The sequence below is a fragment of the Numenius arquata genome, chromosome 6 (assembly GCF_964106895.1).
Source record: "Numenius arquata chromosome 6, bNumArq3.hap1.1, whole genome shotgun sequence".
Taxonomy (NCBI): Eukaryota; Metazoa; Chordata; class Aves; order Charadriiformes; family Scolopacidae; genus Numenius; species Numenius arquata.
In genome coordinates, this window is record NC_133581.1 from 33301859 (window position 1) to 33355787 (window position 53929).

At 42.2% G+C, this 53929-nt stretch overlaps 2 protein-coding genes across 2 annotated transcripts; one reads left to right on the forward strand and one right to left on the reverse strand.

Annotated features, from left to right (window-relative positions):
• Positions 1-14405: 14405 nt before the first annotated feature.
• DHRS7 (dehydrogenase/reductase 7) lies at positions 14406-37678 on the forward strand. Its single transcript, XM_074149314.1, has 7 exons — positions 14406-14733; positions 21508-21660; positions 28970-29076; positions 30084-30323; positions 34963-35085; positions 36558-36773; positions 37475-37678. Exons 1-7 carry the CDS (start codon positions 14598-14600, stop codon positions 37508-37510), a joined length of 1011 nt encoding a protein of 336 aa, XP_074005415.1. The 5' UTR covers positions 14406-14597; the 3' UTR covers positions 37511-37678.
• A 5277-nt stretch (positions 37679-42955) lies between these two features.
• On the reverse strand, positions 42956-53512 carry PCNX4 (pecanex 4). Its single transcript, XM_074149663.1, has 10 exons — positions 52824-53512; positions 51042-51221; positions 50436-50950; positions 49507-49607; positions 49235-49357; positions 48613-48976; positions 45813-45916; positions 44320-45350; positions 43570-43756; positions 42956-43207 (listed from the first exon to the last, which is right to left on the reverse strand). The coding sequence occupies exons 1-10, from the start codon at positions 53510-53512 to the stop codon at positions 42956-42958; spliced, it is 3546 nt and encodes a 1181-aa protein (XP_074005764.1).
• Between the last annotated feature and the right edge of the window lie 417 nt (positions 53513-53929).

The window sequence follows — 53929 nt, forward strand, 5'->3', positions numbered from 1 at the left end:
CAGAGGAAACATCTCACGCTCCTCGGCGGAGCCAGGGCCTGAGGAGAAGTCACCCCGTGGCTGTCGCCTCCCCAGGGCCGCGCTGGGAGATCCTCTCAGCCGCCTAGAGCTGAGGTCCGCGGGCTTTCCCTGCTGAAAGCACGGCTGCTGGCGGAATCAGCAGCGGATTACCAGTAATGAAGGCATAATGGGTTTAATGATCCCATGATTTTTCAGCTGCCCTTTGATGAAGGCCGGCCGGCTGACAGAAGGGAGGGGAGTACGTTCAGGGAGAGTTCCCCCCCCCACCCCCCCCCCCCCGGCCTGGAAGGAACAAACATAGAGGACAAGCCATTAGACAAACCTCTGTTTTGTCAGATCGGGGGAGGAGAATGTGGCGGGGCGGGGGGAGGATGAAGGCGGCTGCGGTGGGAGAGGGATGACTCGGCGCTGGGGGACGGACGGACGGACGGTCCGCGCGCCTAATTCCAGCAAGCCAGGGTTAAATCGCGGGGCTGGGGATTTTCGAGGGTGGAGTGGATGCGAGGAGTTCTTTTAAAGGGAGGATTAGGGATGCATAGTTAAGTTTTGAGGCTGTGAGGAAGGATTTGAGAGAGAGGTACTGAAGAGGGCTGGGGAAAGGTGAAGTGGGCACTTAGCTAAAGAATCTGTAAGGTTGTCTACTTTAGATAGTTTCCACCGTTAACAGCAGTCAGAGCAAACAGCCATATGTTAAGGTATCCCTAAAGCGAATGTTTGGAAAGCCCTCAGGTTGCTGGTTGTGTTCCCCTAGCCATTGGAGATAACAATCAGTGCAGCTTCAACCCGAGTGTGCCAGCGACTGAAGGCAGTTAATTGAGGGCTTTTGCGCAGATAAGACCTAAAAAAACAGCAAAGCCTTACCCGGAAATAGCTAAAAGAGCTGTAACAAATACAACAAAACCTCATCGTTGTAGGGCTTTCCTGCAATAGATAAACGGACTGTGTTTCAGCGTGATTAGAAAATCTCCAGTTTCCATTGCTGACTCTGGCTGAATGGTATGTTTGGAGCCGATCTCACCCTATTCACCCTAATCGTGTTTGTTAGCATGATACTGAGCAGCGCTCAGTAGTGCTCAACGCTGCGTTAACTATCTCAGGCCTTCAAATTGTAGTTAAATGCAGCAAAATTTGTCAGTGGAAAGAAACCTTTACGGAGATTTAAATGCAAAACATTCTGAAGATATGTTGCTGGGGAGCAGAATACATGCAGCATATTCCACAATGAAAGGGAGATTTTGGAAGGTCGTGGAGTAATTCACATAATCTTTGTAAATGCAGTTTTGAATTTCCTTTTGGTGTCCGAAGGCAATTAGTTACAATTTTGATGCAGTTCAGATTTTTAAAACTGCATTTTTTTTTTTTTCTCCAAAAACTTCTGCAATATACAGGCAAGGCAGAGATTATGCAGAATAGTTCCTGCAGGCATGTGCCATGCTTCTTTAACGTCTGCACTTAAACACAAATTTAATTTTTCACCCTCCTTTTCCACTTTAATAAATCTCGCCTAACATTTTGAATTATATATAATTGTAGATTCTACTTACTGTTACCTACAGCTGGTGTTTTGTGTTTTTTAAATACAAGTGAACAAAAACATGGCCTAGCTTTTTTTGTGATGCCCTAGTTTTAAGCTGCAGGAATGTAATAACAGCAGAGAGTTTGCCACTGTCATTTTCTATTTATATGTTTTTCTTGGGAAATTGGATGGAGTCGAATTACCACAGTATTTTCTTGAAGTGTAACTTTTACTTAGTTTGCTTGTTTTGCCTGGCCTTTTGTACTGATAATGGTAATAAATATTTACAAGAAATTCAAACAGCACATTTAATCAAGATAAAACAACTATGTATGCCTCGACTATGCATATTTGTAGCTGATGAGACTACATCTCCCAGCGTACAACTCTTTATTTTCCCTTTGCCTGTAGATCAAGATGGGTTACAGCTTGTTTGGGACCTGTAGTCACTAAAGTCATTAGCACCACAGTCAAGGAGGCAGTAACAAGAGCCATTGCAAAACTCTTTCAACACTGCATCATAAACCGTGACCGAATCATTGAGAAGAATCATATTTCACTGTTTTGAACAAGGATTTTCTATTAGCATAATAAAGCATATTTTAAATGATGTACTGTTCCACAGGATATTTTTAGAGAATACTATTTTTAGAGGATTTTTTTTTCTGCTTCCTGTTACATCTTTTAAAAAGTCTTTAGATGGATGGTATTTGCCAAGAGTATTTAAACCAACTCGATGTATCTAAATAAACAGATCTTTGCCATCTATGCACTTTACTGCCTATGCCTGGTTATTGCAGGCAGGAGGATAATTTTGTCCAATGTATTCATTGAAATTGTCAATTTAGAAAATTCCACGCTTAGTCCAATAAAGCTGTTCCAAATGACGTGATTTCCCATAAAAAGAGGATATGGGATCTGCAAAAGAGGATATGGGAACTGCATATGGGATATGCAGTTGCTACTGGGATCCCATGGTAATTTAACTACATTTTGGAATCGGTTTCCATTGTAATGGCTATATTCTGTGCCAGTCTGCTGTAATCTCTGTGTGTTGCTATTGCCCAATGCTCATTTCAACTCTTTTAGTTTTAACACCAGTTAGTTAAACTTCTTTTATTATAAGGTATATTGTGAGGTATCAGATTTTTGTCTGTATGTTGCTTAAGCAGGGTATGTTTAGTGCAAATATTAACTGTTGTGTTGCATGATTTAGATTTATTGATCCCTAAGTGAAAAAGCTGTCCTTTCAGTGTCTCACATGCAGTTTATTTAAAAGGTCAGGACAAGCAGAGCCTTTCGTTTCAACTTCCCTTACCTATTGTCCCTGTTGCTCTTATTGCCTACCATAAATATTCAATATAGATGGGAAATCATAGAGTTGTCTGGGTGATAGAGACCTTTAGGATCATTGAGTCCAACCATTAACCCAGCACTGCCAAGTCCACCACTAAACCATGTCCCTAAGCACCACATCTACCCATCTTTTAAATACCTCCAGGGATTCAACCACTTCACTGGGCAGCCCGCTCCGATGTTTGATAACCCTCTCAGTGAAGAAATTTTCCTAGTATCCATCCTAAACCTAAAGATTTAGGATGCCTAAATAAAGGGTATGTATACCCTTTAATATCTCTGACACAACAAATGTAGGTGTTGATCATGTAATGTATTTGAAGTTACTCTGCAGCCCAAAAAGCTGGTAGACTGTGGGGTTTGTTTTGTTTGGAATAGGTTTTATGTCACCTAGTAACATCTAAATATTAAGCACATAAGCTGTTGTCCAGGCTCTCTTGGTTCAATGGAGAGAGACAGGCACCTTCAGATGGTTATTACTGCTGTGCTTACATTGGTGTCTAAAGCGGGTTGGGTGAGTTGCCTTCTGAGGGTGACTTTTTCTCTCCTGTAGCTTCTGTGACTACAGAAGAAGCTTAGATGACCACCTAGACTAGACCCTTACTTTGTAGATGGCTAAAATGAAAATGACCTGTGGTGCTTAGAGGTTATCTAATAGAAATCTTCATATTCATTATATGTGTGGCTTGTAATGGTGTGATCATGAACTTGCCAGAACTTTATACTTGGCTTGTGAAGTACTAATGCCATGCCCCATCTCCTCCAGTGGGCTGTACCTATTTTTAGAATTGAAAAGCTTGCTGAATGACTATGCTGCAGGCTTTATGTCTTTTTGGTACTATTCCTGCAACACCCTGGTGTGATGACATCTGTGGGTATCTGCTCAGGCAGCTGTGCCTTTGGGAACTCCATAAAATGGCAATCCTGTAGCTATGATTCATAATCACATGATGTTTAAATCATCAAAAGTGCACACCTAGGGTGTATCCTATATCCAGACTGAATTTATCTGAAAGATGTCACAAAGACTTTGGTCTTTTGAAGAGTGTCATATGCAAATGTCCTGCATTCTTGAAATGCAGCAGTTCTGATGTAAATCGCTTTCTGCTAGAGTCCTGAAAAGTGCTATGCAAACTGCTAGCTTTGGCCCCTCTGAGATGAGATTTATGCTCTCCTCGTACCTTTTTAAAACAACATTCAAACAGTTAGGATATTTGTTAAAAACAAATGCTAGTATTTTTCAATCTACAAAATTAGGTACGAATCATTAGAGCATCACAGCAATGCTCAGTGATGAGTTTTATTTTTCCGGTGAAATTTGCTGATGGAAGTAACCTGCAATTCAGGAAAAACAGCAAATGCAAAGTACAGTAAAGACCTAAATATTGATAGAGGGAAAACCCTTTTATGCTGAAAATTAATATAAAGCTTTATTCTAGAATATTGTTATTTTTTTTGTCTCACCATTTTTCTCCTACTTTTTTGCACCCCGCCTGGAGTACAGTGTCCAGTTTTGGAGTCTTCAGCACAGAAGGACATGAACCTGTTGCAACGGGTCCAGAGGAGGGCTATGAAGATGCTCAGAGGACTGCTGTGAAGATGCTCAGAGGGCTGGAGCACCTCTCCTATGAAGACAGGCTGAGAGAGTTTGGACTGTTCAGCCTGGAGAAGAGAAGGCTCTGGGGAGACCTTATAGCAGCCTTCCAGTACCTGCAGGGGGCTACAGGAGAGATGGGGAGGGACTCTTTGTCAGGGAGTGTATCCACAGGACAGGATGAGGGGTAATGGTTTTAAAGTGAATGAGGGGAGATTTAGTGTAGATATTAGGAAGAAACTCTTTCCTGTGAGGGTGGTGAGACACTGGAACAGGTTGCCCAGAGAAGCTGTGCCTGCCCCGTCCCTGGAGGGGTTCAAGGCCAGGCTGGATGGGGCTTTGAGCAACCTGGTCTAGTGGGAGGTGTCCCTGCCCATGGCAGGGGGGTTGGGACTAGATGATCTTCAAGGTCTCTTCCAACTCTAACCATTCTATGATTCTATATAAAAAGGGACAAAATAGACAAGTTTGATGTCTGAAGCAGTGCTGGCATGGCATTCCAGGGTATGCCAATTCATTTTGGCCCCTCTGCTATTTTCCAGATTCATGATGGTAGGATGTAAATGGTCTCATTGGGACCATCTGCATTACTCTTCAGCACAGAAACCATGGAACAGCTTAAAGCAACATTAGTAGAAAACATAAGTGGATTTGAAGTATTCTAAAGGCTGGGTCAAATTCACACAGGACAGGACCTCAGGACAGATACCTTTCTACAGGGGATACCCTTTATTGAATTTTCATCTGTTCAGTGGTGAATGCTTACAATGTCTTTGTGTTCAGTTGCTGAAAGCCTAATTTTCTTGACAAGATCTTGTGCTATAAGACAAGCTGTGAAGTAGAGAACAACCAGAATATTTTATCAGCTAGGCTTTAGCCTATTCCATTCATTAGATGGTTCTTCTGTTTTAAAAATGTAAGGGTATATGTAAGTTGCTGTTTCCATTTGCTATTAGTAGTCCATGCATGAAGGCTTGTATCCTCACTGAAGTCAGTGACAAAGCTTCCATTGACCTTAGCGTTGCAGGATCATACCCTTAGTCATTAGCATGTTGTAAAAATGGCTGTTATCCCAGCCAATTTTAATGGGTCTGCCTACAATTGTCAGTTGTTTAACCTAAAAATTAGCGTAGCAATCACAGCTGAAATTACATGTCAGACTGTTGATGCATAAGAATACTTCATATTGAGTCATTAAGAGTCTTATAATGCTCTTAGAGTTTTATAATTATTAACATTCAAGCAAGAGATTCTGAAATTTGATAAAGAATGGAATTTCCACGTGTGAAGGAGATTAGTTGTGGTGAGAGGTTAAAATGTATATTCTGTAAATTCCGGTTTTTGTATTACTATTCCTTTTCTTCTTTAAATAGCTGGGTTTAGTCACCTTCCTTGTACAACCAAACACGGCTTGCTTTTTGCTCATCCATTCAAATAAATCTGTATCAGTTTTATCTTTTAACAAGCCTGTTAGCTGGGACAAAGCTGAGGAGATTTTTTTTTTGTGTGTGTCAACTAAATAGTTAAATGAAACTAAAAGCAACATGTCAGAATCAAATAGCCAAGGTGTGGAGATATTTGAAGTCTGAACATTGCTGAGTATTTTTCAAAATAGGTTTTCCACAGTTCCAAGGATTCTGGAGAGTCCAAGATTTAAAGGATAATCCTGTTCTGGAGCTGGACTTTACCACTTACACCTTTTTTAGTTGATGACATAACGGAAGTTTAAATTTAGTTTCATTACATAGGTGTGACTTTAAGAAGTAAAGACATCGTTTCCTGTTTGCCGGCATAAGGCACATGATAAAAATGGATATGAAATCACAATCTATATGTGGTGGTTTTCTTAAAGAAGCAAATCAAGTAGCAATTTGGATTCTTAGCATTTTTATGACGACGCTTGGCCCCCTCCCTGCAATGGTCTTGTGTTTCTTTGGGGATGGTACAAAGCAACAAAGGCCATTATGAAAAGAAACTGCTTCTTGTGCAGTTCAAGCTCAGAGTTTGAGGAGGAGAAACCTGTCAGGGAAGGAAATCTCATATCGCAGGTCACATTAGGATAAGTTCTTTTGTAGAAAATTGGAAGTGCAAGTAATGTGGTGCAGCTTAGTATCAGAGTATTGCTCAAAACATGGATGCTACTTGGAGATAATCCAAGTCTCCACCCTAAACAGAAAGGTATCCTTCTTTCTCAGGAGATTTCAGTTAATCCAGTGGATTAGGAGTCTCACTACTTCTTGAGAGATTTGGGAATGTGATTTGAATCATAGAATGAATCATAGAATCATAGAATACTCTCACCCTAATCTAGATCTCCCCTCTTTCAGTTTAAAACTGTTGCCCCTCGTCCTGTCTTGTCGCTACACTCCGTGACAAAGAGTCCCTCCCCATCTCTCCTGTAGCCCCCTTTAGGTACCGGAAGGCCACAATATGGTGTCCCTGGAGCCTTCTCTTCTCCAGGCTGAACAGTTCAAACTCTCTCAGCCTGTCTTCATAAGAGAGATGCTCCAGACCTCTGATCACCTTTGTGGCCCTCCTCTGTTCCATCTACAAAAATGAAGTTTATGGGCCAGCAGTGTGCCCAGGTGGCCAAGAAAGCCAACAGCATCCTGGCCTGTATCAGGAACAGTGTGGCGAGTAGGACTCGGGAGGTGGTCGTCCCCCTGTACTCAGCACTGGTGAGGCCCCACCTTGAGTACTGTGTCCAGTTTTGGGCCCCCTACCACAAAAAAGACATTGAGGTGCTGGAGCGGGTCCAGAGAAGAGCAACAAGGCTGGTGAGGGGTCTGGAGCACAAGTCTTATGAGGAGAGGCTGAGAGAACTAGGGTTATTCAGCCTGGAGAAAAGGAGGCTGAGGGGAGACCTTCTCGCTCTCTACAACTCCCTGAAAGGAGGGTGTAGAGAGGCGGGGGTCGGTCTCTTCTCTCAAGTCACGGGCGACAGGACTAGAGGAAACGGCCTCAAGTTGCGCCAGGGGAGGTTCAGCCTGGATATTAGGAAAATTTTTTTCACTGAACGGGTTATCAGACATTGGAATGGGCTGCCCAGGGAGGTGGTTGAGGCACCATCCCTGGAAGTGTTCAAAAGACAGGTTGACGTGGTGCTGGGGGACGTGGTTTAGTGATGGTGTTGCATTTTGTTGTTTTGTGGGTGTTTATCTTTGTCAGTTAGGTTGATGGTTGGACAAGATGATCTTGAAGGTCCCTTCCAACCTAGAAGATTCTGTGATTCTGTGATCTTTTCTGAAGACAAATCCTGCAAGCATTGAAGTTGATCCGATGCCTTTCAAATTAAACTCAAGATTCCCACTGACCTCAGTGAGTCTGGATTTCGTTTAAATTTCCTATTTGCTTGCGGAAGCATTAGTACTGTCTATGACTTTCATCAGTTTAAGCTAGATTAATGACACGGTAGCCATTTATCTAAAAATCATAGAATAATTTTGGTTGGAAGGGGCTTCTGGAGGTCATCTAGTTCAACTCCTGGCTCAAAGCAGGTCCAGCGAGATGGGGTTGCTTAGGTCTTTGTCTAGCTGAGTTTTGAATATCCCCGAGGATGGAAATTCCACCTCTCTGGTCACCTGTTTCTGTGTTTCCTGAGTTGCAATTTATATTTTTTTATGAGTTAGGTTGATGGTTGGACTAGATGATCTTAAAGGTCCCTTCCAACCTGGACGATTCTATGATTCTATGATTCTGTTGTTTCTTGTCTTATCAGTACGTACCTCTGAAGAGTCTGCAGTTGAAGACAGCAATAAAATCTCCTCTTACCCTTCTTTTCTTACAACAGACCAAAGACGGTTCTCTAAGTCTCTCTCCATCTCTGCTGCACTTTCTCCAGTATATTGAAGAATTTACTTACCCAGGAAGGACTAGGAAGTTGCTTACATAACTTTGATTTAAATACTTGTGGCTAGTATCTTGCCTGTTGCTGTGTTATATCAAATGCTTTTTAATATCATTAAAAAACTCAGCTATGCAAAATAAAAATATTTTTTGCCACTCTCCTGAACCTCTCTGCATTGACACCTGTGCTACCATACACAGCAAGCTGACCGATCCTCAACAAAGCAACCAATTCCTTGCACTGAAGCTTAATGTCAAGTAAAAGTTGATTTCAGAAAGAGGAATAGGTGAAATGCTTATCAGATCACCTGCAAATGTTGGATTTGTGTTTCTATAGATTTTAACTGAAACTTCTTGCAGCATACCATCCTATACACCTTGGAAGAGGAACAGGGCCAGCTGCCTGACAGGCCCACACCTGCCTGATCCTGGGCAGTGCAGGAAACTTCTTTAGATGTTGGCAGTAGTTAGAGCAGTCTTAGAGCGACTTTTTCTTGGAGCTGATTACCAGAAAGGGACTGTTGGAGTACCAGGGGCACCAAACTTACCCTCTCCCAACACCAGCACGTCCTGTCCTTCAGCTCATTGAGAAAGCACTGTGGTCTAATTTGCTTCTCTGACATCCAGGGATTTTCCCAGATGAATAATTGGATCAGCTCTCTGTTTGTTGTGTTGCTGGAATGGAAGCTAATATTTAGCCACTGTATCCCCTTACCTTTTTACCTCCTTAAAATATGTACTATCTAAGCATGACTACTGCCTGTGACTTCTGTTAACCGAGATACACAGAAAAAAAAATTCCCCAGTAGCATACGCTTCTAGAGCTCCTTACATAATATCTTCATTAAAATACTAATCACAGGGCTCTGCTAAGAGCCAGGTCAGACTGTGATCGGCTTTTTAAGCCATGTTCACTTTTGGACTTTTTGCCTGAGAAATTCCACAGGTTCACATGCTTGATTATGCAATGATTTTCTTGAATTCATAAAAAAACTCTCCCCATGCTCAGTTTACAACCCCAGAGCTGATCTTCCTCATAACTTACATTCTGATAATAAAAGGTTTAGAAACAGAAATCTGGATTTCTCTCTTAAAAATGATGTTTGTTAATGAAACTTCTCTGATATTTTGTGCTTTGCTTTGGAAATACCAGCAGAGGGTGCCTGAGCTAGGGAGCAAGCCCCATCCCAGATTTGTGCTGCAATTGTTAACAGCATGAGTGTAAATAAAGAAATAAACTTTAATTTAGTGCTCTATTAAAGCCAAAGAGGAATACATTAATGAAAACAAAGGGAAGCTAACTGTCTTAGGAAAACTGCACTATTAAAAGACTGTCAAAAAAGTAGTACTAATGATTAAGGAAAAAAATAATTTGGGGATTAGGAAAGGAATTTTATGATTCTGTCACTGGCTAACAGCTACTAAAGGACTGGTTCCTTGAAATTTCTTTTCCTGGGCTCTGGCTGACGATAGCAGGTGCTCAGGGAGACAAAGCTCTGCAGAATCAACCTTTTGGACACCACCTTCTTTTCCTCCTCCTGTCCCTCACTTCACATTAGATGTTGCAAGAGAGAGAGTTTTCACTAGTTCCCTGCGTGAGTAGTCTTTTCAGTACTAGTGCAATGAGAGAGCCCACGCAGAAAGAAACCTTTCTAGATTGATCACAACAGATTTAAATTGAATAAATATTGCTATATATGGCTATATATTTATTTGGAAAATTCCAGATGTGGAAAGGGGGTGCAAATCATTCAATTACTTTGGTGACTTTGAAACCCAGCCCACAATGATAGATGTGAAACAGGGATCTAAGTATCAGAATGTAAATATCAATGATAATGTCTTCCTCTTCTTTACCATCAGAAGAGGTTTGTTCTATACCAAGAAAGCAAGAAAGTGTTTTTTTTTTAAAAGAAAACCATGAAATATTGCTTTTCCTCACTTATCCAGGTATGATATATTCATATGACATGGTGTTTTCAGATATTTTCTAGCCTTACCTGTGCCTATGCCTCTAAGGAGATGTTGAACAGCGCTGGTCCCAGTACTGACCCCTGAGGAACACCACTCGTCACTGTCTGCCAATTGGACATTGAGCCATTGACCACAACCCTTTGAGTGTGGACATTCAGCCAGTTCCTGATCCACCAAGTGGTCCATCCATCGAACCCATGACTTTCCATGGGTCGGTATGGCTGAGTATGGCTGAGGGGCATCAGCTACAGATATAAGCCAGGTCAGCCCAGGTGGTGTCAGGACTAGACATGTTCTCACAGTATTACTACCAGGGCTGCCATCAAGTCATCTGAGGCCCCCTTGTGAACATTCAAAGAGGAAGCACTTCACCCATAAATCTGTGAAAATTTACTCATTTTATAGAACCATAGAATCACAGAATAGTTTGGGTTGGAAGTGACCTTAAAGATCATCAAGTTCCAGCCCCCCTGCCATGGGCAGGGACATCTTTCTCTAGACCAAGTTGCTCAAAGCCCCATCCAACCTGGCCTTGAACACCTCCACAACTTCTCTGGGCAACCTGGGCCAGTGTCTCATCACCCTCACGGTAAACAATTTTTTTTCCTTAAACCCAAACTACATTTACCCACTTTAAGAATGTTGCCCCTTGCCCTGTCACTAAAGGCCCTGGTAAAAACTCTGTGTTTCTTATAAGCCCCTTTATATGTTAAAAGGTCACAATAAGGTCTCCCCAGCACCTTCTCTTCTCCAGGCTGAACAACCCCAACTCTCTCAGCCTGTCTTCATAGGAGAGGTGCTCCAGTCCTCTGACCATTCTCATGGCTCTCCTCTGAACAGGTCCATGTCTTTTTTGTGCTGGGGGCCCCAGAGCTGGACACAGTACTTCAGGTGGGGTCTCACCAGAGCAGAGGGGGTTCATGTCCAATTTTTCATCCACCAGTATCCCCAAGTCGTTCTCCACAGCATAGCTCTCAATCCATTCATCCCCCGGTTCCACTGTGCCATTACACTTTGCACAAGGTCTTCTCAACACTGCACAACTGGAGAAAAAAAATAAATATCTAGAAACAGCAGTCTAATCAAACATTTATTTCTGCCTTAATGCTTCGGAGAGAGAAGGCAGCTTATCTTGCTCTTATTTACATTAAGTGTATCAATGTAATTCGGGTAACTCTTAAGAATAAGGCACATTATCATGTTATGTACTGAGTTTAATTGATCTGTTACCTACCGCCCCAGAGTCAACATGGGGAACCTCAGCAAGGTTCACAGCAGGGTGTGGAGCAAGACACTGACCTCCCACATCAGTAACTATTTCTCACGTTGTTTTCAGAGCCTGTACTTCAGCTTTACATTGGCTCTTGCACTTCACAGCTGCAGTTAAGTACTTTGTATAGGTATCAGAATATGTTTACTGAACTCCAAAGTGCTTTCTGCATCAATCACAGCACAAAGTGCAACAGAACTCTTATTCCTTCTGTTGATGATCAGGTTGACTTTGGTTGACTTTTAAAAGCTGTTTAGCAGCAATGGCCTCTTCAGGAAGTGAAACTTGGCTTCTCAGGTGGAAACTAAGTTCAGGCATTAGAAGGAGAAATATTTTAGGTTTTCCTTGGGAATTTAGATATTGGTCAAATTCAAGAGCTTTGTTATGATGTGATCCTTTAAGAGATGTTTCACTTTGTTTTGGTACTTTGGCATACAGCTCTTCTCTAAGTAGTTGCTGGCTGTGAAGCAACAAAAAGAGCGTATGCTGCTGTCAACACTCAAAGTTGTACTTCCAGAAAGAAAGTCAAAGCACTGCTGGCCATCAAGGTGAGATGGGAAGCTGGCAACCCTGGACTCCATCAGTCATTTGCCAGTTGAGAAGAAATCTCGCAGTCTGGCATGATTCAGATTGTTTACAATTGGATTCAGATTCGGATTGTTTACAAGGACATTACCTTGTAAAGAACCTTCTAACTTTTTCCAGTGCTGCCCTTGACACGCTGGGTCTGACACTTGGCATGTCTTCACGTACCAAGCAGGCACTTCACGCCCATCTTTGTAATCTTGGGGACAGGCAGTAAAATCCTCACCGATGGAAACTTTGCAGGTGTACAAATATATATATAGTGTGTATATATATATATATAAAAATGTGTATATATATGTGTGTACAAGAACTGCATGACAACTTTTTTTTAACAGGAGAAATCTATTTTACTCACTTTTGTTGTAAAAGAAGGGCTGAAGCACAGAGTTATAGGATAAATACTCACCATTCACAGGATGCTGGGACCTCCTGAGCTTTTCCTATGCATCCTTTCTGTGCTTAGTCCGAGCTGCTGTGTATCTGGGTCTTTGGGGGTAGCCAGGAAAATCCCCACTGGGAATATACTGTACAGGTGCAGTGTCTGTCCTCTTCCAGTGTTGTACTGCCTATTCTGGCGTGTTGTGGTGCAAAGCTCTGCGACTGGGTGTGCACCATCTGCACCTAGCACAAGGAGGAGATAAGGCCCAGAAAATGTTTTACCAGAGCTTATAAGGATCTGGCAGGGATGGACAGCTGAACTTTGCAATGAGAAAATTTGTTCATCGTGCCCTAATTTTCCACTGGAAAGTAAGAAAAATAGTTTAAATTACTTACTATTTATTTATATTACTTGTGTTTTGTGTGGCATTAAGGTTCCATTGCGCTATGCATTGCACTAACGTACAATAGTTCTCAACTCTGAGAAAACAGGGAAATACAAAGAGTATCTGTAACCATGACATAACTGTGAACAGCCACAGCTCCTGTGCTGATCTTCCCTCGTAGCTCCCAAAGGCCCATTTCTACTCTGAAACACAACCATTAACGATTGGTTTGAACACCATTGAGGGTAGGTGCTATTTACAGAAACAGAATATGTTGTCAATGTATGTATTTTTATTTTTCTGTCACTTTTCCTTTGTCATACGGATTAGGTTCTGATTGATTTGCTGAAAAATCAGTCAGAACCTAAAGGTTTAAAGGTAGACCATGACTGTGTTTTGCCTCAGAAAGCTGTAATGCAAATTTTGTGGCAATTCAGGTGTTGATTAATGAATCCTTTGGTCATAGATGGAGCTGGGACACACTGGGAAGTAGTGTGGTAAGCACGGCCATCCCGTGCTAAGACTTCTGAGAGATTAGGCCTGAGCCCATGAGATTTTGGGATGAGGGTCGATGTGTCCCTCTGAACAGCTATGTGGCCTGTCCTACATAAATCCTGCATGTGTTTCGAGTGTCTTGCGAAAGAGAGAAATTATTAGGGGTTCCTCTTTTATGTCTGTACCTCCTGCTATGATAGACTTCGAAACATCAAGGTAGTAAGAATAGAGTTTTGTGCCTCTGCACGTAAGCACTAGCAAATCTATGAAGAGCTGTAGATGAGAGTGACGTGATATCCACAAATGTCAGTCCCTGGGCTTTTAGCACTTGCGGGTATCCAGCGCCACTACTTTGGAGTCTAGGGTTTAAACCCAGGGTCTGAAACCCTGGCCGGAGCCGGCGTATGCAAGGACTGGGTTCGCCAGCGGCAGAGCGGGCAGCGCAGTGGGCGCGGGCAGCGCAGTGGGCGCGCAGCCGAGAGCAGCGTGGCTGCGCACACCCGGGCGGGAAAGGCCTCCGCAGCGGGGCGGGAGGCGCCGCTCCCTCGGGCAGGGCTGCGGCGGGGTCTGTGACGGGAGCGGGGGGGGAGAGGAACGGCCGGTGTCCGCAAGAGACAGCCGCGAGCCCTTCTCAGGAAGACGGGCGCCGGTTTTTGATCTCTACGCCGCCAGGGTTTGATCTCCGAAGCCAAACAGCCCTGGACACCCGCCAACGCCCGAGGGCGAGCGGCGGCCGGCGGTGTTTTCGAGCAGGGAAAGGCCGGGCGGCCCGCGGGGGCAAGGCCAGGGGAAGGGGGGAAATAAAAGAGAGCCCCGCTCCCAGAAACCGACCTTCGTACCCCTGTCACATGCACGGCCTCTCCCCCACAGACCCGGCGCTTATTGCCGCAGCCCTGACTGCGCCAGCCCCGCGGCCGCCTTTACCCCCCGGCCCCGTCCGCCGCGGAGCTCCCGCCGGGCGCAAGGGCCGGCCGCGGCGGGGGGGGGGGGGGGGGGGAAGCCGTACGGAGCGGAGCTTGCCCCTGCCCGGCGGGGGATGGGAGTGGAAGGGGCAGCTGGAGGCGGGGAAGAGGAGGCCGGCGCTGGTTCGGGCAGCGGGGGCGGCTCCCGCCGCGCCGCGGCCCTGATAAAAGAGGCGGCGGGAGGGGCTGAGGGCCGTGACGGTGGGCGGCCATGGCGTGGGGCTGTGTGCTCTGCCTGGCGCTGGCGGGAGGCGCCTTCCTGGCGCTGCTGGCGCAGCTGCTGCGCTGGGTGCGGGCCGACGGCGACCTCACGCTGCTGTGGGCCGAGTGGCGGGGGAAGAAGCCAGGTAAAGCTGCCCGCCAGCGGCCACCGGGAGGGTGGGGGGGACGGGACCGGGGCAGGGAGCAGTGTCGCCATGGGGGTGTTTGGGGGGGGGGTCCGTAGGGGAGGGGACACGGTCGCGTGTAGGGAGGGAGGAGAGTGGTTCCCAGGGACGGGGCTGAAGGCGCCTCAGCTCGGCGGACCCAGTTCTTGGCAGCTGTCCGGCGGGCTTATCTGGAGATCAGTAGAAATAACCCCAAAAGCGTAAGTTTCCTGCCCTTAACCAGCATTTTGTACCCCTCTCACACCAAGGCAGCTCTCCAAAAAGCAACCTCCAGCAGATCTGTGGTGAGTGCTGGCTCCTTTGGCCCAAAACTAGTTGTTTTGCACCGTTTCTGGGCAGAGGTCTGGCTCTGGCACAGGCCTGCGGAGTGACCCAGGCTTTGAGGTTCAGGGACGGTGTCGACGGAGGAAGAAGGAGGAAAAGAGGATGCTTTGCCCGTGTAGCCTGGACGAGTTGCTTCATAGTTGGTTCTGCTTCTCTTTCAGTTTGTTCTGGCATTTTCAAGCAGATCTCGGTTTCACGTTAGTGGTGAAAGTGTTTACAACATAGTAAACATTAATATTAATGTTTGGAATAAATGGGTTTCCTCTTCTGAGAGTTGTGCCCCAAAAGGCACTAGGGAACAGCACACACGGTTGCTGTCTGTGGCTTTACACCAGTTTTCTCTAAGGTGCTGCTTTTGACACCTGTGGGTACAGAAGTTCAATAAAATGCCTTCAGATGGGGATTTTCAGCTCTTGCTTGTGTGGATCTCTCTAATCTGACTAATTCTGCCTACTACTGGACAAAGATCTTTAAAAATCATAGGTTTTATTTGCTTAACAGAGGCTTTTGATCAGAAAAGCCACAAATTTCTGAATATCCCTTTTCAGCCTTGCCAGCAGTGGGGATTCGGGGCTGCTGCGAGCTGTGCAGGTGGGTGAGGTGAAAGCGGGGAGCTCTCCTTGCATCTCACCAGTTGAGGGAAGAAGCTGCTCTGAAAGAAGATGGGACAAGTGATGCTATAAGCTCGTCCCATGTGAGAAATGAATCTGGATGTTGGGTTGAGATAGGGAGATAGAACCGCATCAAATGAAGGTGGATCAGGAATGTGTGACTGGGAGCAATGGTGGAGTAAATGTCTGAGACCATCATTCAGTAGAGCATGGTGGCATGGATGAAAGTCAGCATTAGAAAAGGCTTGAGAGAATAGTACAACGAACTGGTTGAGACATCTCTGTCTTCTGCTTCCAGTAGAAGCTTGCTGTAAAAGTGCTAGTCCATATAACAGAGAACAGAAATGCATGCACAAGTAATAAAGTACTAAGAAATACTAAACTTAAGTCTGTGTGAGCAAACCGCATGTAACTTAGGATATGCAGCTCAAAGTTTTATAGTAACTCCATCAGGTAGTTCCCTTACTGTAAGGAAACTACAAAAAAGCTTTGTGTATGTACTTTGCAAAGGTAATGGACTCAGGGCAGAGAAACAAGATGAACAGAATTGAAGCTTTGTGCTGAGGGATCTATGTGCAATGCTCATCAAGATGTAGGAGCTCTCAGGCAGACATAGTGTTATTTGATTGTCGTCTTCAGTCTTATTGGAAGCCTGGAAACCTTTTAACTAGTCCCTAAAAGTTCCCATATAAAGAGCAGTGTAGTTATTTTCTGATGCAGTTGTTTCAACATGTGAAGAATCAGGCAGAATTTTGTCAACATGAGCTCCTTTGCTCTGCAAAGAGGCGAGCTGTGTTTTGTCTCCCGTCTCCCAGCCTCAGTGCTTGTAATTAGCTAAAATATGTAGCTGAAATGGTAGCATTTAAGTGGCATTTTGCTGGTACTTCAGCCGTATACATGTGGGACAGTGGTGCCACAGTGCTGATTCTAACTGTTCAGGTAGGAAAACAGAAGGGACAAATACTAGAAAAGATGTTTCTTTAAATATATTCCCCCTTTTCTCTTCCTCCTCCCTATATTGTGCACGTAATTTAGCATGCCTAGGTACGAGATGTGTGGATCCCATGGGGAAAAAAACCTCTTGATTTTTATTTAAAGCTGTTATCAGATCTGTCAGTCTTGCAGTCATTATATTGTGTTACTGCTTCTACAACATTATTAGAGATGTTGAAGTTTTTGGAGATAAAAATACTTACCAGAAAGCAGACTGATCTCATGTTTCTTTCTCTTTTGCTATAACTGCGAAGAAGGGCTTTAATATAGGTATGGCTGGTTCCATTTAAATGGTTCAGTTCTATTGGGAGAATTCACTTCTGGATTTTGTCATTGGCAGGTGCTGGATTGCTTCCCATCTCCCAAATATCGGTGTGGCTGCGATACAGGGGTTACTGAGTGCTGGATGGCTTTCCTTATGTGTTGTGTTTCATTAGCTGAACCACAGTCACTCTAAATGGTGTGCTTTTCACAGGCAGTGTAGTATTATCAAGCTAAGGAGGATCCTTTTACATATGAAAACCTATGTATCTGAAAGCCTACTCTTAAATTAAAGCTGGGAATAACGGTATGATTCTTTGGGGCCCTGGGGAGAATGTTCTGCTTTAAACCTCCCCGTCCCAAATTTTTTTCATTGAATGAAATGAAATGGCAACCTTGTGCTATAGGAGCTATAAAATGTTGGGAAGAAAACCCTAAATAGAGCTACAAAAGCACTTCTTGGATTACTTGCAGTACTACTTTGTTCAACCTCTCATTTGTTATGCCTTGTAACACAGTAGTTAATGTTTAGTGATAGTATAATCTGCCTTTCTTTTTTAATTTGTCATGGTTAATTTTTAAACTTATTTCCAGTAACAACAGGACATGTATTCTAGAGCAAGCTGGTGGTTTGGTACTTGTTCTACAACAGCATTTGAGCTAGGTTTTCCATTATGTTGACTCCCAGTAGCTCAGTGCTTGATGACTATCAGCACTGAGGAATTGGTGGAAAACTTTCCTTATTTCAAGTAACTATTCTGTCCATAGAACAAGATCCTGAATAACTGCAGTGAAACTGCCTAAGACAGATTGGGAACAGGGAAACTAAATGGTAGGAGGCAGTGGATTTCTTTCAGTAGCAGGGGAGATGAGTGTGGTAAGCAGGGTTGAAGGTATGTCCAGATGTTCTTTGGTTCATGTGGTGTTTGTCTACACAGGTTTTCTGCCAAAAAAACCCCCCAGTAATAGGAGATGTGAATCCCCATGTTTCTTGTGGCTAATTCAATGAATTAGTAATATATTGGAATAAAACTGTAGGAAGAGAGTGTGAATAAGCTTTATAGACAGCAGTGATTTGGTATAATTATTAGTAAAATGGTTATTACTACAGCTTCAGCAACACCTGTTTCCACCTCCCAAGTATACCTCTCCTTTGAAAGGGGACTGTTGCTGCTTTGTTACTGCTTTTAAAAGCAAACAAAAAACCCCAAACAACCCAAAGCCACCACGTCTTGGCTTTAGGAGGGGTTTTCCTGTGACTAAAATACCATCATAAAAAAAGGCAAATAATACTCGCTGCCAGTCCCACAAACTCAAGCTGAGTTCTGACAGTGAGTCTTGAGTACTCTGCATTTGTCAGAAGAGTGGAAGGTTTAGTGCTGATCTCTTCCTGAGATTTATGTCTTTAAGACTTTGAAAGTAGAGATTTGCAACACAGTGTCGTATGGAGAGAACCCAGAACTGATTACTGAAGTAAGCAGGAAGTAAAAGCAGTCCCAGCCACTGGGGCTGCAGTGAAAAAGAAGTACTTTTGCTAAATTAAAGGAGTGGGTGAGTTTTGGTGAGCTGAAAAATGCCTTTTTTGGGATAGAACTGGCTTTAAGTCTCAGTGCATTTCACTCTGCTATTTGAATAATACCATGAAGGCTATGTAGGAAAAAGATTAGAAAGGCCAAAGCCTTGGATGTTAAGAACAATAAAAAGAATTTCTATAAATATATTAGTAACAAGAGGAAGACTCGAGAATCTCCATCCTCTATTGGATGCGGGAGGTAACGTAGTGACAAAGGATGAGGAGAAGGCTGAGGTACTGAATGCCTTCTTTGCCTCAGTCTTTAGCAGCAGAGTAGGTTGTTCCCCGAGTACCCAGACCCCTGAACTAGCAGATGGGGGCGGGGAGCAGACTGAAGCCCCCATAGTCCAAAGGGAGGTGGTGAGGGACCTGCTCCAACACCTGGATATGAACAAGCCTATGGGGCTGGATGGGATCCACCCGAGGGCACTGAGGGACCTGGTGGAAGTGCTCACTGAGCCACTTCCCATCATTTACCATCAGTCCTGGCAAACTGGGGAGGTCCCAGCTGACTGGCGTCTGGCAAATGTGACGCCCATCCACAAGAAGGGTTGGAAGGATGATCCAGGGAACTCCAGGCCTGTCAGTCTGAGCTCGGTGCCTGGGAAGGTCATGGAACAGTTCATCCTGAGTGTCATTATGCAGCACATGAAGGACACCCAGGTGATCAGGCCCAGCCAGCACGGGTTCATGGGGGGCAGGTCCTGCTTGACAAACCTGATCTCCTTCTGTGACAAAGATACCCACTTGGTGGATGAGGGAAAGGCTGTGGACGTTGTTTAGCTGGACTTTAGCAAGGCCTTTGATACGGTCTCCCACAGAATTCTCCTGGAGAAACTGGCTGCCTATGGCTTGGATGGGAGGACTCTCCACTAGGTTAAAAACTGGCTGGAGGCCGGACCCAAAGGGTGGTGGTGAATGGAGTTAAATCCAGTTGGCGGCCGGTCACGAGTGGTGTCTCCCAGGGCTCAGTATTGGGGCTGGTTCTCTTTAACATCTTTACCAATGATCTGGACGAGGCGATCGAGGGCGCCCTCGGTAAGTTTGCAGATGACACCAAACTAAGTGGGAGTGTCAACCTGCTGGAGGGTAGAAAGGCTTTGCAGAGGGACCTGGACAGGTTGGATCAATGGGCTGAGACCAATGGGATGAGGTTCAACAAGGCCAAGTGCTGGATCCTGCCCTTGGGTCACACCAACCCCATGCAGCGCTACAGGCTTGGGGCAGAGTGGCTGGAGCTACCAGAAAAGGACCTGGGGGTGTTGGTGGACTGTGGGCTGAACATGAGCCAGCCGTGTGCCCGGGTGTCCAAGAAGGCCGACAGCATCCTGGCCTGGATCTGGAACAGCGTGGGGAGTAGGAGTCGGGAGGTGATTGTCCCCCTGTACTGGGCACTGGTGAGGCCCCACCTCGAGTGCTGTGTCTAGTTTTGGGCCCCTTACCACAAAAAAGACATTGAGGTGCTGGAGCGGGTCCAGAGAAGGGCAACAAAGCTGGTGAGGGATCTGGAGAGTAAGTCTTATGAGGAGAGGCTGAGGGAGCTGGGGGTGTTCAGCCTGGAGAAAAGGAGGCTGAGGGGAGACCTTCTCGCTCTCTACAGCTCCCTGAAAGGAGGGTGTAGCCATGGGGGGGTCGGTCTCTTCTCCCAAGTCACAGGCGATGGGACAAGAGGAAATGGCCTCAAGTTGCGCCAGGGGAGGTTCATATTGGATATTAGGAAAAATTTTCACACTGAAAGGGTTATCAAGCCTTGGAATGGGCTGCCTGGGGAAGTGGTTGAGGCACCATCCCTGGAGGTATTTGAAAGACGGGTTGACATAGTGCCTAGTGACATGGTTTAGTGATGGGTTTTATCAGGTAGGTTGATGGTTGGACTAGATGATCTTAAAGGTTCCTTCCAACCTAGACAATTCTATGATTCTATGAAATCTTTCTTGGTTGTCTAGACGTGATTGCAGTACTCTTCTGTACAAACTTGAAAAATAGAAGGAAGAGCTCCTGTCAACAGCACTCTTGAGTCCTTGAGTCAGATTTCCGCTAAGACAAATAGTCACTAAGACTAATCTTGAAGAACATCTACAAGTGTTAGGCAATGATATGTTCCGAAAAGTAGTCTGCTATTAGTGATCATTCATCCTTTAGTCATGTTCTAGAATGCAATGGGTGATTTTTGTCCATCTGTTGTATTTGATAATTTTGGATGTGTGTCTGGAAAGCTAAGCCTTTTCCCAGTACTCAGGTATGACTGCAAACAATGGGGAGCAGGCATATAAGCAGAAGAGTAAAAGGATCGAGATGCTGTTATTTTTACTACAGGTTAAAAAAGCATGCCTGGGCAGGAACTATGAGTACATGGGAAATTCACATGTGAGTTTACACCTTGAGAACTCAGTGTACTGTACTGGCCAATGCAGGAATTGACTTGCATCAGATACAAAACAAAGTGGATGAACTGTTGTGCAGAACACAAAGTGGATGAATTTGGTTTGTTCTGATTAGGTATCTTTGTTCAGAGAATTTTCTTCTGTTGGCAATTACTTAAGAACATTTTTTGAGGTAGAACATTATTGGGAAAGGTTTGCTTTGGCTTTTGTTTGGATTTGCAATACAGTAACTGTTTGCTGTCATTTCCAAGAATTCTCTTCTCCCTTTTCCTCTGAAGCTCTCTTTGATGAGGTTAGTGGAAATGCTATGTCTGGATGGCTTGCAGAAAAGCAATCAAATTTCTTCCATCAGGTAGATAATCAGTGTTTATTCAGATTAGCCTTGGAACAAAGTTCAAGTGACAACAGAACAGCTATGAACGATTTCACAACTGCACGTGACCAAAAAATGAAGAAGTCAGGATTTTGTAATAGCCCCCCAAAATGAGCATCTTTTTAAAAAAACGCATCAGATTATACCCCTGGAGGGACTTAAATGTTTATCCTAGCATTGGCAATGTGTGATCTGCTGTCTTGATTCTATTGATAGAAGATGAACTGCGTGGCAAGGTTGTCTGGGTGACAGGAGCTTCAAGTGGAATTGGAGAAGAACTGGCTTACCAGCTGTCAAAGATAGGAGCCTTGCTTGCCATCTCAGCAAGAAGAGAGGATGAGCTGGAAAGAGTGAAAAAGAAATGCCTTCGTAAGTACAACTTGCTACTTCATGTGAGCAGTTCTACTCTTGCTGCGATGGAGTTGCCACAGAATACTAACCCATATATCACAGGAATAAATTCCATGAGGAAAGTAAACTTTATACATAGCTTCACTGTGCATTTGAAACCGTTAATTTATTTTTGTGAGTGAGAAGCCTTTGTATAGACTTGCATAATGAGTTCATAAGCCAATGTTACTTTAAAAAAATAAGTTATCATTTGCATTATCAATTGCAAGTCGTCTTGTAAGTGTTGTAGTTTTGGCCAGATTGGCCAATCAGAATGACAGAGACCCCCCACCTCTCTCTCTCCAAGGAGAGGAGATAGAGATTTATGAGTTTAGAAAAAGAACTAAACTACTGTAATGAAAATATTAATAAATAATGAAATAATAAATAATAATAATAAATTTAAAAATGTATATAGTATATACAAAACCATATCAAGCTCCCAGGATGACAATCACATCACCAGCAGGCACAGGGGAAAGTCCCAGACTGGACTCGATGATGGACAGGAGCTGGATTCCAGATCTGGAGTCAGGAATGCTCGTATTGGGATCAAAGGCAGACAAACAGGCAGGGTCCTCCTTGGACATCAGCCATTGAAGAAAGAGTTGACCCATTGATCCCTCAGCTTTTATACTGAGTGTGATGCAGATGGGATGGGACACCCTGTTGGTCAGTTTTGGGTCACCTCTCCTGTCCCCTCCTCCCCACAGGTGGGACCCCTCTACACTTTTCTGTTTCCAACCCTCCAACGGGGCAAATAACAAAGTTAGCTGACCTTGGTTGTTATAGGAATAAGTATAAGCAGAAGCCTCTCTGCACACCATTCCTTGGCATAATCAGATCTTACCATTCAGAGAGTGAACAGTTTCTGCACAATATGCTGTTTCAGAGTTTAGTTAGTTAGAAGAGGACCAGCTGAAAAGTAAAATTACTGAACATGCTACTAAGAGGTCTTCTTCCTTCAGGTTTGTGCATGTTACAGGCAGACTGACAACTGATTTTCCTCTCTGGAAAAGGAATGAATAGAAATGTTCAGAAAAAGTTGTTCTGAGCGAGTGCAAAGAAGATAATCTCCTGTAGATCAAGAGGAACAAACGTGAAGCAGAATGTTCAGCTATTCCAGTTTTCTTTCATAGGTCTGCTGAGTCAGTAGTCTGGCTTCATTCCTTCTGTTTCTCCTTTTCCCTCCTGTTTTCTGGCTTTACAGTGAGAGGGATAGACAGTTAATTCACACTGATAAATAGAGGTTTTGAACATGATTAGTGTTACGCCTCTTTCAGACTATTTATCCTGTATGGCTCAGTGTGCAGTAATTTATACTGAGTATATTATCACACTGGCAGTTCATTCCTAGTAACGTTGATTCAATGTCCACAGTGTACTTGGAATACAAGTGAATAATTCACAAGCTAGTGAATAATGAAGTATTTGTCTTGGGTTAGCACCTAAACAGGCCACTAGGTTGGTCAGGCAGGACTTGCCCTTGGTGAAGCCTTGCTGGCTGTCTCAAAGCGCCTCCCTGTCCTCCATGTGCCTTAGCATAGCTTCTAGGAGGATCTGTTCCACGATCTTCTCAGGCACAGAGGTGAGGCTGACAGGTCAGTAGTTCCCATGGTCTTTCTACCCTTTTTGAAAATGGGTGTAATATTTCCCTTTTTCCAGTCACTGGGGACTTCACCTGACTGCCATGACTTTTCAAATATCATGGAGAGTGGTTTGGCAACTACATCATCCAGTTCCCTCAGGACTCTGGGATGCATCTCATCAGGTCCCATGGACTTGTGTATGTTCAGGTTCCTCCAGTAGTCACAAACCTGATCTTCTCTTACAGTGGGAGGGGCTTCACTGGAACAGTGGGACAGTCTTAGCTGTGGTATATACTAGATTTAAAGTCTTATGTAGCCATGTGTTTTGCAAGTGTATGCTACTGAACTTTTAACTACAGGTCAGATAAGTAGAATGGAAACTCTTCAGTAATACTCTTCTGTATTTTCTATACCCAGCCTTTAAGTAGTGAAAGAAAGTAATTTGGCCCACTTCCGCTCTTATCCTTCTCTTTTCAAGTCTATGTAAACCCAGCTTTCCACCCCTTTCCTTGATTATCATGTGCGCTAGCCCCCCAGCCATCTTAATGGCCCTATGCTACACTATCTCCAGTTTATCAGTATTTTTCTTGAACTAGGGGGTCCAAAATTGGACACAGCACTCCAGGTGGAGAGTGTTGTGTAGATGCACTTAGAAATCACTTCCCTCAGTCTGCTCCTACTAGTGCAACCCATTAGCATTTGTAATTGCCAGAGGTAATTGCTGACTTAGGTTCAACTTGCTGTTGTCCTTCTATCAGGACCTCAGGTCTTGTTTGGAGAACTGATACCTAGCCATTTGGATGTTGGCCTGCAGCACTGCATAGCATAATTCTGTCCCAGGTGTGAAATTTTGCGTTTGGATTTGAGCTTAATGAGTTTTGTCAGACAATTCTTACAGCTTGTTAAGATGCCTCCAAATGGCAGTCCTACTTTCCAGCATAGCAGCTGCTCCTTTGAACTTGATGTTAACTGAAAATTTGCTGAAAACCTGTGTTTTGTCCCATCATCTTGGGTCACTAATGAAGGTATTAAAAGATACTGCTTATGGAGGAATACCACTTATAACTGTCCACTAGTTGGACTTTGGTCGATTGCTATTTTTTATGCCCAATGACCCAGCCTGTTTTTCACGTGCATTGTAATCCACTCATCTAGACCCCTCATATTTCCCCAGTATAGCTTCAAGGACGCTATGGAAAGCAACACAATATAGCCAAAGTAAACAACGCCACTGCTCTCCCCTTGTCCACAGTCATCTTATCACAAAAAGCAATTAAGTTGGTCAGGCAGTAAATGTTCATGCTAAATCTGTGCTGGCTCTTCCCAGTCACCTTCTTGTCCTTCATGTACTTGGAAATTGCTTTCAGGAGGAATTGCCACATAATTTTCACAAGGACTGAGGTTAGGCCGTGTGACATTTAGTTTTCTCCAGTTACTGGGGAGCTACTCCACTTACCAAGTACCTTCCAAACATGAGTGACATTGGTCAGCTCTGTAACTCTTGGTTGTATATACTGCCCTCCTTAGATGTGCAGTTTGTCTCTAACTTGGTCTTCCTCTGACGTTGTTAGTATTTCTTTCCTCCAGAGTCTAGCGTCAAGAGTGTGGGAGACCCGAGAGGAGATCTTGCCATTGAAAACTAAGGCAATGAAGTCAATGTTTTTCTGTGCCCTTTGTCACTTCACCATCTCTATCCAGCAATGAGCTCACTCTGTCTTTGGTCGTCCTTTTGTTGGTGCTGTACGTATGAAGCCCTTGTTGCCTTTCACATTCCTCACCAGTTTGAACTCCATCCGAGCATTGATCTGCCTGATTCAGTCCTTGCATGCTTGGGCAGTGGGTCCATGTGCTTCCTGGGTGGCTTGTCCCTGCTTCCACCTGCATGTTTTCTTTTTTCAATTGAGTTGAAGAGTGTTCTGTAAAGTTGGAGCTAAAAGGCTTTCACATGCCTGCTGTAGATGCTATACACAGGAGCAGCTCAAGTAGATAATTTGCATATTAATGCCAGAAACAAGCATGTATATAATGTTCAAACATTAGAGGCACCACCCTATGATACACGTTTATGCATTCTCACTGCTTAAAAGCTGAAGGAGAGAGAAGGAAAAGTACCATAAAAACTGTGGTAATACCTGTTGAGTCATGCGTATGCCAACTCAACACTTCATTGCATTTCTGCAGGGGGGAGAGAAAACAACTTGTATAATTTACATGGTTCCTGCAAGTGGCTTCTGTATTTCCCCCAACCACTCTGCAACACGAGTTGAATTCAGCAGTAATGTTGGAGGCTGTTTTCTCTCAAAAGCCCTAAAAAAGGAGGGGGGGGAAGTAGATGGGGATCGAAGGAGTGTTGTTTCTTGGTTTGACAAAGCTCAAGTATGATTTAAATATGGATAGGTCAAATGAATGACAGACAATCTACCATTTAGAGAATTATACAGTAATTGAGTTTGGAATGGGCCTCAGGAGGTCATGTTGTCCAGCCTCTGCTAAAAGTTCATATTCTGTTAAAGGGCATTATACAAGATAGAAATAAAAGGTGTAAGAGGAAATGCTGAAGAGCTGGAAAATAAAGGGTCTGTGCTGGTAGCAGTGTTTATCATGTTACGAGAATTGGATTAACATGTATTGAAAAGAGTTGTTGATCTGAAATCCTGTATGGGATCCTATGGGAAGGAGGTGTACACTTGATGTCATTAAAAATATTATTTTAAGTCAGCATTATTTATGCAGCTGTCTTTCAAAAAAACCCCAAGTTGTCTCTGAGTGATTGTAACCATGTTTTAGTTAAAAAGTAACTAGAACTTAACAAACTAACAAAAGGGTAGAGACGCCTATGATTGCTTGATAGGAAAATGTCAGTCAGAAGACCTGCTGCTTGGTGGTTGGTCAGTTTGATCCTGACCAGAAGCCATGTATTTTAAAGCTGCTATGCAAGGAGGCTTTAAAGGACCTCCAGAAAATACTGCTCACTAGAAGTACACAGTTTCACAGCTGTATGAAAGTGGCCTTTGCTCTGGGTAGACTGAACTTTGAGCACTCAGTTTCAGATGTGTTGCTTCTGAAAGCTGGAGGCCGTGTGTGATTCACTTTGCAGCTGGAGACACTTCACTAAAGGATGTTAACTATCATATATTAGCGTTTCTGTAAAATGAACTCTTAAACTAAGGTCTCCCGCTTGGAAGCAAGTGTTTTTCTGGGTTATTGTAGTTGTTCCCTTAAAAACATCAGTTTGGTAGTGGCCAAAAAAGGAGGTGAAGTATTAGGGGTTATTAGCAAAAGGAATGGAGAACATCGTTCTGACAGTGTATAAAGTGGATCACATACATGTTCAACACTGCACGGTTCTGGTCATCTGACAGAAAAGCAGGGGGATGGGTGGATGGTAGAAGTAGTTTAGAAAAAGGGTAACAAGAATGTTTGAAAGTTTTGTGAAAGCTGTGTAGGAGGTGTGACTAGAGCAAGGATTCCTCGCAATAGAAAAGAAGTGAAGAGGCTGATAGAGGTGTATAGTCTGAACACTTTGGGGGAGGGTGGAAATCAGACTGGGCTGCTGCTTGCTCTAAACGAGAACTAGGCCTCTGCTTTGATATTTCCTGAAGCCAAAAGTTTCTTACATCATATAAAAGAGCACTTCCTTCTTTATCAGCAGTTTGCATCTCTTCCTCTGTGTTTTTTTTTTTTTTCTTTCTCCCCCCATATAGCTTTCTTGGCTGGGTTGACTGTGTGGTCTCGTTAATCCGTGGCAGAAACACTCCACACCCCAGTAAGCTTCAGCTGTGCAAATCTGCTTGAGGCATCATGAGGCTGATGTGTGTCTCTGAGAGGGTAGCTTAAACTTCATGGATTTTTTGCTGTCTTTCTGGACATGAAATGGAGAGAAAGAAATGGAGAGAAAAATGCACATGAAAGCATCAGAGGGAGCAGTGAATGGAAGTACTGTTGCCTTAAACAACAGTAGCCTAAATGCTAGTGACCTTTGAGCAGAGGCAACTTAGAGATTTAAGTAACCTCCTCAGATGTACATCACTGTAAAGACAAATATAGGTCAGGGGTGGGTCTTCTGGAAAGCACTTCTGAGGAGAAGAATCTGAGGGTCCTGGTGGATAGTAAACCATCCATGAGCCAGCAATGTGCCCTTGTGGTCAAGAGGGCCAATGGGATCCTGGGCTGCATAGGGAAGAGTGTGGCCAGTAGGTCGAGGGAGGTCATTTTCCCCCTCTACTCTGCACTGGTGAGGCCACAACTGGAATACTGCATCCAGTTCTCGGCTCCCCAGTTCAAGAGAGACAGGGAACTACTGGAGAGAGTCCAGCGTAGGGCAACTAAGATGATGGAGGGATTGGAGCATCTCCCTGATGAGGAAAGGCTGAGAGAGCTGGGGCTCTTTAGCCTGGAGAAGAGAAGGCTGAGGGGAGACCTTATCTATGTTTACAATTACCTAAAGGGTGGGTTGAAGGAGGATGGAGCTGGACTCTTTTCAAGGTTCCCAGCGATAGGATGAGGGGCAACGGGCACAAGCTGGAACGTAGGAAGTTCCATTCAAAGGTGAGGAAGAACTTCTTTCTGGTGAGGGTGCCAGAGCCCTGGAACAGGCTGCCCAGGGAGGTGGTGGAGTCCCCTTCTCTGGAGATCTTCAAGCCCCACTTGGATGCAGTCCTGAGTGATGTGCTCTGGGCAACCCTGCTTTAGCAGGGGAGTTGGACTAGGTGATCTCTAGAGGTCCCTTCCAACTCCGACAATTCCGTGATTCCGTGACAAAGTTCAACCTTACCTGTATATGCAAGAAATAGTAATTAAAAAATCAGAGTCATGGGTTCTCTAAAGAGGGCAGCTGGTTAAAGGGGAGCAGCTACACTTAGTTGTGGCTAGGAATCAATTTAGAAGCAAAAATAGCACTATCAAACTAATATAAATAAAGTAAAAATACCATGTTACATGTAGTTAAAAAAAACCCCAAAAGATTAACATTGAAGATTTTATTTTTGTGGGTCATCTGCCCCAAAACCTCAGGGTAACAAATCACTGCTCAAGAAATACTTTCTATGGAAAAGGTCAGTTGTTCTGAAGAGGCGCTGGTAGAAACACTCAGCATGAAGGCTTGAGCTGGATGACAGCTGACTTTTATTTCAGGAGATGGATATATTAAAGCTATCATTTAAAGAAAAACTTTCTCCTTCTACTTCCTCCAATAATCTAGCTTCTCTACACTTTGCCTCATAGCTACTCATGTATATATGTTGTGTTTTGGGTCTAAATTGTAGGAGTCATATTGTCAAGAATAAACATGCTTGACCAGTTAACATACAAGCAAAGTGTTGAGGCTGCCCATATGCTGCGCTTCCGAATGGCTCAGTGAAAAATTTAGGTATAAAATAATCCTGTTGCATATTAATCCCAACTACTGCAATTTATTTGAAGAACTGAATTGTCTATATTGTTTAATATAGACAATTAATTATATATGTTTAATAAAGTCAAGCTTTTCACAAGCAAAAACACAATGATGAGAAAGGAGGATTTGGTAGGAACAGATTAAAAATGGAGACGAAAACAGCAAGCATTTTATTTGGAACTTGGTGTTACGGTTTCTTGGTGTCTTTTAAGTGAAAATGTGGTATTTAAAAGCACATTTCATTTCCCACAATTGTTATGTTAGTAATCTTACTGGTTCCCATTCACTTTATTGTTGTTTTTAGAGATTAGCAACTTGAGTGAAAAAGATATCCTTGTTCTGCGTCTTGACTTGACTGATAGAAGCTCTCATGAAGCTGCAACTAACAGTGTTCTTAAGCATTTTGGCAAGGTAAGGTGTGCTTCTGGAGTCAAAAATTCTTCTCTATCTCCTATCCTTGCACTTATGTTTACATTTCATTTTTATTCTGTTGTATGGTAAATTCACCAGGATCTACATCTTAAGTTTCAGTATTAAACATGCCAGAAACCACCTAGGTTCTTGTTCCTTCTGTTCCTTGCTTCTGGGTTTCAGCAGGCTTTGCAGAGATGCAGCACTGAACAAATAATCACTGGTCATTACGAAGAACTAAAAAATCACTTGCTTGATGTCACTGAATTTCTGGACTATCTGGAACAGTCTGGAACAGCTGTATATTTAGGGCTCAAAATTGTGTATGAAAGTCAGAACCTTTATTTTGTAGTTTTAGTAATGCATGTACTTTGGCTACAATGTGGAACAAACCTGGACAGCAGGCACAATTTCCTTGTTTTCCTTGTTTTGTGCCTAGCTTTCTTGATTGCTTATTCAGAGTACAGAGTTAAGACAGTAGCAGTCAGATCCAACCAGTATTAAGTACAACTTGCAAAACTTGAAGCCAGGCCTTTAGTCCACTGGTATTTTGATTTCTCAGTGGAATTCTTGGTCCAAGATTTTTCTTCTGTTCTTTACTCTAGTTCTTTTCTGGTTTTGCACAAAACATATTTTTCAAGGTCACCTTGAAGGACCTGAGCGTTAAGCGTTATTTGCTACAGTGCAGTCAGGTTAAAAAATGTTGTGTGGAAAAAACTTTCCAGCTGCCAGTGTTCCTCTTCTAGGAGTTAAAACCCTTTTTGGCCTCAAACACTGTATTCGTGTTTTGTTGACTCAGCTCAAAATTAGCCAGCCTTCAATTCGAAGGGGAATGTAGTGGAACTAGTGAACCTAGTGAAACTTCTTCAGCAGCTTGATACACAAGCTTCACTTGTGTATGTCAGAGACAACACCAGAGGGAAGAGAATAGTCCGTTAACAGTTGCCTGAGGAAGTGCAAATATTAAAGGAAATGTTATATTAATATGCCATTGTATCTTTCCTGAGATTGATGTTTTGGTCAACAATGGTGGACGTTCCCAACGCTCGCTGTTTGTGGATACAAACCTGGATGTCTACAGTGCCATAATCGAACTCAACTACCTGGGTACAATCTCTGTAACAAAACATGTCCTGAATCACATGATCCAAAGGAAAAAAGGAAAGATTGTTACTGTGAGCAGTGTGATGGGTATCATGGGAGCTCCGCTTGCCTCTGGGTACTGTGCCAGTAAGCACGCTCTGCAGGTAAGTTGAATTTTTGAGATTTAGCTTTGTGGTGTAGTAGGCCCACATCAGTTAATGATGTAGCAGAGGACTTTATTCTGTACAGAAAACACAAATCTCCCCTGAAGTTGCACACGGAGTATGTAACTTTCTCAAGTTTTGAAAGTCCTTTAAAAGTAATTTTCTCTGAAATGTGAAATGTCTCAGCTGTTAGCGTAGATTTATTTTCCTGACTAAAATTCAGATACCATCTTAGTTGGGCATAGCCACTATGTAATTAAATTCCAATGTGAAACACAAGACCTTAGCTTCTGGCCTTGAGATGAAGAAATACCTAGATTGGAGGAATATTCTGTTGCATGTAGAAGCCCTAATGGTCTCATCCTAATTCAGTTAGGGAGGAGAAGTCACTGGTGAGAGTTTTAAGACTACAGGAATTTTTTAGGACAGCAAAGTGAGAACAGTGAGTGATAAAGCAGGCTACTCAGAGAAATGAGAATTGCTGATCTAGCTGGGAACATCTGAATGAATCTTCCCAACAGTTCTGAATCTTGCTGTGGTGTGAAGAATTGGCAGCTCATAGTGTCTTAGGAAGTTATCTTCTGCAAAACACCTTTCAGTATTGCTTGTGAAGAGTTTTTGAAAGTAGTCTCATTTGTGTAGAAAAACATAAAAGAAGAGCTCAGAAAAGTATTGGAGGGAAAAAAGAATGCCTGTATCATTGAGGAATCATTTGTTTAACTAGTAGATTTATTTAGATATATTTGTCTTTCACCACTGTTTGACTTCCTGCTAATGTACGTTTTGATCTCAGGAGAATAAACATCAGCTGTGGTCAGTGATGATTTAAAAAACTGACACCGTCTTACTCCCTGCTAGATTTAAGCACATAAACAGAGTAAAGAGCTTTGCTTAAGCTATGGGATTGGTATCTTTTTGACAATTTGATTAAAACCAACAAAAATGTAACAAGTGGCTGACACTGTAAAGCCACTAGACGCTTGATAGAAGTAGAAGATGTAGAAGACGGGTGACAGGTCTCTGCTGATAATGTTTTCAGTTAGTGATGAGGAGAGATCTGTGCTCTTCGTTTGAGTGGTAGCAATGAAATTGTCCAGTAGAGGCCAGCTTTTGGTTTAAGTCCAGGAGATTTAAATTAGAAGAATGCAATGAGCAGAAGCATGAACTCCCCTTATGCTCCTTTATTAAGTGTTCTTTCAGTTGAATTATCTTTTGGGTGTGGTGTATCTGGTCTAAGCATGGCTAATTAGTTGCAGAGTAGAAGGAATTCACGTGTTGCTTTAAAATCCTCAGGACTCTGAATCTCTTGTTAAGATCAAGAACATGGAAGAAGCTTTAATGAGATAGTTTATTAACATTTCTGTATTAATTAAAAATAAGCTAACTGAACTGCATATATCTTTGTTAGATTCTACCTTTGCTCAATAATCAGGCCAGACTCCAAACCTCCTTTCTTGTTTATTTCACAGTAATTCTGCAAATACTAATTGCAAGTGTTAAAACGTGATTTGCAACATAGATTTTGAAAGACTCAGTCTGAGAGTCTCGTCAGTCTGGAATTATGACTAGATGTTAGCTTGAAACCCTAAGAAACTAGGAAAGCTTTTTTGAAATCTCAAAACTTCACCAGTGCAGTTCAGGTAAAAGAAGACTGTAGGAATGGCAGTCCTCTTCAGATAGCCCAGGAGCCCGTCTCTGACGATAACTGAAAAGAAAAGACTAGAGAGAGGGTAGGGGAAAAATAAGATGAAGCCAAAGTGATGCTTATCTTCTTGTATTTTCCCAGCCTGTATCAACCTTTATTCTAAGAGCTTCATGAAATGAAGACTGGATTTTGGCCACCAGTTATTAAATATGTGTGCTTGTCAGACATGAATTCATCTGTTACAGTTTTTTTTTTTTTTAATTCATGCCTTGGAGTCTAGCACAGTTGACACAGTTAATGCTACAATCTTAATTATGCCTCTTTTGAAAAAGTCCCTCCTTCTGTTGTTGTTTTTTTATTTTTAATGATTTTTTTTTTAAATGGCAGTTGGAGGAGGAAAGAAGGAATTCTGCTAAGAATTTAAAATTTGTTCTTGAAACAACCACACTGATTCATGTCAAGTGAAATTCTTCATAACAATGTTCTACTGATGAGATTATCCTTTATCTCAGTTCTGGGAGTGCTATAAGAGCATGAGTCAAGTCCACAGGAGTCTGCATCTGACTGTTGCAGTTTCTCTCATAGTGTGATGATGCTCATGGACATCCCTCAGGGCTCGGTTTTGGGGCCAATCTTGTTTAATATCTTTATTGATGAGCTAGATAAGGGGATTGAGTGCACCCTCAGCAAGTTTGCAGATGACACCAAACTAGGTGGGAGTGTTGATCTGCTTGAGGGTCGGAAGGCTCCACAGAGGGACCTGGACAGGTTGGATCAATGGGCCAAGGCCAATGGGATGAGGTTCAATAAGGCCAAGTGCTGGGTCCTGCATTTCGGTCACAACAACCCAATGCAGTGCTACAGGCTTGGGGAAGAGTGGCTGGAAAGCTGCCCAGCAGAAAAGGACCTGGGGGTGTTGGTGGACTGTGGGCTGAACATGAGCCAGCCGTGTGCCCAGGTGGCCAAGAAGGCCAACGGCATCCTGGCCTGTATCAGGAATAGCTTGGCCAGCAGGAGCAGGGCAGTGATGGTGCCTCTGGACTGGGCACTGGTGAGGCCTCACCTCGAGTGCTGTGTCCAGTTCTGGGCCCCTCACTACAGGAAGGACATTGAGCTGCTGGAGCGTGTCCAGAGGAGAGCCACCAAGCTGGTGAGGGGTCTGGAGAACAAGTCATATGAGGAGAGGCTGAGGGAACTGGGCATGTTTAGTTTGGAGAAGAGGAGGCTGAGGGGGACCGCATTGCCCTCTACAACTACCTGAAAGGAGGGTGTAGAGAGGTGAGTGTTGGCCTCTTCTCCCAAGGGAATAATGACAGGACCAGAGGAAATGGTCTGAAGTTGGGGCAGGGGAGGTTTAGATTAGATATTAGGAAGAATGACTTTCCTGAGAGAGTGGTCAGGCACTGGAACAGCCTGCCCAGGGAGGTGGTGGAGTCCCCATCCCTGGAGGAATTTAAGAAGCGTGTGGATGTGGCACTTCAGGGCATGCCCTAGTGGCCAAGATTGTGGGGGTCTTTTGTGTGTGTGTATGGTTGGACTCTGTGATCTCAAAGGTCCTTTCCAACCATGAAGATTCTGTGATCTAGGGGAGGGCCTGGGTTTTTAATCCAAACCAGCTGGGTGGTCTGAGATCCTTTCCCATGTGTCCAGAAGCAGATTTCTGGGCATATAAGTGTCTTTATGTTAGAATTTACTCCTCTAGAAGTTACACATCTCCAGACTGTGATAATATGCTGTAAAGATCCAATACTAGATATGGGGCCTGCAGGTACTTATAACTTGAAATACGTGGTCAGCTTTTTTATAGCATGTAACTGTGCAGCGTGTATGCAATCTATAAGCTGGAATTAGTCACCAGCAATTGGGAAATTAGAGACCATGTTCTTGGTCATAGGTCCTGGACCAGTGTGCAACTCATTGCCTGCCTTTAGTGGAATGCCCCAATTGACTACTTCTGTGTCATTACAGGAGCGAATCTGACTGATTTTAGCCCTGTGTTGCAATTTGGTTCAGAGCTCTGGGGCAGCCAGCTCTCTTCCTAAACTGGATGGAATTACAAATTTTTACTACAGTGGGAGGAGTTTGTCAGCTTGTGCTCACTCTCTGTCTCTGTTGTGACACAAAATTATGTGTTAGAATACAGGGAACTGTTGTTGACCAGATCAAAGATAAGACATGATGTGGTGTTTGCTAAATCACAGCTCTGCAGTGCTTGACCAGTAACTCTGGTGGGAAGCACCTTCCTGAATTGATCATGTTCCCCATAATAGTTGCTGTCTAAATGTGAATTGTCACAGGGATTAAGAAAACTTGTATCCTGTTAGCTTAAAGAAAAGAAATACTTGCAGTTTCTGTAATTCTAGTTTAATTTAGATACACTGGTAGCATATTCCTGAGCTGAAATGAGACTTATATCTATGTGGATGCAAATTTCAAACTCTGCAGTGAATTCAATGGTGCCAAATCACCCCCTAAAAATATCAGGGTGCACCCTTGACTTAATATGCTGAAAAGTTTTCCTCCTTCTCTCCTATAAAACCAGTGCCACTTCCTCAATAGAAACAATTTAAAATCTTTAATCTTACCACAAAGAGCAATTCACTTGCAAAAGATCATATCCACAATATTGCAGTTCCAATGGTTGGCGGCACTCCCAGGACAGTGGGGCTGAGGCTCCAGTGGGAGCTAACGATGTGCAGTACCTCCAGTAACGAGCCCCCAAAATGCTCTGTCAGTGGGACTTGTCCTCAGTACAGGGACAGCAGAACCTGGCTGTTGTTTAGAGAAATTACTGTGTATTTGAGAAGTCAAGGATAGATTCTTCAGTGATGTATACATCAATGATGTCTATAATTAGCAGTATTCCACTAAAAGCAATTATTTATCTGCATTTTTATGGTATAGAATTAGAATGAAAATGTGTAGTCTGTTAAGCCTTGCTACAAGCAGAAATATGGCAAAGGAAAATTATGTTATAGTAATCTTTTCCTCTAGGGTTTTTTTAATTCTCTTCGGACTGAACTGACTGACTACCCTGGGATAAGTATTAGCAACATATGTCCAGGACCTGTACAGTCTCAGATTATACAAAATGTCTTTACGGAGAATCTCGCAAAGGTAAGGACTCAATTCTGTTGTGGTAAATTCAGCTTTTGCTGCAGGCCCAGTGATTCTTTCATGGTTTTCTTTTTTTTTTTTTTTTTTCTCCTCATAGCAAAAGTCAGTTTCATCTTCTTACTAAGAAATGCTTTGATCGGTGCAGAACTATGTATAGTCTTGTAATTCTTTGTGGTATCAAGTCCATACCAAATGAAAATAAAATTTGAGAGTTGCTATGCCTTCTCTCTTCCAACACGTACAATCCAAGTCTAGTAAAATTTACTGTACAGCCACCCTGCTGCAGTTTTAGGGGAGAAGCCAGGATTTTCTGGACACAATTCTGCATGCGGAATCGTATCCTTTCTGCACAGGTAGCTTTTTGTTTGCCCTGGTCACGATGTCCCCTGTTCGGCTGACCCTGTTGTTGGCAAAGCTACTGGAGTCAGCTGATGGGAGGCGTGCGTTCTCTTCCTGTCGGGGATTTTCAAGGGGGAAAAAGCAAAACCTTACAACTGCACTATTGCCTCTAACAAAGGCTGTCTAACAAAGTAGCTGGCAAAAATTGCTACTATGATGCATCGAAATGTAATCTGTCCTAAATTCAATCAGTTTAAAGTTTAGGATAACCCAGCAGTGGGGGCGGGGAGGTAATCTCCCGTTGTTAAATTAAATTCTGAAAGGATTTTTGGCTTACAAAACTTCATGCTTCTGTGAAAGAAAAGATGTACTTTTTGAGCAATCTGGAATGCTTGCAAAACAAATTCCTGAGATTTCAGCACGGCAAAAGGAGGAAGACTGAATCTAGAGCAGAATTGCTTTTGCTTTGAGAAATAGAAGAGATTGACAGAGCGGTCTGTTATTGCTGGAGTGAAATGCACATAAACTCACGGGGCTGTGGCTTACGTTCACTGAGCGATACAAGTGGACAGGATGTCAGGGAGGACATCGCTGCCACTGAAGAAGCCTGTTGCTTTTCTCTTGTTGGAGGTGGCTGCCCACAGAGGAGAGCTGGCACGAATAGTTAAGTTAATGGGGAATGTGGCCTCATCTACTAACTTGCAGCATATGATGGGGTGGGCAGCTGGGGACAGGAACATTCCTGTTTCTCAGAGGCCTCGGCTGCAGAATGGGTAACTTGTTCTAATACATCTATTTCACAATAAAGTAGAAGCCGTGCTGAAGCAGGACAGATTTAGGGGTCCATTTTTTTTAACCTTCTTTGACCCATCAGTGGGGGCATTAATTAAAAGACTGCTTTATTTAAGCATTTGTGGTAAAGGAAGGTGTAAGTGTTCCCACACCAAAGACTAAAGGATCAGCATAGTGAGGGACGGGGTCCCCAGCCCCAGTCTCTGCTGCACTGGCTGGTTATTCTACTTGCGCACAGTGGAGAGACTGGGAGGAGTACATCTGTGGCACGGAGTGTGGCTCTTTCTCTCCCACAAAGAGAAGTCCAGTTCTCATCCCTCCTGGCTCGCTCTCCCCTCCAGTCCATAGAGAACAGTGGTGATCAGTCCCACAAGATGCCAACTGACCGCTGTGTCCGGCTCATCCTGGTGAGCACAGCCAACGACCTGAAGGAAGCGTGGATCAGTGACCACCCCTACCTGGCTGTTTGCTACCTCTGGCAGTATGCACCCACCTGGGCTTGGTGGCTGATGAACAGAATGGGCAAGAGGAGGATACAGAACTTTAAGAGCGGAGTGGTAAGTTTATTCGTCTCTCCTCCGCTTACTTGCTTTTTTCATTCTGCTGACAGACTCTTTAGCCATGGTAATGTTGGGATTGCATTTTGGATCCCTGTCTTTTTTCCCTCCTCACTTTCCTAGCAGCTGATGGCAGGCCAGACTCCATCGCCTGGTAGCCTAGAATGACTGCAGTGTGGCCCCGTCGCAGAGCAGTGAAGTCAGTACATGGTGTAGTGCCAAAGGTCTTACTCAGAACTCGGCATTAACACAGAGCTGAGCTATTGTAAATAGCTGAGCTAGTGTAAATTGTTTAATTAAGACTTGAAAACGTCTGTCTTGGTTGTGTCTAGTTTTTGTGTCAGGCACGTAATCTGAGCACCTCCCAGAAGTCCATTAAGCAGTACCACTGTCTGTCAGGGGTCCTTACTCACGTTTCCATCCCTGAAGACAGGCGTGCAGTGCAGTGTTCTGTTGTTGCAACACTGCTTGGTAGATGGTACTTTTCTCACTGGGTTTTTGTTGAACTTGGTACAAAAAACCCATGTAAAAGTACTCCAAAAGCAGGAAATGCAAAAATAAGGGAGGCACCTGCAACTTAAAGCTTCCTACTCCCACACTGTAATGGCCCACTGTCACAGACTGTGTCAAGCAGAGTAACGCTGTGGGTGGAGGACTTTTGTAAGGGGAGGAAATACCGATTTAATGTATTCTCACTCCAGGATGCTGATGCCTCTTACTCAAGAAAGAAGAAGTAAGGACAAACGCGTACAAAATCCTGCTTGTGCTAAGACTGAGAATTTTTTTTCATATTACGTGACTGCAAACAAAAGCTTTTTGTATCTGTTGTGCCTTTGTCATCATGTAACTTGACAAATCTATCAAGCTGTATACACATTTGACTAAATAAAAATCTCTTTCTAAGCAACCCTGTTTCATGTCAGACTCCCATAGGCGGAATTGTTAAGCTTCCAAGAATTGAGACAGAAGAGGCCAGGCAGCATTATTTTGTTTTTCTGCTGCTATGACATTGGGAAACACTTAGTAAGCAGGCTAAAAATCATATACCCAGAGGATCCTGTTTCCCTCACTCTTTCATTGCTAATGGACCTTCAGCAAAAAGACCACAAGTAGAAGCTTGTGATGTAAAAGGTAAGGATGTATAGTCTGTGTTTGAAGCATTCCTTTGGGAAAAGGAGATTATATTTCATCTTTGCTGGAGAGGTGGTCTGAGAGCAAAATGTGTATCATCATGTGTATTTAGAACTAAATCCCTTAACTTCTGGCACAACATTTAGAAGTACTTAGGTCTCTTTTCCGCACCACGGAAGAGTCCGCAGTCTTCTGGTTGTTTTGTAAAGTCTGAGAGAGGCAGCGCGTACCAAAGCAGCAGGGAAGGGAGAGGGTGATGGTGTAGCTGTAACCCATGTGGATGGCAGCACTCAGCCTTGCGCTGAGCCCGGCAGGTGCTAAATCTATAGAGCATCATGGAGAGAGGAGCAGGGAAAGTTCCTGTGGCAGAACAGCCTGTAGCTGTGAGAGGGGCCGTGGTATTAATGAGAAATCCACTTTGCAGCAGATTGCTTACAGACAGAACACCAGTGCTTGTGTCGGAGCTGACCCAGGGCAGCTGTCGCAGGACAGGCAATTTAAGCATGAAATAGATGCCGAGTTCCCAGCTCGGTCAGACACAGGCCCTGCGCTACAGAGCAGAGGCCAATCTCAGCAATGCTGGTGTTGGTGTTGGACAGGAACAGCCCTGAGGAACCAAGGACTGATCTTAAAATGCTTACCATCCCACTGACTCCCGATTTACCCATTAGCTAAAAGTACCTCTGTAGTGGTTACTCCTCTGTACTTAAAAGATTGGTGACCTTCTTCCTGTTGACAAAGGCCTCAATAACGTTGGGCTGTGTCTCAGGCCACATACTATCCAGGTAAGAAAAATTCTTACTTATATCACTGAGTGATAATAAATTTATAAATTATTGAACATTTCCAACCATAGCAAAGAGTCAAGAGTGATGTTTTTAACATGACATTTAACAGAGATGGAAACTACTGTCTGGGAAAAAAAAACCAAAACTGAACAAAGGATGATGACTGTCGTGTCTCACGCTGTTCTGGAAGAATGGAAGGTTCCTTTGACTTGCTAACGCTCCAGTTCTTGGATTGTGGTTTGTGAAATGTGCTAAAGGGGCAGCAGTGTCTGCATGACAGACTGCAGGAACTCTGAATACAACACACATGCAGGTGATGGTCACAGGTTGCTTCAGCTTCCATCCCCTAAGGCACAGAAGGTGTGGCAGTACAATACGCAGCAGGCACTGTGCTCTCCAGTTCACATACAGGTTTATCTCCTTTTCCACTACAAAACCAGCCTAAGGCTTTGTGCTCGGAGGTCACTGCTAGACAAGTAAACACAGCCCCACCTTCACAGACTGTGCTATTGCCACCACCAGCACGAGAAAGAACCGCACGAAAGAGCGACAGCAGTGATGGAAGGGGGTGAGGACATTGCCTCTTTCAGGGAGGAAGCTGATGTTCAAGGAAAATGCAGGAAGTAAAAACTTTCCAAAAAAGACAAAGCATTGGAGAGTTGGGCAGAGAGGAACCTGATGAACTTCAACAAAGGCAAGTGTAGGGTCCTACACCTGGGGAGAAATAACCCCCTGCACCAGGACAGGTTGGGGGCTGACCTGCTGGAGAGCAGCTCTGAGGAGAAAGACCTGGGAGTCCTGGTGGAAAACAGGATGACCATGAGCCAGCAATGTGCCTTTGTGGCCAAGAAGGCCAATGGCATGCTGGGGTGCATTAAAAAGAATGGGGCCAGCAGGTGGAGGGAGGTCATCCTCCCCTTCTACTCTGCCCTGGTGAGGCCCCATCTGGAGCACTGGGTCCAGTTCTGGGCTCCCCAGTTCAAGAAGGACAGGGAACTGCTGGAGAGGGTACAGCAGAGGGCTACAAAGACGATGAGGGGCCTGGAGCATCTCTCTTATGAGGAGAGGCTGAGGGACTTGGGTCATTTTAGTCTGGAGAAGAGAAGACTGAGGGGGGATCTGATCAACGCCTATAAATACTTAAAGGGTGGGTGTCAAGAGGATGGGGCCGGTCTTTTTTCAGTGGTGCCCAGTGACAGGACAAGAGGAAATGGGCACAAACTTGAATCTAGGAAGTTCCACCTAAACATGAGGAGGAACTTCTTTCCTCTGAGGGTGGCAGAGCCCTGGAAGAGGCTGCCCAGAGAGGTGGTGGAGTCTCCTTCTCTGGAGACATTCAAACCCGCCTGGACACGTTCCTGTGCAACCTGCTCTGGGTGGACCTGCTCTGGCAGGGGGTTGGCCTAGATGATCTCCAGAGGTCCCTTCCAACCCCATGTGATTCTGTGATTTGCCGCTTGAAAACCTCACTTCCCTGACACTTCATTACTTTAAACTGGTTCCTGTTGGCTTTATGGTATGAGTGGGACCAAGGAGTTTTTTTGTAAAGGCTCAAAAAAAACGGGGTGAAAATCCTCTAGTAAGGATTTAAAAACTCTTTAAGACTGATCTTGTTAAATAAAGGTTCTCCAAAGCCACAATTAAGGTGTCTTACACTTACCTTTGTGTGATAAACGTCGCACTCTGTAAAGCAAGTAGGTGTTGGTAACAATTAGGTAACGCTGATGCACACAACTGGTTACAACCACAGAGCAGGTCTCAGCTGTTACACAGGAGAATGGGGGTTGTCTTATAAGCTCAGTCCTAGATATTCAGCCCAGTACTTGCATCCCATGGGTAAGCTCACTAACAGCAGATATTATACGTTTAGGGGTCTGCAGACAAGATCGGGGTTGAAGGTGCTCTAAATTCCTGATAGATCGAAGAATTGCTCCAAAACAACCAGGACACAGCTCAAGGGTGCACAGACAAAACACCACTCCCGGGGCACTCAGCTGCACAAAGCTGTGATGCAGAACAAGACGCTGCAACTTATGGGTCTGCCAAAAAAAAAAAAAAAAAGAGAATCTAAAGCGGGTTACAGAAAATTGTAACATGAATGGAGGTCATACTGTTGCAGAACATCTTGGAACCTGTAAACTGGTTCAGTGTATTAACAACAAATAAGGGGCTGTAGGAGACGTGGCCTGCGAGAGCAGGGACAGGATGTTACAGCACGAGAGCTCCACGTTCCTGTGTGCAAAGAGGAATCCTGTGCATCACTAATTCTGTTCCTCCCTCTGGTTCCAGTCGGGATCTCTGCTGGGATACCAGCAATGCTTTTCGAGAAGGCTTGATGGCTGATGGAGAGAACCAGGGGAAAGGGAGAGAAAATCCTCACAGCTCTCTTCAGCTTTTCTCAACTGGTTTATTCAATTTACAGAAGACAAAGAATGAGGGCAGAAATTATAACCACCTTCAAATAAAAGACTGCTGCTGCAAAAAAAGGTAAGTAAATTTTCTGTGACCATACAGAAAACGGGTAGTTAAAGGCTTACAATGAAGCAGGGAGGTTTAATTAGATTCCGGGAAAAATCCAAACTTTGCAACTGCTGTAAGAACAGCAAAGACCTGGAGTGAACTAGTTCACAAGTTCATGATACTCCTGGTATTGAAAGTTTTAAATCAGATTAAGCATTTGCCAGGAGTAGTTCCTTTGGAGAGGGAGCTGATGTAGGTGCTCTCTAAAAGCCCCTTCCAGATCAGCTTCCATCACTCTCTCTTTGCAGGCACAATTCATGGCCAAGAGAGGTGATTTTAGGTTATTGGCACTTTCTTATTTATGCTCCTGCACACCAAACAATCACCTTCTAAAAGCTGCTTACATCCATGTTGTGTGTGAATGCCATCCTGTACATGAAGGTGTTGTACCACAGGGCTTGACAGGTGTTTCCTTTCCTCTTCTGAATTCCACTCCACGGTTTGCCTATTTTTTTTAAAACCATTTACGGTCACCGATCAAAGAAATGGCTAATGGCTAACAGCCAAGTAATAAACATGCTCCAAAATATACAAGGCTGGGTGTTCCGAGTAGTACAGAGTAGTACTAGTACAGAGCAGATCTGATTTAAATCGATTCTACAGGTTGAAAAAGACAAATTCCCCACCCCCTGCTTGGCACACGCCAGCAGCGACCACCCTGTAACTACCCATCTACAGAGAAAACACATTTACACGCTAAGGCAAGTGGTAACGAACAGGATAAACAAGCGAGAGATGACCCAGAGCCCTCTTCAAGGACCTGTAATACTGCAAACCAATTCCAAAATTCTGTTCTGACCTCTGGTATGGCTAAAAAAAAAAAATAAATAAATTAATTCTTGCAGGCAGCTGGATTCTGGCTCCCTGTCATCAGGTTCTCGCTGTATTTGTGGAAGACTGGTTAGTGATGTGGACGTAGGTTGCAAAAAAATCCACATATATTTTTAGATATAAAAAATACATGGATATTGGAAGAAGGAAATAAAATTAATCCATTTGGACTTAAATTCCTTCTCTCCCCTAATTACATGTCTGCTTTCACCAGTAGGTCACACAGGTGTTTAATGTGTCAGAATGTGGAGTTTTATATAAATTCTCTGCTCCCGAAACAAGTACTTTGGTAAAAAAATCATCCTATACAAATTAATTTGTTAAAGCAGAGCTGATAACTTACTACCACTAAGGAAGATCAGCTAAAGTCATGTATTTTAACAAATGCTGAAACTGAATTCAGTCAGATATAAAATGGCCAGAATAAAAAAAAAAAAAAAAAAATCATATAAATAGTTGTATGTACACTTTGGTTACCAACTCTGTGGTTCACGGTACTACAGTGAGCTGTAACCTGACTGTCAGTGCAAGTCACCTGTCCAACTATTAAAAAAAAAAAAAAAAAAAAAAAAAAAATTCAGAACACACCAAAAATAGTTAATGATCAGAATTACTCCGCTCTTCTCTAAACTGGAGAAGAGAATTTCAGCACCTCCTGGCTTGTCAGCCGCACAGGCAACGGTGTCTCACGTGTTCCAGCAACAAGAAATCAGTTCAAAACTTCCCGCCTGCTGAAGGTTCTGGCCAGCACCATTTCCATGCAAATTACGTCCTCTGGCTTGGCACTGCCATCCAACGCCATTTGGAGAGTAAAATCTAATTTGTAGTGCATAAACGTAGCATGAACATTTGATTCCCAGCATGCAGATGGAAAATACAAAATAATAATAATTAAAAAGTGCTACAAACGTTCTAGAACAGAGGCAGATGCAGCAGTTCAGAAGAATAAATGGGGTAGCCAAGAGGTGGGTCTGCAGCTTGCACGGTAAGGTTTCGCAGAAGAATGGGATGTGCCTGGATGCTGTATCGTTCTTCATCATCATTTGTAGCGTACAGCAGCTCCCAGGACAGATTTGCCCACTGGCCTCGGACAGCTTCGTCATTAAGTTTTCCCACTTGAACTAACAATTCCTGAAGAGTGAGGACTCGCCCAGTGTAAATTCCCTTTAAGAAGAAACAGATCAAAATGTTCAGTACATTCTCCAAGCATTTTGGTTAAAAAGCACTAAATCAAGCAGTGAAGCTACACACTATGAGTATCGGCCCTTTAAAAATGGCAAAGTGTATAAACTAGTCTCCTTGGTTCAAATCTTCCACCTAGGAAGGTAGTCAGGAAATACTGCTGCATCCAAAGAACCACGTGGTGCGATTTTCAACAACAGTGATACCAGCTCCTGTCTAGTGCAAGCAAACCCTGATTGCACAGCCTTCATGTTTTAGAACACAATTAAAAAGAAGAAAAAACACCCCAACAGTGAAACAAAAACCAAACTTTGACCTTGCTTACCAGTAATTTTTCTTCTTACCATATTTGGGTCATGCCCCAGTGAAAAAAGGTATGGCTTTTCCTGAAGAACTGCTTGCTGCCACTCAAGATCTGATACCAGTCCAATGTACCAATCATTTTCATATTCTTCCAGATAGTTAACCAGCTCTTTGAAGTTCTCAACTGGACCCAGGCTTGCTTTGTCAACCATAAGTTTAAAAGTGTATCTGAAAGGTACAGAGCCGTACAATAAGTGGTACAAAAGACAGGAGGAAAAAAGCCTCTTCGGGCTAGAAAAGGCAGAGAGGCACCATCAGATGTTATCAAGCACTAGCAACTTTGGACGTTACTGCTTGTCAGCTGAGGCACTAGAAGTGAGTATGGGGATGCTTTTAGCTCAATCAGATGTAAAACACATTAGCTTAAACATCCTTCATTCACCTCAAACGCTGTTACCGCTGCCTGATAACGGAAATTGCCAAACACCTCACTTCATTGCAGTTCTCTTAGTTTATGGGGACAATGAAAATGGGTGGTTTTTACCCCACTTAACACAGCAGATTTCCAGTGTTGGAGGCAGCTGCTTTGAGGAAGGGAAGAAGGAAGGAAGGAACCTCCATATCAGAGTCTTCACTGCCTGGGGTTACAGGCAATGTTTATGGAGGAAGCTAAAAATATATTTACATGAGATGGTTTTAACATGAACTACTCTTAGAGAAGTGATACTTACTTTCAAAGCACCGGATTCCTTATATAATTTTTATGATATAAGGCAATATTTTTCTTTTACCTGAATGCTTTCAATGCAAGCTGGAATAGCTCCGGTTTGCCGGTTAGCCAGTCCAAACCAACAGACCATGGAATACCACCAGCGTATGCTCTGAACACATGGCTCGGGGCAGGCACGGTGTTATCCAGTCCAAACAGACCAAAACAACACGACAATACTCCATGGACATACAAGTCTTTCAAAGCTTTGTCTTTCATAAGGTCTTCAAGTAAATTGAAAGGCTTTTCTTTCAGATGAAAAAAGTCCAGCTGACTCAAAATGTAGTGGTACCATTCTTCTGGAAACCTCTGCCTCATTTCATTGACTTTGGATGTAGGCACTGGGGCTGTTCTCCATTCTTCAGGGATGCTCAACAGCTCTGAGTAAGAGCAACTAAACATAGCCTGAGGTAAAACTTCTTCCTGTTTCCCTTTATCTACAACAGGAAGGCCAAGCACAACAGCCCTGTATAACTTATCTTCTGCTGACATTTCTTGTGGGACGTCTTGGCTCTGTGTTTCTACAGATCCTGGAATAGACAGATGTACTTTTGGTGTAGTTCCCCACTGCCCAGGTTCTTTTCTGTCTTTCGTTCTGGTTTCAAGATCAAAAATGTCGCTATCATCAGTCCAGTCCTCGATTGTATCAACGCTAAAACTATCTTCTTCCCTTAGAGGCCTGGATCTTTCTACTACACCGCTATGCTGATTTTCTGGAAATGATCCTTTTTTGTTCTTGTCAGTATTGCCCAGGCTTTCCCAGGTTTTTGATTTTTTATAACAATACTGGACAAGCATCCATACAAGCACTTTAATGAAATCATCTTTCAGATGCTTTAAATTCTCATGAGAGTCAATTATTCCAGATAACACATTTCTGGCATCGGAATACAGCCGTACAGGTAGAACAGTACAAGGAGTCAAAATGTGTCCAAAATGGTGATTAGGAGAGAGAATCTTTGTCTGCTCTTGATGTTTGAAGGCCATTTCAAAAATTTCATCAACTCTGTGAGCTTCAGCAGCATGACAGGATGTTTCCTGCAATTCTAGCCCCTAAAGCATAAATGAAAACTATTTGGTTTTACTCTTCACCAGTACATAGCCTTCAATGACAGCACGCTGTTTTCTTGCAACAAAATTTTTCTGAACAAATAAAGATACATTCCATTATCAGTATTTCCACAACTCAACCTACAAATCTAACTAGAAATAATAGTAATAACAAAGCACTCACCACAATATTAGACACAGATCTGTGTCTTAAAAAAATAAATCTTTGCTTCATAAAGATCTTACTAGCCAGCTTATTAAAGATGACGTGTCACAAGCTAGAGGATAAAAAATTTCACATCTGCTAATCATGTCAGTGGCAAGACTAGTTAATATAGCAATAACACTCATCTTAAAAAAAAATGACCGTAACATCAGGTAAATTAATTACATTGTTGAAATAGTATACAGAAAAATGTTTGCATGATATCAAAACATTAACGTCATCCATAAGCAGACAGTTACCTTAATGTTAACACCACAGTATGTGAAGCCTTTTTCTAGCACCAATATCCACATCAGCCTATCCTGCAAACGGCACAAGTAATGCGATCCAGGTAGAGAGAGACCTAGACAAGAAAAAGACAAAATGAAAACTAGGGTATTACTGTGCCATTATTTTGATGAAAACCTGAGGAATTCAACTGCAAACACAAAATATGTCTGCATCAACATCAGAAATCGGTTAAAAATGACTAACTAGTACCCTAGAATCTCAAAGGAACGAGCTGCAAAGCTAGATCTTGAAACTGTAGTGGTATCTTTGAAAAAGCTGTGGAAAACCGAGAAACCCTCACAGAAACGCAGGACTACAACATTCATAATAGACCAGAGTTAAGCAACCCCACATTCAATCCCCACTGTAGACATGACTTTCATGATTAAAGACCATCTTTGGCTGCATTTCCAAATGCACAGTTTCCACTTATGTCAGCTGGAGATCCAAAATTCTTATGACTGCTGAATACATTAAAGAATTGTCATCTAGCACATAAGTACCTTAATGTTTGCTGTGGAGTACGAAGATTATTTGTTATGGGAGAAATAAAAGTGTAACTTAACAGGATTTGTCACCTACACTACCAGTTCCTAAAATGACTTGTCTGTATTCCAGAATGATTAGAAAACATCCCTTAGGATGCGAAATCCAGAGCATAAATGATTCTGCTCAAATGTCAGCTTAGCAATGATATAATATCACACCCATTCTACAGACACATCAAAGCAGAGAGATAAAGATCCACATTTTCAAGAGCACCTGCTCAACTTTAAAGATTTGTGAATCGGTATTGTACACGTTGAACACTAACAGCAGATACAGTAAAAATCATCTCTAGTCTTTCTGAAATACCTCTCTGTGTGTGTGTAATAACAAAACTGCTCCCACTGTCTTAAGTTTGACATCACCAAAAATACAGCCACACAAAATAAATTGGAATTTGAAAATGAAGTCCTGAGCAACTTCAGATCACACAAAGTACTCTAAGTACTCAAAAATCTCCTGGCTGTCACTGTAAAAATTAGATTACACTTACGTCCAAAAAAAGGTACTTTTTCTCTCTTACCTATTTCAACAAAAAGTGCAATGTCAAACTTCCTAGCGACTGGTGGTTACACTGTATTTCTTTTAAGTTACAGCCTACTGTCAACTTCTTCAGTACAACGGTGCTGTTCTTAAGCATGATATTTGCTGCCAGTTTATGACCTGCTTCTGCTCTCACTCACATCCAAGTGATCACTCACTTGCACGGAGTTTTAGTTTTAGAATATTGTAAGATGAAATCAGTGAAACCAACCATTAAGCCGTAGTTAAAATTTAAGTAACCTTTTCTATCCCACTGAGCTAATGAAGTGCATTTTCTTGCTAACATTTTGCAAAGATTTTAATTCTTTTCTTGCTAGCTGATAAAGCTACTAAAACTCCCTTTACATCAAAAAAGTACGGTTTTAAATTAACACACACACACACATAGTACCTCTTCATTTTGAATTCATCTGAGAACACCACATTTTTTTTCTTGCTTGAAGACATTAATTCATAGGTTTTCACATTAAAGAGACTTTTTCTCCCTCTCAAGACTAATGTTTAAATTATTTAATCCGAGGCATACATGCCACCACAGTCATGATGGCAATGGGGAAATACGTACCTATATCTATAATATGTATAGATAGAAAATAGATAAATATAACAGATAGAGATAAATATATTGATATTATTATCTATATAAAAATATATCTATTATATATAAAAAACATACATAGGTTGATGCAGTAGGCAAACTGAAACATCTCTCCTCTTTAGAGGAAAAAAGCTTCCTAGTTTTATTTTTTTTAATACCTCTCTTTACACCAGTACTAAAACTGCAGGAAATGTTTCCTAGTAAAGCACTTGCACATAGGCTTCAGAAAAGTGTGATTAAGATTAACTTCTATGGTCTTCAAATATTAGTTCTAGTCACAAGCCATTTTCCAAGAGGTTTAGGTAAATATTTGCTTCTTGTCTGAGGGCAACAATCCTTTGATTATTTAGGTTACACAAAGAGTGTTTCTCAAGAAAACAAGCTTGCAATTTTAACAGTTATTCTGTCTCCAGGTGGGAAAGAGACTCAGCATTTCTTCACCTCTGTTTATGTAATTCTGTGAAATACCCATCACGATGTCTTTCACAGGCTTCAAGACCAGAAGTCCCGTTACAACCCTACCCTAACAAGATATGACGTTAAGTCTTATCAACTGGTTCTGTTCCCAACTGTTTACTGCTAGTTAGGCGCCATCACGTATTTTACAAACATCCAGTCCATATTCACCATACCTAATGAACATAGCCAAATTAACAATGTCACCTTCTGGATCCTGAGTAATGGGATTGATGCAGAGAAAGACACCTACATACATAACCACAAAGAACAGTCTGACACACCTCCTTCTCTCTATGTTAAGAGAATTCCTCAATTTATTGCCTCCAATTAGGTTCAGTATAAAAAGATTAGGATTGATACTGTTTCATCACCATTTGTTTTCTCCTTATTTTAAAGATAACAAACCATAATTATTTTCTTACAAGAACGTAACAAGTAGAGATGTACGATAAGGATAAAAGTAATCACTTTTTCCTGAATTGAACAATCTCTGAATATCAGATTTAACCTATGCCACGAAACGTGGTTTAAATCAGATGCTATGATTCTCCTGTTCTCCAGCAAAATTATGTTTCCTAAATATATTTAGCTACATTCCTTCACAGTGCTGCCAGCACACCTACCTAAGCTACCAGCTGCTAGTGCAGACTGCAAAGCCACAGCCAGACTCGGAACCATCTGCTGGTAGTACACAGTGTCGGAGCAAACGCAGGCTGTAGCACCCACAGGTCCTGGCCAGCTTCGGATAGGCCTAGGAAACCCAATCAAAAATACTGGTAGTGTGAAGAGTGGCAGCAAGGGAGAAGAAAGGAGCGCAGAGATGGTGATTAAGGTCAGCAGGATTGGGAAGAAGACAACATTGAGTGTGATTAAGGTGCCGGTAGATTTCCGACGTTGTTTTTTCTCTGTCCACGATGTCAAAAGAAGAGCTATGGCAAACTGCAACTTTGAGACAAACTGAAGTAGTCGGTCCCGTAGAATACCAACCTGCAAGATACATACAAACAGCGTGTTTATTTGTATCGTGTATCATACCATATTCAGCACTGCCAAAGCTGCCTTATCTACAATTCTAAGAAAATGATGCGTAATTATCACTGACTGGTCTTAGAGTGCATATCTTAGCACAGTTTTTCAGCCTCTGATTGCTAGGTCCTGAACTCTGTAATTCTCTAATATGGGAGGGCAAGGAAACAAAGACTTTAAGTGGCAACTATCTGCTTAAATTTACAATATGACAATTACCAGCAGGAGTCTGATTCCTGTATCAAGGCTCTTGTTCCACCAGAGGTCTGGATTTAACACCAACATTTGTGCTATTGACACAACCACAATGTCCAGTAGGGCATTTTCTGTATTCTGCCAAACCTAAAATAGAGGTATGTTAGACATACATTTAAAAAATGTATTTATCTATCTCTGCTTTTGTGACCTGGAATATTTCTTCCCAGTCACCTTAATACTTAAATCATGTAGAAGAGAATTTCTTAGGCTAAAACATTTAAAATTCAGATTACCATCCTAAATATTCTTGTGAATCCAATGCAGACAGACACAGAATGAAGATTTTGTAGCGAACGGTCTAGTGCCAGGAATGCTATCATAGCAAACGGAGACACTGTAATTGAAATAAAAGAATCACTGATTTTCTTTCAAAAACATAATTAAAATCTACAGAGGTAAGCAGTCTAATTGCAGAATGGAAATCTTAGCATAAAGAGAACTCTTCCCTTCATTATTACAAACTCCTCTTTGTATTACACTTCCAGGATATCGAACAGTATATTTGCACTAATAGCCCAAGACGGCAAACATTTACGTTGATGCTTAGCTGTAATTTACTTTTTTTGCTGTTTGATTTTCCACAGCAGAATGGGAACATTCAAATAAGTAAAAAGAAACATGGGAATAGCACTCATCAATCCATTTCCCCAAACTGATGCTTCTTTATGAAATTAAATAATTTACATCAAATTTTGGTTCCCCGAAAGTAGATACATTTTCCCTAACCTACCACAAAGGAGACTGTTCCCTTCACTAGCAAATTGCACAAACCAAATATTTAGTCAACTTGAGGACTCTCAACTCACTTTTGTTTCCAAGTACCTTTTAAAAACAAAATCTAAAAGGTCTGTTTTCTCAAAAGTAAGTACTGACGTTAGACCTAAAATCCTTTAAAAGGCCTTGCTTTCTGAACTGGACTTTTAAAAAGCTCAACTTTTAGGTTTACCCCTAAAAGAAGACATAAATAAAATCACTAATCACTTTCAGATATTCTGAACCAGTAATTTTGACCTCAATGCACAATTTAGCAAAACATGAACAAATATTTCCATCAACTTCATTTTAGTTCATTCATAGAATCTTGCACATACAGTAATTCTAGCGTTGTTTCAATCTTGCCACAAGCATAATCTAACAAACAACAGACAGTGTGTATTCCTACCTAGTGTTAGTAAAATCCTCCTGACAACACCAACTTTCATTAGCCTTCTTTGCTTCTCCATGAACACAGTCACAGTCCTGACATCCTTTGGATAAAAGGGGTTTCGGAAGACTCCAAACAAGTACACTCTCTGAATCTCTCTAAGAATCCACATAATTATAAGTAATATGATCAGAACGTAACTCGCTATAGCCTGAGGACTGGCTTTGGAAAATGATGAAAAGCCTGTGAATTGATGAAGCAGGCTAGCTTCTATGAGAGCAAACATCAAAACAGTCAAATAAAAAATAAATTCCCTCCACCCAAATTGTATTCTAAGACCTCTGTGCATATTTTTAGATTTGCTGGAGGCTAAATGGCTGATCATGGTGTGTTTGAAGGCAAAACCAATCTCGCTTAGGTTAAGACTCAGTATGAACCCAAATCCAGTCATGAAGAGGATCACACCGAGAGTGCTGGGAATGAAATACGATGCTATTGCTGTTCCAGCAGAAATGAGAAACATTACTAATAACCTGTGAAGAAGAAAATAAAAAAGATTTGCTTGAAAAGAAAAAGGTTATAAACAATATTGATATATTTTACAATTATATAAACAACATTTACTTTGTGTTACTTGACATAGGTGAACCTCCTAGTCCAAACTCCAACAGTTGTTCCATTCCCCATAGAAAAAGTGCGTCAAGCGGGGGCAGAATTCCCATTGCCCATAAGAACGGCAGAAAAGGAAATATGATGTGCAAAATCTGGTTTATCTGTTCTAGAATGGGTGTGTTGACAGCAAACCTGGATAAAAGAAGAAATGTATTTGAATTCTGTGAAGGAAAAGATAACTGATGTGTGGGAAGACGTTTTTTTAATTACTACAGCAAATCCAGAAGTATAAACATAACATATTCTATCTTCAAAGTCTCAAAGACTATCTTTTAAAAGGAAAAATAAGGACATAAAGTAATGAGAACATCAGAACACAGGATAATTTTTCATTCAAAAGATCTGAAGCCTTCAGATTACACAGATGAGTCAAGTGATGTAAGTATCCTAACTGTTTTGATACTGTTGTGATAATACACTCAAGAAATACTTGTACAAAAACAAAAGGTCCAGACCTCAATCATTTAACAAAAAAAAAAGGGTATTTTTTCAAAATTACAAACCCAGAAACTTAGACAAGTCCAAGACCCAACATGTAAGCATTAACACTGAAACAACTGGCATGTTGCCTGTACACTAACACATAAACTCTCTTTATGAATACAAAACGTCATTTTCTACATAAAATTTTCTTGTAAAAATTCACAGGCCATTATTAGGAATCTGCATAAATTCTAGTGATATATAGTTCAACAGCTAGCTAATTAACTTAAAGGTGGACTGCTAAGATATTCGGTTTCTCTCTACTTCTTAATAAATAAATAAGTAAGCCTCAAAGGAATTTTGTCAGGACTTTAAAGAACATCTGAATTTTCTCCTTAGGAAATTAGATAAAAGAATTTGGGATCCAAGACCATGTGTCTAATTCTCATATCATAATTGAAGAGGCAACCCAAATCCTTAACAAAGACATCTCCAAGCGCAAAACTAGTAAAATCAAACATGCTTTTTTAAAAATGCATTTGAAGTACCCCAGCCATAAAATATGTACATGTAACAAAGTGATATTTATATCACCTGACAGGGAGAAAGAATGCATAAAGTAAATCTAAAAGCATCTTGCTTTAAGGATTCTACAAATACTTTAGCTAAGACATTCTTCTGAAAAGTAGAAATATAAAAGTCTCCTGTTTGTAGACTGATACAGTTCTTTTGTATTACAAAAGCATTTAAAAATCCAAGTTCAAAATCCATATAATAAAGATATAGCAACATTCACACTTGCTTATCCATACATTCAAACCAAATTAATTGTGCTTTTTGGGCATGCAATTTATAACCCTCTGCAATCACTTGGCAGAGATTAAATTAGAAAACATTCCAGGATGAAATCAGGATATAAATCCAGTACCCCTGAAGTTTGCAGTGTTCAGATCTAAGATTCCAGGTCAGGAACATGTTTTTTGAAAACATACTCTTTAAAAAATGACATTGATGCAAATGCTTTTGTACAAAAATACTGAAATTGACTCTAGATGATAGTTTTAGCTGTCCCTTACTTAGAAATCTCTTCCTAATTTATGTAGAATGCTATAAAAATTTAAGAACAACCTTTTATGCACAGCATAGAGCATTGATTTTTACCATATACTCTTCTAGCTTCTTCCTTTGTAGCTCCTACAGTTGATTAAAATCTCAAAATAAATTTTCCACAGAAGAATAATTTCATCTTTCTCATTAAAAACATATAGAATAACCATTACTTTAATTAGCTGAATGCTGTATTATATTTACCTGTGTGCAAGATCCACTGTAATAAAGACAAAAATGTAGAAAGGTCTCATCAGAGCCGTGATTTCATAACTATCCAGTGCTTGGAATGTAGCTGTTTCGGTAGCTGTATTTATGATTAACGAATATTCGCCTATACATATAGTCACCCATCCAAATACAAAGATCATAACAGTTCCTCCAATGTTGCTATACAGCAAGGTTATTCTGTTTGGCAGCAGATACCAAGTTCCCAACCCACACAATACCCCTGCCAGAAGGGAATGAAATACAGTGTTGATTATATACTTCTTGCCAGGAATAATAAATTTTACTGTCTCTGAACCTACACAGCTGGAAAATTCAAACTCATCTTCATCTGTTAGGGTATTCTGAATTTGCATTCTTTCTATTGTCACTGTTTTCTGTTTTGCATATAGATTTGTCATCTGAAGAATAAGTGCAGTAACAAACATCAGTCCTCCTGAAAGTGCTGCAGTATAGTAGTCTTTCATAACTCCTAACTGGTACAAAAGTGTTCCTACTCCTCCCAAAACCCATGGCATCAAGAAAAGGATAATCTGATTCACATATATGTAAGGAGGGGCACAATAGCCTAATTTAAACCGGGGACCTCCCAGCACAGTCTGTGGAAAGCGCTTCAAGAAGAACTCCTGTTTGTAATCATTCAGCAGAGGCACATCTGGACCCATTCTTATTACTCAGGAATGCTGGATGAATATAATTTTCCTGTAAGAGAACAGAAAGAAAGAAGGAAACATTATTGAATCTGGAACTCAGAACTTATCCGGGGAATTCTTTGGTCCTGTCTTCATTTACCAAGTTATAGTGGAATTCTGACATGTTAGCATTAGTAGATATAATCTTAAAGCACCAAAAGAATCTGCTAGAAACTAGCAAACACCTAAAGAAACTACTAAACAAACACTTAAAATGGAAAAACAATACTTATTTTAAAATAAAAAGTATGTTCATGATCTGAAGCTTTAGGCAACAAGAAAACCCACTTATAATCAGATCTTGGGAGATAAAACCAACTCATCTCCACACCAGAACACTTGCTTAAAACTGATTTTTTTTTTCCCCATACGGTCTGATTACAATCACAT

Excerpts from the sequence above, each read along its gene's own strand:
- DHRS7 (XM_074149314.1), top strand. The coding sequence starts at position 14,598 with ATGGCGTGGGGCTGTGTGCTCTGCCTGGCGCTGGCGGGAGGCGCCTTC. Across the intron at positions 35,086-36,557 it reads TTACGGAGAATCTCGCAAAG|TCCATAGAGAACAGTGGTGA; the intron begins GTAAGGACTCAA and ends TCTCCCCTCCAG. Across the intron at positions 36,774-37,474 it reads AGAACTTTAAGAGCGGAGTG|GATGCTGATGCCTCTTACTC; the intron begins GTAAGTTTATTC and ends TTCTCACTCCAG.
- PCNX4 (XM_074149663.1), bottom strand. The coding sequence starts at position 53,512 with ATGGGTCCAGATGTGCCTCTGCTGAATGATTACAAACAGGAGTTCTTC. Across the intron at positions 50,951-51,041 it reads CCTATGTCAAGTAACACAAA|GTTATTAGTAATGTTTCTCA; the intron begins GTAAATGTTGTT and ends TCTTCTTCACAG. Across the intron at positions 48,977-49,234 it reads CAGGAATCAGACTCCTGCTG|GTTGGTATTCTACGGGACCG; the intron begins GTAATTGTCATA and ends TGTATCTTGCAG.